Source organism: Schistocerca americana, chromosome 11, assembly GCF_021461395.2.
Source record: "Schistocerca americana isolate TAMUIC-IGC-003095 chromosome 11, iqSchAmer2.1, whole genome shotgun sequence".
In the NCBI taxonomy this organism is placed as follows: Eukaryota; Metazoa; Arthropoda; class Insecta; order Orthoptera; family Acrididae; genus Schistocerca; species Schistocerca americana.
In genome coordinates, this window is record NC_060129.1 from 114,820,877 (window position 1) to 114,892,965 (window position 72,089).

Sequence of the window (72,089 nt, forward strand, 5' to 3'; positions counted from 1 at the left end):
TTTATCATTGCACGCCATACAGTTCAGCAGATATGACTTTTCTTACATGTGGGTTCGATTCTTTACAGAATTGGCGTGGGTGGTTACTGGTACATCACTAATGATGCCTGATAAGAATAGACGCAAGGCGTTTGGCTAGAAACAAAGTAATCACTCAGTTGTAAAAGACGGCATACCTATTATCTAAAATCTAAATGATAAACGTTATTGAAGCAGCAACTGAAGAATAATGCCTGCAAATGTCATTTGTAGAGAGTTGCTGTTATTCGTTCACAGTAGCAACTCATAATTCGTATACGAAAAATGTGTTCCTCTGCTTGTGACTATCCGTGTCCGAAGCTTGTTACTGAGGTCGTTAAACGAGATGATGTTATACGAGGGGCATTGGAAAGTCCGCGCAAAGTCCGAGAGATGGCACCACCGGCGCGTATCGAGGTCATGTTTAGTTAGTAGCATCTTCGGATAGAACGCACACCAAGTTTCAGCCATAGTCGTCTATTACTTTGTGTCTGGCATTCGTGTGAATCAAGGAAGTCAAGTGATTGTCAAAAAATGGACGAAAAAGAATTTCGTGTGGTGATTAAACATTACTTTATGAGAGGCAAAACGCCTCACGAGACTAAAGAGAAGCTTGATAAACATTACGGTGACTCTGCATCTTCGATTAGAGCAGTTTATATGTGGTTTCAACATTTTCGGAGTGGCCATATGGGCACAAGTGATGCTGAACGTTCTGGACGCCCTGTGGAGGTTAAGACTCCAGAAATCGTTGATAAAATCCATGATATGGTGGGTGATGACAGAAGAGTTAAGGTGCGTGAGATTGCTAGTGCTGTGGGCATCTCGAATGAACGGGTAGATAATATTTTGCATAAACATTTGGACACGAGAAAGCTATCCACAAGATGGGTTCCGGGATTGCTCACGCTCTGCCAAAAACGGAATCGTGTGAAGTGTGTATTTGACGACCGAAATTATCTTGCGATTTTCTCAGTAACGCCGGCCGGTGTGGCCGTGCGGTTCTAGGCGCCTCAGTCTGGAACCGCGTGACCACTACGGTCGCAGGTTCGAATCCTGCCTCGGGCATGGATGTGTGTGATGTCCTTAGGTTAGTTAGGTTTAAGTAGTTCTAAGTTCTAGGGGACTGATGACCACAGCAGTTGAGTCCCACAGTGCTCAGAGCCATTTGAACCATTTGTGAAGTGTTGCAAGAATGGTTTGCAGCTGTTCAGGAAGAATCCGCAGGACTTTAAGCGTCGTTTCATCACTGTGGATGAAACATGGATACATTACTATACTCTTCGCACCAAACAACAATCTAAACAATGGGTTACGAAGAGAGAATCAGCACCAAAAAAGGCGAAGACCATTCCTTCGGCCGGAAAGGTTATGGCGACTGTCTTGTGGGATTCGCAAGGGATAATCCTCATCGACTATCAGGAAAAGGATAAAACCATTACAGGTGCATATTATTCATCGTTATTAGACCGTTTGAAAACCGAGATGCAAGAAAAACGTCGGCGATTGGACCCCAAAAAATGCTTTTCCATCACGACAATGCACCAGCACACACCTCAGCAGTGTTGGTCGCAAAACTATTGTAAATAGGATTCCAACTCGTTTCACATCCCGCGTATTCTCCATGCTTGACTCCCTCGGACTACTATTTGTTCCCGAATTTGAAGAAATGGCTGGAGGGACAAAGATTTTATTCAAACGAAGAGGTGATTGCAGCAACTAATAGCTATTTTGCAGACTTGGACAATTCCTATTATTTGGAATGGATCAAAAAATTAGAACAGAGTTGGAGGAAGTGTGTAAGTTTAAAAGGATACTATGTCGAAAAATAAAAAAAGGTTTACGCCAAACACGTAAGTAGTTTTTATTTTTGCACGGACTTTTCAAACGACCCTCGTTATGTAATCGACTAGGAATAGTCCTGTCTTGCTTTGTACAGGACACGCAGGACAGAAGGGCCTTGCAGCTGTTTTGGCAAGGACAGGTGCGGTAAGACGAGCACAGCTAGAGAAGCCAGACATCTACACCTGGGAACAGCTCGGGGGCGAGAGTGCCGTTTCAGACAATAGAGTGGGGGTGGCGATCCTCGGGGGAGCCGGGGGGGGGGGGGGGGGGGAGGGGCAAAGGTGGACGGGGAGGAGGGGAGGCTGTCGAAGCGCCATAAATGTCTGCAGGTGCTCTACAACTGTAGGTCTATGGGTGTAGGCGATCCCTAGCTACTGCCATCATCCTGGTCTGTTAAGATGGGTGGTACGTACTAACTCGTACCTGCAACGACGACAGTAGATATTGCACCAGTACAAATGCGGCATGCGACTACAGTCAGTTTTGCGTAAACTCCATATGCTTGCATGAGGACTGTTGGTATTTTTAAAAATAGCGGTATTCTGATGGTGATATTCTAGAAAATATCACTATCGGCTCTCGATATATCGAACTAAATTATCGATACAGCGATGGAGAAAATATCGACGTACCAGTCAAAAAAACAAATATCGGCTGCACATTGTAAATATACTGTCAGTTTCAGAGCTGTACATTTAAGTACCGATTTGTTACTAGATATTCTGTACATCAGTAAGCTAGCACCCTGCTTATCCCCATCAGAGCAAGACTGAAAGGAAAACGATGCACGTTCACGCTTGGCGATAACCACTTTGATAACAATGGTAATTCCGTCTAAGTGGCACAGTACAAAGAGTCCGGTGGGTACGTCGTCCGGCTTCGTCATACATCGGATTTGTCCGGAACACTTCGTGTCGACTTATCTGTTTTCTTTATTTCTGCAAACGCTAGCGACCTAGCAGTCGAAGTGTCAAAACTGCATGCTGAAGCTAAACGTTGCAGTTTCTGTTGGTAGCGCCGAGCGCCGATTACGTCAGCATTTCCCCTCACACTTCTCCACCAACCACATCACACGACCCCACCCACCACAAAGACCAATGTTGTCATTTAGATTTTTGTTCATCATTTTCAGCGACTGCTTTTGAAAAATGCTGATGTGAGGAAATAGCACACTAGTTGCGTCATAAATTATTTTTTTAACGCAACGGTGTATTATTTCTTCACATCGGAAATCTTGTCGTTCCATTCACACAGCCACCCCCTAGTTCAATCTGACTTCTTCTTTGTGCCAACTATACTTGCTTCACACAGTCGAAAAGAAAGACAGGACGTGATGAAATCTCAAAAAGTATTAAGACCCCTTCACACACTGACAGTAAAATTTTGTTCTACTACTACTTCAACAGTGGCAACGGCCTTGCCGCAGTGGATACACCGGTTCCCGTCAGATCACCAAAGTTAAGCGTTGTCGGGAGTGCCCAGCACTTGGATGGGTGACCACCCGGGCTGTCACGCACTGTTGCCATTTTTCGGGGTGCACTCAGTCTCGTGATGACCGAATAGTAGCGGCTCCGATCACAAAAAAACCATCGTAACGACCGGGAGAGCGGTGTGCTGACCACACGCCCCTCCTATCCGCATCCTCAGCTGGGGATGACACGGCGGTCGGATGGTCCCGATGGGCCACTTGTGGCCTGAATACGCAGTGCTTACTACTTCAAAATATTTATCGAAAACTGCGAAAAAAATATAAGAATATCGGCACTCGATATTGCCATTTCGACATCGATATGTCGGTGAAAAAATATCACCGATATGTATCGATATTTTCTGGGTAATATATATATATATAATAAATATATATATATATATATATATATATATATATATATATATATAACCCAGAAAATATCGATACATATCGGTGATATTTTTTCACCGACATATCGATGCCGAAATGACAATATCGAGTGCCGTGAGTCACCTAACGTTACCGCTGGATATATTTCGTAAACCACATCAAATACTAACGAATCGATTCCACAGACCGAACGTGAGGAGAGGGGCTAGTGTAATTGGTTAATACAAACCATACAAAAATGCACGGAAGTATGTTTCTTAACACAAACCTACGTTTTTTTAAATGGAACCCCGTTAGTTTTGTTAGCACATCTCAACATATAAACAAATACGTAATTAGTACCGTTTGTTGCATTGTAAAATGTTAATTACATCCGGAGATATTGTAACCTAAAGTTGACGCTTGAGTATCACTCCTCAGCTGTTCGATCGTGTGTATCGGAGAGCACCGAATTACGTAGGGATCCAAAGGGAACGGTGATGGACCTTAGGTACAGAAGAGACTGGAACAGCACACTACGTCCACATGCTAACACCTTTTTATTGGTCTTTTTCACTGACGCACATGTACATTACCATGAGGGGTGAGGTACACGTAGACACGTGGTTTCCGTTTTCAATTACGGAGTGGAATAGAGTGTGTCCCGACATGTCAGGCCAATAGATGTTCAATGTGGTGGCCATCATTTGCTGCACACAATTGCAATCTCTGGCGTAATGAATGTCGTACACGCCGCAGTACATCTGGTGTAATGTCGCCGCAGGCTGCCACAATACGTTGTTTCATATCCTCTGGGATTGCAAGCGCATCACGGTACACATTCTCCTTTAACGTACCCCACAGAAAGAAGTCGAGAGATCTAAGATCAGGCGAACGGGCTGGCCAATTTATGCGTCCTCCACGTCCTATGAAACGCCCGTCGAACATCCTGTCAAGGGTCAGCCTAGTGTTAATTGCGGAATGTGCAGGTGCACCATCATGCTGATACCACATACGTCGAAGCGTTTCCAGTTGGACATTTTCGAGCAATGTTGGCAGATAATTCTGTAGAAACGCGATGTATGTTGCAGCTGTTTGGGCCCCTGCAATGAAGTGAGGACCAATGAGGTGGTCGCCAATGATTCCGCACCATACATTTACAGTCCACGGTCGCTGTCGCTCTACCTGTCTGAGCCAGCGAGGATTGTCCACGGACCAGTAATGCATGTTCCGTAGATTCACTGCCCCGTGGTTTGTGAAACCCGCTTCATCGGTGAACAGGTAGAACTGCAACGCATTCTCTGTTTATGCCGATTGACAGAATTATACTCGATGATTAAAGTCATCACCATGTAATTGCTGATGTAGCGACACATGAAACGCGTGAAAGCGGTGACGATGCAGTATGCGCATGACACTACTTTGACTCAGTCCACCGGCTCTCGCAATGTCCCGTGTGCTCATGTGTGGGTTCGTGGCAACAGCAGCTAACACACCAACTGCACCCGCTTCTCCTGTGACGGACCTGTTACGGACCCATTTGCGTGCTACGACCATACCTGTTGCATACAGTTGGCGGTAGATGTTTTGCAATGTGTGGCACGTTGGATGCTCTCTGTCCGGGTACCGTTCTGCATACACCCTGCAGGCTTCAGCTGCATTTCGTCGACACTCGACATAGATAAGTATCATCTCCGCCTTTTCAGAGTTCGAATACACCACGGTCACAGTTCCTACAACACTACACTATCACAGACGTCTGGTAACACGGCGTACTACAGTTGGTCTGGGTGCGGAGACGAATGCAGAATAACAATAGCAGCAAGCGCTAGATGCGGACACTGCGACATCTAGACCAAACCACAACAGTGCACTACAGCCACACTCGTAAACACGGTCGTCATCGTAAACATGTCCCTGCAGATGCTGCTCGCCGACCGTAGCCCGTGTTTGTTACAACACGCAACTGAACGTCGGAGGTTTCAAGCGTCAACTTTAGGTTACAATATCTCCGGATGTAATTAACATTTTACAATGCAACAAACGGCACTGATTACGTATTTGTTTATACGTTCAGATGTGCTAACAAAACTAACGGGGTTCCATTTAAAAAAACGTAGGTTTGTGTTAAAAAACATACTTCCGTGCATTTTTGTATGGTTTGTGTTAACAATTACACTAGCCCCTCTCCTCACGTTCGGTCTGTGGAATCGGTTCGTCAGTATTTGATGTGGTTTACGAAATATATCCAGCGGTAACGTTAGGTGACTCACCCTGTATATACAGATATTTTCTCAACAGCTCGAGTTTGCATATGCAAATTCATACGCATTTCACCGAAGCCACACTAATCAGGCAGTATATGAGGCAAGATTGAGCAACGGATTTCTCATTCATAAATCGCATTTGAACATTGTTCTTTTTGTCTGTGAGAAAACAGCGATATGGGTCGTATAAGAAGGAGAAACTTCTACAAGCGCATGTGGCAATTCGACAGCGGTAGGACTGTGGCCTATCGTTTGCGATACTGCTTCTCGCCTTCGTCGGAATCCGACGACTGCCGTGAGAATATAGAATCAACGGTTTTAGGAGAACCATACGACAAGCTGTGCAAAATTTCAACAGCCTACCCGACTAGCGCCCGAGAGGACAAACATATCGTTAGGTCGGCCGTGCAAGGTGGTACAGCCAAGCCACGTACTCTTGAGTGAGGAAATGGTTTTTGTTGTTCAGTAGCACGTCTGGAGCACCACGATCTGTCTGCATGGCGGCCATATTTGCGCCTTCCCGTGTCGCAGCAGCAGGGAGGCCATCAATGGACTCTGCAGTGCCACAACGTCCTCTTTCCAGAAGAGCCCCAATTCTGCATACATCACCAAGGCGGACATATCCATGTATGGTGCCTCCGAGAAGAACGATCTTTTCTAGACTGCATTTGTCATCGTCACATGGGTCCAGAAACTGGAGTGATAGATAGGATGCCATTCGGTACACAACAGGATCACCTCTGCTTAGCTTGTGATTTGGATGGCAGCCATTATCTTTCTGACTTGAAAGGTCAATGGCTGTACCCCATCTGAGAATTCTCTGTGACGTTACCTTTCAGCAAGATAACGGCGGACCGCAATTGTCCATGCTGTCTTGTCATAACTCGACACAGAGGGTGCTCATTGCTGCGTCGCCAACACATTCTACTGACCTCTAGTGGCGCTTAACCCACATCCCTGCCAACATGTACTACATTTTTGTTGCTGTATTTTAATGCACAGGTTGGAAGATTTATTACAGGAATCTAGTATTAGATAGGATCACTAGCCACTCATCGAAAGACGTGCCAGATGGTCACATAGCGTCAGAGCGGCCGCGCGAGCCGTACTTTACTGGAGCAGACAGAAGCAGTCGGAATCCGCTTACAACGCTCGGCGCCAACATCCGAATCCTTTATCATTTACACCCACAGTTTACACGCGACGGTTGGAACTTTAATAGTGGCAACTGCTTATTTACAGGTAGTACAAAGTAGGTACGTGTTTCAAAGTTTAACCGACCTTCAAAGTATTCACCAGCATTGCGTATAGCCCATTACCAGCGATGTGGAAGTCGTAGTCTACTCTCAGCAGTGCCAGTTGTGTAGACAGTTCGAGCGGCGCGGTCTGTTGCCCGACGAATTTGTAGCAGTTCTGAAGCGAATACCGTGAAGTGTTTCCTTCAGTTTAGAAACCGAGTTGAACTGGCTCTGAGCACTATGGGACCTAACATCTGAGGTCATCAGTTCCCTAGAACTTAGAACTACTTAAACCTAACTAACCTAAGGACATCACACACATCCATGGCCGAGGCAGGATTCGAACCTGCGACCGCAGCGGTCGTGCGGTTCCAGACTGGAGCGCCTAGAACCGCTCGGCCACAGCGGCCGGCTCGAACTCATGAGAGCTTATTTCAGGGGAGTGCAGTAGGTGATACAGCACTTAGCAGCCCCATCGGTCAAACAAATCAGCAACAGCTTGCACTGTACGTGCTTGAGCATTGCCCTGCAAAATGATGGTCAGGTCATGCAGAAAGTGACACCACTTCTGTCTCAAAAATGGTCGCAGGTTGTGTTCCAAAAATGTTTATTGTTAAAAAAAATAAGAAATCTTTCTCCCTCTCTAATACACACACATACACACACACACATATTCACAAAACATTTGAATGCAGAAAACTGAGGATGTTGGTAACAGAAAAACAAATGAAACTCTGTATTAAAAAGATGGCAGTTATAGTGATGTGTAACGCAAACAGTAAACTGAAAGTGAACTGCAAGATGTCAACCTGGTTGCCAGATGCTTAGATGCAACGAATTAGAAGTTACCTGTAAGTACCTTTCCATTTCATAAAAGAACGTTAAGGAACTGTTTTTAAATCTATTACCTAGATGTGAATCCATGACCTATGTGTAAAAATGGACAAATCATGTAATATTTCAGGACACCCACTGAAGATGCATTGTAAAAAGGCGGAACGCGTCCGGGTGCATAAATAAAAATAAAAATTTCGATGTGCAGCATGTAAAAAAGGCATTTTCTTTGAAACAACTGCAATTTATATACAGCTGCTGCGAAAATGGCCACTACAAGAAACGTGATATAGTAGGAAATGTGCACAAATAATGCATCCGATTAAAACAGAAGTACACAGATTGATGATGATGAGGTCCCATATTCCGAGGAGCGTAGGGGACGATGCGGGAGACCCGCGCCGCCGTACTAGGCAGGGTCCTAGTGGAGGTGGTTTGCCATTGCCTTCCTCCGACCGTAATGGGGATGATCATGAAGCCGACACAACACCCAGTCATGTCGAGGCAGGGAAAATCCCTGACCCCGGCGGGAATCGAAACCGGGACCCAGTGAGCGGGAAGCGAGAACGCTATCGCAAGACCACGAGCTGCGGACCAGCACACAGCTTACATGACCCTATTACATCGTACACACACTGTAAATACTACACGTCGATAGTGTGGCAATGCGTGGTGAATGGTCAACACACTTAAGTATTGGTACTTCTCGTTATAGTAAATAGGATTTAATTAAATCTGGCGCATACTGCGCGTTATCTGAAACATAAATACGCTCGTTCAGTGAGCTGTGAAGTGGGTTGCTATTAACATGAGTCCAACAACTATCAGTAAAATTGCGTACTTTATAACCCGTAACTTGCCCCGACTACAGCGCTATTATTCATAATTTAAATGATTATAACCTCTTGATGACAACAAATAACTTTATAACACGAATTAACTATAGCTATCGCTGGTTATTTACATTATTCTCGCTAACGATCGGTGTAGTTTACTACGCGAAAATCTTTCATTCGCTACTATAAAACAAAATCATCTAGAAACGCGTAATAAATATTTACCGTGAACAATGTTTTACTTACGGTAAATCTCAATTCCGTACAGCCTTGTTCACCTAAATTTAATTAACCGTTTCTTTTTACGATAATTAGGAAGGTAGCAATCAAACTTATATTGCAAACCAGCGATACAGCAATAGTTAACTCTGCAATACTATTAACTAACTTACGATCTGTAAACGTTATTTCTTATTGTCCCTTTCTTTATTTTTTCTCTTTAAGTCCTTGAAATAACCGTTAAGAGAAAAAAATTAATACCTTCGTCTTTTCTTAAATGAAATCTAACTAAATCCTTTTTCACTGATTTTAATTCGTAATAAAAATCTCAGTAAGACATTGATTCTTTAAGTCTAGCTCTCTGGAACTTGGAATAACTGACTATCTTTGCAACTCTGACTTAACTTTTTGCAACAATGACTGAACTTCTTTGCACCAATGTAGTTCTCTATTATTTACGCCACTTGCGTATCTTTCGGTGGGGATTCAATCGTTTCCGTTACAAAATTAGACTCCGAACTCAGAATTAAGTTTGAATTTTCTTTATTTAGAATCAAATCTGTATGTCGCGTACAACTTCCATGTGAACGAGTGACATTAAAAAAATCTGCGCCCCACACAAATCGGGATTGTAACTGATAGTTCGGTAATTTTCACATTTGTCAGCACCTCATTTCTTTTGGGATTGGAATTATTATATTCTTCTTGAAGTCTGAGGGTATTTCGCCTGTTTCATACATCTTGCTCACCAGATGGTAGAGTTTTGTCAGGACTGGCTCTCCCAAGGCCGTCAATAGTTCTAATGGAATGTTGTCTACTCCCGGGGCCTTGTTTCGACTCAGGTCTTTCAGTGCTCTATCAAACACTTCACGCAGTATCATATCTCCCATTTCATCTTCATCTACATCCTCTTTCATTTCCATAATATTGTCCTCAAGTACATCGCCCTTGTATAGACCCTCTATATACTCCTTCCACCTTTCTGCTTTCCCTTCTTTGCTTAGAACTGGGTTTCCATCTGAGCTCTTGATAGTCATACAAGTGGCTCTCTTTTCTCCACAGGTCTCTTTAATTTTCCTGTAGGCAGTACCTATCTTACCCCTAGTGAGATAAGCCTTACATCCTTACATTTGTCCTCTAGTCACCCATGCTTAGCTATTTTGCATTTCCTGTCGATCTCATTTTTGAGACGTTTGTATTCCTTGTTTCCTGCTTCATTTACTGCATTTTTATATTTTCTCCTTTCATCAATCAAATTCAGTATTTCTTCTGTTACCCGAGGATTTGTACTAGCCCTCGTCATTTTACCTACTTGATCCTCTGCTGCCTTCACTACTTCATCGCTGAAAGTGACCCATTCTTCTTCTACTGTATTTCTTTCCCGCATTCCTGTCAATAGTCCCTTATGCTCTCCCTGAAGCTCTGTACAACCTCTGGTTTAGTCAGTTTATCCAGGTCCCATCTTGTTAAATTCCCACCTTTTTGCAGTTTCTTCAGTTTTAATCTTCATTTCATAACCAATAAATTGTCTTACAATTTAAAACCTGGTTCCTAAATGTCTGTCTTACCATTATATAATCTATCCGAAACCTGTCAGTGTCTGCAGGCTTCTTCCAAGTATACAACCTTTGTTTATGATTCTTGAACCAAGTGTTAGCTATGATTAAACTACGGTCTGTGCAAAATTCTACCAGGCTGCTTCCTCTTTCATTTCTTACCCTCAATCCATATTCACCTACTACGTTTCCTTCTCTGCCTTTTCCTACTATCCAATTCCAGTCACTCATGGCTATTAAATGTTCGTCTCCCTTCACTATCTGAATAATTTCTTTTATCTCATCATACATTTCATCAATTTCTTCGTCAACTGCAGAGCTAGTTGGCATATAAACTTGTACTACTGTAGTGCTGTTGTTGTTGTTGTTGTGGTCTTCAGTCCAGAGACTGGTTTGATGCAGCTCTCCATGCTACTCTATCCTGTGCAAGCTTCTTCATCTCCCAGTACCTACTTCAGGCTACATCCTTCTGAATCTGCTTAGTGTATCCATCTCTTGGTCTCCCTCTACGATTTTTACCCTCCACGCTGCCCTCTAGTACCAAATTGGTGATCCCTTGATGCCTCAGAACATGTCCTACCAACCGATCCCTTCCTCTAGTCAAGTTGTGCCACAAACTCCTCTTCTCCCCAATCCTATTCAATACCTCCTCATTAGTTATGTGATCTACCCATCTAATCTTCAGCATTCTTCTGTAGCACAGGCGTGTCAGATTCTTCACCGCGTTATGTTTCGGTGCGGGCAGCAGCGGGCCTGATCATTGCTGTTTGTGCTTCCCTGATCAAATCAAATCTAGACGCCTTCAGCAGCCGTCCTTTAGCAGGTGCTGGTGGCGCGTGGGAAGCGGGCGAGCGAGCGGCAAGCCGAGTTCCTCTGCTGCCGTCTGGTCTCTGGCCTTGCGTTCCTGCCCCGTCAGGTGGAGCAGGTTCTGCCAGCGATCGCCCCCGTTCCGCAATCGCCACGCAGACGCTCAGCTCGGACGGCGTATATGGCGCCGAGCGCTGCGCTCTAGCACCAGTCTCCACTTAGCTCGCTCTCTGGTAAGTGAGCATCGGATGCGAAAGATGTCCCTAAACCGTGGGCCAAAACTATGCCTCACGATTTTCACTGTTTCTTTTTTTTTTTTTTTTTTGTCCTTTTTGGCTCGTCATATTTCTGACTGTTCAGTTGCGGCCTGGTCCGAATTCCACTCCAGTGCCAACCTGTTCATGTACAGGCCTCCTTACATCATAGGCAATGGAATCAACATATACAGGGTGTTACAAAAAGGTACGGCCAAACTCTCAAGAAACATTCCTCACACAAAAATAAAGAAAAGATGTTATGTGGACATGTGTCCGGAAACGCTTAATTTCCATGTTAGAGCTCATTTTAGTTTCGTCAGTATATAATGTACTTCCTCGATTCACCGCCAGTTGGCCCAATTGAAGAAAGGTAATGTTGACTTCGGTGCTTGTGTTGACATGCGACTCATTGGGCAGGCATTGTTGGTGATGTCTTGATTGGGCCCCATGTTCTTCCACCTACGCTCAATGGAGCACGTTATCATGATTTCATACGGGATACTCTACCTGTGCTGCCAGAACATGTGCCTTTACAAGTACGACACAACATGTGCTTCATGCACGATGGAGCTCCTGCACATTTCAGTCGAAGTGTTTCGTACGCTTCTCAACAACAGATTCGGTGACCGACGGATTGGTAGAGGTGGACCAATTCCATGGCCTCCACGCTCTCCTGACCTCAACCCTCTTGGCTTTCATTTATCGGGGCATTTGAAAGCTCTCGTCTACGCAACCCCGGTACCAAATGTAGAGACTCTTCGTGCTCGTATTGTGGACGGCTGTGATACAATACTCCATTCTCCATGGCTGCTACAGCGCATCAGGGATTCCATGCGACGGAGGGTGCATGCACGTATCCTCGCTAACGGAGGACATTTTGAACATTTCCTGTAACAAAGTGTTTGAAGTCACGCTGGTACGTTCTGTTGCTGTGTTTTTCCATTCCATGATTAATATGATTTGAAGAGAAGTAATAAAATGAGCTCTAACATGGAAAGTAAGCGTTTCCGGTCACTTGGCCACATAACATATTTTCTTTCTTTGTGTGTGAGGAATGTTTCCTGAAAGTTTGGCCGTACCTTTTTGTAACACACTGTATATCTACATGGATACTCCGCAAATCACATTAAAGTGCCTTCATCGAACCATCTTCACAATAATTCTCTATTATTCCAATCTCGAATGGCGTGCGAAAAAACACTAACACCTGTATCTTTCCGTGCGAGCACCGACGTCCCTTATTTTATTGTGATGATCGTTTCTCCCTATGTAGGTAGGAGTCAACAAAATATTTGAGAGGAGAAAGCGACAAACGCCTTTGCTTTGACGATGTCCATGCCAGATCCTATAGCATGTCAGTGACACTCTCTGCCTCTGGTAGCTGAGTGGTCAGCGCGACGTAATGTCATACCTAACGCCCCAGGTTCGATTCCCGGCTGGGTCGGCGATTTTCTCCGCTCAGGCCATAATACAAAATACAAAACGTGCTGCTCTTCTTTGAACTGCTGGATGTACTCCGCTGCGCGGTATTAACCGAGCGGTCTCAGGCGCTGCAGTCATGGACTGTGCGGCTGGTCCCGGCGGAGGTTCGAGTCCTCCCTCAAGCATGTGTGTGTGTGTTTGTCCTTAGGATAATTTAGGGCATCGGTGTGTGTTTTCGTCCTTAGAATAACTTAGGTTAAGTAGTGTGTAAGCTTAGGGACTGATGACCTTAGCAGTTAAGTCCCATAAGATTTCACATACGTTACATTACTGGATGTACAAAAGCAAAACGAGGATAATGGAATGTAGTCAAATTAAATCGGGTGATGCTGAGGGGATTAGATTAGGAAATGAGGCACTTAAAGTAGTAAAGGAGTTTTGCTATTTAGGGAGCAAAATAACTGATGATGGTCGAAGTAGAGAGGATATAAAATGTAGACTGGCAATGGCAAGGAAAGCGTTTCTGAAGAAGAGAAATTTGTTAACATCGAGTATAGATTTAAGTGTCAGGAAGGCATTTCTGAAAGTATTTGTATGGACTGTAGCCATGTATGGAAGTGAAACATGGACAGTAAATAGTTTGGACAAGAAGAGAATAGAAGCTTTCAAAATGTGGTGCTACAGAAGAATGCTGAAGATTAGATGGGTAGATCACGTAACTAATGAGGAGGTATTGAATAGGATCGGGGAGAAGAGAAGTTTGTGGCACAACTTGACTAGAAGAAGGGATCGGTTGGTAGGACATGTTCTGAGGCATGAAGGGATCACCAATTTAGTATTGGAGGCCAGCGTGGAGGGTAAAAATCGTAGAGGGAGACCAAGAGATGAATACAGTAAGCAGATTCAGAAGGATGTAGGTTGCAGTAGGTACTGGGAGATGATGAAGCTTGCACAGGATAGAGTAGCATGGAGAGCTGCATCAAACCAGTCTCAGGACTGAAGACCACAACAACAACAACATCACTGGATGTACTCCGTTAATCCTATCTGTTCAAAAAAATGTGTGTGAAATCTTATTAGAGTTAACTGCTAAGGTCATCAGACCCTAAGCTTACACACTACTTAACCTAAATTATCCTAAGGACAAACACACACACCCATGCCCGAGGGAGGACTCGAACCTCCGCCGGGACGAGCCGCACAGTCCATGACTGCAGCGCCTGAGACCGCTCGGCTAATCCCGCGCGGCAATCCTATGTAGTAAGGACCCCACACTGCATAGCAGTACTCCAAAGGAGGACAAACAAGCGTAGTGCAGGCAGCCTCTTTAGTAGATCTGTTATAATTTATAAGTCTCCTGCCAAGAAAAAGGCAGTCTTCGACATGCCTTGCCCACAACTTTTTCTGTGTGTTCTTTCCAATTTAAGTTGTTCGCAATTGTTAAGTCCTAGATATTCAGTTTTGCTATTTGGGGAGCAAGATAACTGATGATGGGCGAAGTAATTTGCTGGAGGATATGAAGTGCAAAGTGGCTATGGTAAGGAAAGCGTTTCTGAAGAAGAGAAATTTGTTAACATCGAGCATAGATTCAAGTGTCAGGAACACTTTTCTAAAAAGTGTTGGTATGGGCGATATACAGTTTAGAGAAGAACAGAAGCTTTCGAAATGTGGCGCTACAGAAGAATGCTGAAAATTAGTTCGCCTGGTGCAAGTCTTTCGAGTTGCTGCCACTTCGGCGACTTGTGTGTCGATGGGGATGAAATGATGATGATAAGGACAACACAACACCCTGTCCCTGAGCGGGGAAAATCGCTGACCCAGCCGGGAATCGAACCTGGGCCGTTAGGTAGGACATTCCGTCGCGCTGACAACTCAGCTACCAGGGTCGGACATCACGTAACTAATGAGGTACTGAACAGAACTGGAGAGTAGAGGAATTTGTGACACAACTTGACCAGAAGAAGGGATCGGTTGGTAGGACACGTTCTGAGGCACAAAGGAATCACCAATTTAGTAAGGGAGGGACGTGTGGAGGGTAAAAATCGTAGTGGGAGACCAAGAGATGAATACACTAAGCAGATTCAGAAGTATGTAGGTTGGAGTAGGTACTGGGAGATGAAGAAGCTTGCACAGGATAGAGTAGCATGGAGAGCTGCAACAAACCAGTCTCTGGACTGAAGTCCACAACAACAATAGCAACAACAACAGGTATGTAGTTGAATTTACGGCCTTTAGATCTGACTGATTTATCGTGTAACCGAAGTTTAACGGGCTCCTTTTATCACTCATGTGGATGACCTCACACTTTTGATGATTTAGGGTCATTTGCCAATTTTCGCACCATACTCTTACGTTTTGTACATCGTTTTGCAATTTGTTTTGATCTTCCGATGACTTTACTGAACGATAAACGGCATCTTCATCTGCGAACAGCCTAAGATGGCTATACAGACTGTCTCGCAAATCGTTTATATAAATAAGAAACAGCAAAGGGCCTATAACACTACCTTAGGAGCGCCAGAAAAAACTTCTGTTTTACTCGATGACTTTCCGTCAGTTACTACGAACTGTGACCTCTCTGACAGGAAATCACAAATCTAGTCACAGAACTAAGACGATATTCCATAAGCTCGCAATTTCACTACAAGCCGCTTGTGTGGTACAGTGTCAAACCAAAACATTGAGAGACAGTTCGCCAGTGTTCACTACCATTCTCTTGCATCTGTGAAAAAGTGTTCACACTGGAGAGGCCGGAGGAGAACACCAGATAACGAGCATAGCCCAATAACGCCGAGTTATTATATTTAGGCGCAAATAATCGGCACACAGGTTACAACACTAACAGGATGACTCAGCTGTCCGTTTGGATGTCGTTTTATGCAACCCGCAGTTTTGTATCTGGCCGTCAAAAAACACGTCCGGGATCTTCATATTCTTTTCGCTCGCTACGCCCAAATACAGGGTGTTTCAAAAATGACCGGTATATTTGAAACGGCAATAAAAACTAAACGAGCAGCGACAGAAATACACCGTTTGTTGCAATATGCTTGGGACAACAGTACATTTTCAGGCGGACAAGCTTTCGAAATTACAGTAGTTACAATTTTCAACAACAGATGGCGCTGCAAGTGATGTGAAAGATATAGAAGACAACGCAGTCTGTGGGTGCGCCATTCTGTACGTCGTCTTTCTGCTGTAAGCGTGTGCTGTTCACAACGTGCGAGTGTGCTGTAGACAACATGGTTTATTCCTTAGAACAGAGGATTTTTCTGGTGTTGGAATTCCACCGCCTAGAACACAGTGTTGTTGCAACAAGACGAAGTTTTCAACGGAGGTTTAATGTAACCAAAGGACCGAAAAGCGATACAATAAAGGATCTGTTTGAAAAATTTCAACGGACTGGGAACGTGACGGATGAACGTGCTGGAAAGGTAGGGCGACCGCGTACGGCAACCACAGGGGGCAACGCGCAGCTAGTGCAGCAGGTGATCCGACAGCGGCCTCGGGTTTCCGTTCGCCGTGTTGCAGCTGCAGTCCAAATGACGCCAACGTCCACGTATCGTCTCGTGCGCGAGAGTTTATACCTCTATCTGTACTAAATTCAAACGCGGCAACCCCTCAGCGCCGCTACCATTGCTGCATGAGAGACATTCGCTAACGATATAGTGCACAGGATTGATGACGGCGATATGCATGTGGGCAGCATTTGGTTTACTGACGAAGCTTATTTTTACCTGGACGGCTTCGTCAATAAACAGAACTGGCGCATATGGGGAACCGAAAAGCCCCATGTTGCAGTCCCATCGTCCCTGCATCCTCAAAAAGTACTGGTCTGGGCCGCCATTTCTTCCAAAGGAATCATTGGCCCATTTTTCAGACCCGAAACGATTACTGCATCACGCTATCTGGACATTCTTCGTGAATTTGTGGCGGTACAAACTGCCTTAGACGACACTGCGAACACCTCGTGGTTTATGCAATATGGTGCCCGGCCACATCGCACGGCCGACGTCTTTAATTTCCTGAATGAATATTTCGATGATCGTGTGATTGCTTTGGGCTATCCGAAACATACAGGAGGCGGCGTGGATTGGCCTCCCTATTCGCCAGACATGAACCCCTGTGACTTCTTTCTGTGGGGACACTTGAAAGACCAGGTGTACCGCCAGAATCCAGAAACAATTGAACAGCTGAAGCAGTACATCTCATCTGCATGTGAAGTCATTCCGCCAGACACGTTGTCAAAGGTTTCGGGTAATTTCATTCAGAGACTACGCGATATTATTGCTACGCACGGTGGATATGTGGAAAATATCGTACTATAGAGTTTCCCAGACCGCAGCGCCATCTGTTGTTGAAAATTGTAACTGCTGTAATTTCGAAAGTTTGTCCGCCTGAAAATGTACTGTTGTCCCAAGCATATTGCAACAAACGGTGTATTTCTATCGCTGCTCGTTTAGTTTTTATTGCCGTTTCAAATATACCGGTCATTTTTGAAACACCCTGTAGTTACTCCTATAGAAAAAGTGGACGGGTCTTTTTTGTAGGAAATTTAACCTACGTTTTCGACTGAGACCACGGTTTTCGAGTTATTGAAGAAACCTGTACAAAAGTGACCTTCAATCGTACCATCACCCCACACTCATCCCTCAGCAATCAGGATTTCTAATATGTTGTTCATGGCTCTCCCTCATACTACTGTACAAAAATTTCCTATTGCTCGAAGTATTTCCGATATTCGACCTTTTTTGGTCTCTACTGACTGGGCTATGACGCCACTAACATCGTCGCATACTTTATTAACGTCATTACCTTAAACGTGCTTGTGAGAGAAATATGCTCATACATTATGCTGATACATGGTGGAACAACGCTCTGGTGGGCGGTTTGTGGGTTTAAGTCACCTCTGGGTATGACCATGCGGTGTATTTGACCTGCGGTCGTCGCACGGTGGCGCTGGCAGCAGTCCACATACGCAGAGGTGTGTTGGTGCATGTCAGAGTACGGTGCAGCGAGTAAGTGTGCAGACGTTCTCAGGCGTGCTAATGGTGACTGTGTGTTGAAAATGGCTCAGAGAACACGTATTGATGACGTTGTGAGGGGTAGAATACTAGGGCGGCTGGAGGCTGGTCAAACACAGCAGGTCGTAGCACGGGCCCTCCGTGTGCCACAAAGTGTGATCTCAAGATTATGGCAGCGATTCCAGCAGACAGGAAACGTGTCCAGGCGCTACAGTACGGGACGTCCACAGTGTACAACACCACAAGAAGACCGATATCTCACCATCAGTGCCCGCAGACGGCCACGGAGTACTGCAGGTAGCCTCGCTCGGGACCTTACCGCAGCCGCTGGAACAGTTGTCTCCAGACACACAGTCCACAGACGACTGAACAGACACGGTTTATTCGCCCGGAGACCTGCAAGATGCATTCCATTGACCCCTCGTCACAGGAGAGCCCGTACAGCCTGGTGTCAAGAGCACAGTACATGGTCATTGGAAGGGTGGTCTCAGGTTATGTTCACGGACGAGTCCAGGTATAGTCTGAACAGTGATTCTCACCGGGTTTTCATCTGGCGTCAACCAGGAACCAGATAGCAACCCCTTAATGTCCTTGAAAGGGACCTGTATGGTGGTCGTACTTTGATGGTGTGGGGTGGAACTATGATTGGTGCACGTAAATCCCTGCGAGTCTTTGACAGAGGAACTGTAACAGGCCCCACCGAGCTGCCATCGTGGAGCAGTACCTTGAAACAGAAGATATCAGACGAATGTAGTGGCCTGCCTGTTCTCCAGACCTAAACCCCATGGAGCACGTCTGGGATGCTCTCGGTCGACGTATCGCTGCACGTCTTCAAACCCCTACGACACTTCAGGAGCTCCGACAGGCACTGGTGCAAGAGTGGGAGGCTATACCCCAGCAGCTGCTCGACCACCTGATCCAGAGTATGCCAACCCGTTGTGCGGCCTGTGTACGTGTGCGTGGTGATCATATCCCATACTGGTGTCGGGGTACATGCGCAGGGAACAGTGGCGTTTTGTAGCAAACGTGTTTCGGAACGGTTTTCCCAACTTATCACAAATACCGTGGACTTACAGATCTGTGTCGTGTGTATTCCCTATGTGGTTATGTGTAGTGTCACGTTGTGTGGCACCACATTCTGCAATCATCCTTAATTTATGATCACGAGTGTAATTACGTTGACACTTCGATGCAGAATTGACCTTTACAAGCACAGTAGTATCGCAGTTCGAAGACATGACGACTAAAACGATGTAACTGTTTATTTTATGTTGTTCAAATTCACGAAATTGTTATGTAAGATTTACGAATAAATAAACGTCGATTTGCTCAAGTAAGCACGTGGTGTAATAACGGCAGTCAATGAAGACCAGAATAAGGCGAAACTAAGAAATAATTCCTGCAATCTAAAATTTTTGGACATTAGTCGGATGGAGTGCTATGAACAACATAGTAAAAATCCTGACCAGTGGGAGCTGAGTCTCTCGATGGATGCGCCTTTGAAGGTCACTTTTGTATATTTTTCTTGAATAACTCGAAAACTACGCCTCTAACGAAAACATATTCCAGAACGAAGTTTAACTACATTAACTTTCGTAGTAAAAAGGTCCTATGCATTTTTTCTATAGGAGTAATAGTTTGCACCAAGCGAGCGAGAGAGTATGAAGATCTCGTGGGTGGTTTTTGAAGGCCACATATAACATCACAGGTTGCATAAAACGACATCGGTAGGCGCAGCTGAATAACCCTATTCTTGTTTACTTTCAAGGATATTTATTGAGCTCTTCATTTTTAGTAAAAATACCTACAGAATGAGATTTTCACTCTGCAGCGGAGTGTGCGCTGATATGAAACTTCCTGGCAGATTAAAACTGTGTGCCCGACCGAGACTCGAACTCGGGACCTTTGCCTTTCGCGGGCAAGTGCTCTACCAACTGAGCTACCGAAGCACGACTCACGCCCGGTACTCACAGCTTTACTTCTGCCAGTATCTCGTCTCCTACCTTCCAAACTTTACAGAAGCTCTCCTGCGAAACTTGCAGAACTAGCACTCCTGAAAGAAAGGATATAGCGGAGACATGGCTTAGCCACAGCCTGGGGGATGTTTCCAGAATGAGATTTTCACTCTGCAGCGGAGTGTGCGCTGATATGAAACTTCCTGGCAGATTAAAACTGTGTGCCCGACCGAGACTCGAACTCGGGACCTTTGCCTTTCGCGGGCAAGTGCTCTACCAACTGAGCTACCGAAGCACGACTCACGCCCGGTACTCACAGCTTTACTTCTGCCAGTATCTCGTCTCCTACCTTCCAAACTTTACAGAAGCGGTAGCTCAGTTGGTAGAGCACTTGCCCGCGAAAGGCAAAGGTCCCGAGTTCGAGTCTCGGTCGGGCACACAGTTTTAATCTGCCAGGAAGTTTTAATACCTACAGAGTTTGTGCTTATTCATATGTTCCCACCCGATGCAAGCATCTAATGGATTTATTATCTTTGTCACGTTCTCAGTTGGATCCTGGAGTGCTTCTACAATTCTCTACCAATCATAGGCCGGCCAGTGTGGCCGAACGGTTCTAGGCGCTTAAGTCTGGAACCGCGCGACCGCTACGGTCGCAGGTTCGAATCCTGCCTCGAGGCCGACCGCGTAGGCCGAACGGTTCTAGGCGCTTCAGTCCGAAACTGCCTCGGCCATGAATGTATGTGATGTCCTTAGGTTAGTTAGGTTTAAGTGGTTCTGAGTTCTAGGGGACTGATGACCTCAGATGTTAAGTCCCATAGTGATCGGAGCCATTTGAACCATTTGAATTTGAATAATTATCTACCAATTATATTTGTTTTCCTTCGGCATTTGTGCTGTCGTTTACTTGAATCTCAAAGGCCCATATCTGCATTCTTCTATCAGCAACATTACACTCTGTTCGGACCACCCCATCGCACACGCATCTCACTAAATCAAAAGGAAAAGTAGGCAAGACAGCAGACAACAGCTTTCAGTACTGAAGCGCCCAAGCGTAGAGGACGCCATCTTCATTCGATACTTCTCTTAAAGACCGAGAACCAATGGGACAATAGCCATCACTGGCGAAAGCGAAGCGAACACGACGAATTCCGTCTGCTCACGCGCGCTTATTGTTTGTACCAGAGAGAATTACCGTCCACTGTTCCACGCCCTCTTGTGTTCGCTTCGGAGTAAAGGGGCTGCAGAGTAGCTCGTCCTCAGTCATTCGTTGGATGTATTCCAGTCTTTGCCTTCCCTTACAGCTTTCACCCGCTGCACCTCCGTCTAGTACCGTACAAGTTATTGCCTGATGTCTTAACACACGTTCTGTCATGCGGTTCCTTCTCCTTGTCAGTGTTTTCCTTATGTTCCTTTCTTCACCAATTCTGCGAAATCTTCCTCATTTCTTACATTACCAGACCGCCTAGTTTCCAGCATCCTTCTATAGTACCACCACATGTCCAGCGCTTCTATTCATTTTCGGTTTTTCCACAGTCCACGATTCACTACTACGCAATGTTGTGCTGCGAATGAAAGTTTTCAGAAATTTGTTCCTCGTATTAAGATCGATATTTGATTCTAGTAGACTTCTTTTGGTCTCTTTGCCTGTACCACTCTTTCCTCCTCGTTTTGTGTCTACATCATATTCCGCAAGCCACCTAATGGTGTGTGGCGGAGGGTACTTTCCGTACCACAATCTCATCCCTCCAACCCTGTTCCACGAGCGAGTAGTCCAATAGCACGTGGGAAGAATGATTGGCTCTAATTTCTCGAATTTTCTCCTCGCGGCCAATACGCGAGATGTATGTTGGTGGGGGAGGGGGGGGAGGGGGAGGGGGGGAAGGTGATGTGTTGTCTGACCCCTCCTGAAAAGTGGTGTCCCGAAATTTCAATAGTAAATCTCTCCGTGATGTACAACGCCTCTCTTGTAACGTCTGCCAGTGGCGTTTGTTTAGCATCTCCGTAACGCTCTCTCGCCAGCTAAACGATCCCGTGACGAAAAACGCCGCTCTTCGTTGGATCTTCTCTATCTCCTCTATCAGTCCTACCTGATAGGGATCCCAGATAGACGAACAGTACTCAAGAATCGGGCGAAGAAGCGCCTTTAAGCCACTTCTTTCGTGGATGAGTTACATTTCCTAAAGATTCTTCCGATGAATCTGAGTGTAATGTCTGCTTTTCCCACTATCTGTTTTATTTGGTCATTACACTTCAGGTCGCTCTGGATAGTTACGCCTTCTCCAGCTGTTTGTCATCAATAGTGTAGCTGTACAGTAGTGGATTTCTTTTCCTAGGTATGCGCAGTATGTTGCAATTATTTACGTTCAGGGACAACCGCCACAGCCTACACCATTCATCAAATCTCTGCATGTCGTTCTGTAAATTCTTACTATATTCTGGCGTTGCTATGTTGGTGTAGACAGCTGCATCATCTGCGAACAGCCTTAAAGAGCATCCGACGCTTTCCACTAGATCATTCATATACAGGGTGAGTCACCTAACGTTACCGCTGGATATATTTCGTAAACCACATCAAATACTGACGAATCGATTACACAGACCGAACGTGAGGAGAGGGGCTAGTGTAATTGGTTAATACAAACCATAAAAAAATGCACGGAAGTATGTTTTTTAACATAAACCTACGTTTTTTTAATGGAATCCCGTTAATTTGGTTAGCACATCTGAGCATATAAACAAATACGTAATCAATGCCGTTTGTTGCATTGTAAAATGTTAATTACATCCGGAGATATTGTAACCTAAAGTTGACGCTTGAATACCACTCCTCCGCTGTTCGATCGTGTGTATCGGAGAGCACCGAATTACGTAGGGATCCAAAGGGAACGGTGATGGACCTTAGGTACAGAAGAGACTGGAACAGCACATTACGTCCACATGCTAACACCTTTTTATTGGTCTTTTTCACTGACGCACGTGTACATTACCATGAGGGGTGAGGTACACGTACACACGTGCTTTCCGTTTTCAATTACGGAGTGGAATAGAGTGTGTCCCGACATGTCAGGCCAATAGATGTTCAATGTGGTGGCCATCATTTGCTGCACACAATCGCAATCTCTGGCGTAATGAATGTCGTACACGCCGCAGTACATCTGGTGTAATGTCGCCGCAGGCTGCCACAATACGTTGTTTCATATCCTCTGGGGTTGTAGGCAAATCACGGTACACAATCTCCTTTATCGTACCCCACATTGAACATCTATTGGCCTGACATGTCGGGACACACTCTATTCCACTCCGTAATTGAAAACGGAAACCACGTGTGTACGTGTACCTCACCCCTCATGGTAATGTACATGTGCGTCAGCGAAAAAGAACAATAAAAAGGTGTTAGCATGTGGACGTAATGTGCTGTTCCAGTCTCTTCTGTACCTAAGGTCCATCACCGTTCCCTTTGGATCCCTACGTAGTTCGGTGCTCTCCGATACACACGATCGAACAGCGGAGGAGTGGTACTCAAGCGTCAACTTTAGGTTACAATATCTCCGGATGTAATTAACATTTTACAATGCAACAATCGGCACTAATTACGTATTTGTTTATATGTTCAGATGTGCTAACAAAACTAACGTGGTTCCATTTTAAAAAAACGTAGGTTTGTGTTAAAAAACATACTTCCGTGCATTTTTGTATGGTTTGTATTAACCAATTACACTAGCCCCTCTCCTCACGTTCGGTCTGTGGAATCGGTTCGTCAGTATTTGATGTGGTTTACGAAATACATCCAGCGGTAGCGTTAGGTGACTCACCCTGTATATTGTGAACAGCAACCGTCCTGTCACATTTAACTGTGGTACTCCGGATACTACATCTGTCGATTTTGTTCCGTTAACAGCGACGTGTTGAGTTCTGTCTACAAGAAAGTCTTGAATCCAATCGCAAGTCTGCTCCAATACTTCGTAAGCTCGTATTTTTTCATTAAAAGGCACTGCGGGACGGTGTCAAGCGCCTTACTGAAATCAAGGAATACGGCATCTACCTGAGTGCCGCTGTCCACTGCGCTGTGGATCTCACAGAGGAACAGAGCGAGCTGAGTTTCGCAAGATATCTGTTTGAGGAATCCATGTTGAATTTTATAGAGGAGATGTTCATTCTCCTAGAACGTCATAATTCATGAGCATAAAACACGTTCCATAATTCTACAACAGATTGACGCCAACGATATAGCTCTATAATTGTCTCGATCTGTCTTACGGCCTTTCTTAAAAGCGAGAATGACCTGCGTTTTTTTCCAGTTGTTAGGACCTTTCGTTATTGTGCGGTTGGTGCAGCGGACAGTGTTTTGGGTTAGCATGCAAGGTTCGATTCTGGTTCTAGGCTTATTTCTTTTATTGCTGAATGTAGTCTGTGTGGTAGGGTATCTCGCGTCTTAATCGTCAAATAGCGATTACAATGGGTCTAAATGGCTCTGAGCACTATGGGACTTAACACCTGAGGTCATCAGTCCCCTAGAACTTAGAACTACTTAAACCTAACTGGTCTAAGGACATCACACACACCCATGCCCGAGGCAGAATTCAAAACTGCGACCGTAGCGGTCGCGCGGTTCCAGACTGAAGCGTCTAGAACCGCTCGGCCACAGCGGCCGGCTCTCAGACTGAAGTTTAAGAGATTAGTCTGGAAGAATCAATATGCAAAGAAGTGGGATACGGAAGTACTAAGGAATGATGAAACACTCTTGAAGTTGTCTAAGATTATAGATACAGCAATAAGGAATACCTCAACAGGCAGTACAGTTGAAGAGGAATGGACATCTCTAAAAAGGCCAGTCACAGAAGTTGGAAAGAAAAAGATACGCACAAACAAAGTATTTGCGAAGAAACCATGGGTAACAGAAGAAATACTTCAGTTCATCGATGAAAGAAGAAAGTACAAAATTGATCAGGGAAATTCAGGAATACGGAAATACAAGTCGCTGAGGAATGAAATAGATAGGAAGTGCAGGGAAACTAAGACGAAATGGCTGCTTGAAAAGTTTAATCCATCGAAAAAGAAATGATTGTCGGAAGGACAGACTCAGCCTATAGGAAAGTCAAAACCACCTTTGGTGAAATTAAAAGCAAGAGTGGTAACATTAAGAGTGCAATGGGAATTCCACTATTAAATGCAGAGAAGAGAGCACATAGGTGGAAAGAGTGCCCTAAATGCCTCTATGGCGGAAAACATTTGTCTGGTGTGATAAAAGAAGAAACAGGAGATGATTTAGAAGAGACAGGGGATCCAGTATTAGAATCAGAATGTAAGAGAGCTATGGAGGACTTACGTTCAAATAAGGCAGAAGGGATAGATAACATTCCATCAGAATTTCTAAAATCGTTGGGGGAAGTGGAAACAAAATGACTATTGTGTAGAATGTGTAAGTCTGGCGACGTATCATCTGACTTTCGGAAAAGCATCATCCACACAATTCCGAAGATAACAAGAGCCGACAAGTGCGAGAATAATAGCACAATCCAAGTTGCTGTCAAGAGTAATATACAGAAGAATGGAAAAGAAAATTGAGAGTGTGTTAGATGACGATCAGTTTGGCTTTAGGAAAGGTAGAGGCACGAGAGAGGCAATTCTGACGTTGCGGTTGATAATGGAAGCAAGGCTAAAGAAAAATCAAGACATGTTCATAGGATTTGTCGACCTAGAAACGCGTTCGACAATGTAAAATGGTGCAAGACGTTCGAAATTCTGAGCAAAACAGGGGATAGCTGTAGGTAGAGACGGGTCATATACAATATGTACAACAACCAAGAGGGAATAATAAGAGTGGACGATCAAGAACGAAGTGCTCGTATTAAGAAGGGTGTAAGACAGGGATGTAGCCTTTCGCCCCTACTCTTCAATCTGTACATCAAAGAAGCAATGATGGGAATAAAAGAAAGGTCCAGGAGAGGATTTACAATTCAGGGTTAAAGGATATTAATATACGATTCGCCGATGAGATTGCTACCCTCAGCGAATGTGAAGAAGAACTACATGATCTGCTGAATGGAATGAACAGTCTAATGACTACAGAATGTGGATTGAGAGTGAATCGAAGAAAGACGAAAGTAATGAGAAGTATCAGAAACGAGAATAGCGAGAAACTTAACATCAAGATTGATGGTCACGAAGCAGATGATGTTACGGACTTCTGCAACCTAGGCAGCAAAATAGCCAACTATGGATGGAGCAAGAAGGACATCAAAAGCAGAATAGCACTGGCAAACAGGGCATTCCTGGCAAAGGGAATTCTACCAGTATCAAACGTAGGCCTTAATTCGGGGAAGAAATTTGTGAGAATCTACGTTTGGAGCACAGCATTGTATAGTAATGAAACCTGGATTGAGCGGGAAATCGGAACAGAAGGGAACCAAAGCGTTTGAGATGTGGTGCTAGAGAGGAATGTTGAAAATTAGATGGACTGATGAGGAAGGGGGAGGTTCTGCGCAGAATCGGAGAGGAAAGGAATATGTGGAAAACACTGATAAGGAGAAGGGACAGGATGATAGGACATCTGCTAAGACACAAGAGACTGACTTCCACGGTATTAGAGTCAGCTGTAGAGGGCAAAAACTGTAGAGGAAGACAAAGATTGGAATACATCCAGCAAGTAGTCGAGGACGTAGGTTGCAAGTGCTACTCTGAGATGCTGGCACAGTAGAGGAATACGTGCCGGGCTGCATCGCACCAGTTAGAAGACTAATGACCCGAAAAAAATTGGTCGTATTTAACAAAATCATCCTATAGAAAGACATAGAAACGTGGGCTAGTAAGAAATGAAGGGGTTGTCTGCAGCATAGACAAGAAAAGGTGTCCAGAATGAGATTTTCACTCTGCAGAGGAGTGTGCGCTGATATGAAACTTCCTGGCAGATTAAAACTGTGTGTCGGACCGAGACTCGAACTCGGGACCTTTGCCTATCGCAGGCGAGTGCTCTACCATCTGAGCTACCCAAGCACGACTCACGCCCCGTCCTCACAGCTCTACTTCTGCCAGTAACTCGTCTCCTACCTTCCAAACTTTACAGAAGCTCTCCTGCCAACCTTGCAGAAGGCAAAGGTCCCGAGTTCGAATCTCGGTCCAGCGCACAGTTTTAATCTGCCAGCAAGTTTCAAGAAAAGGTGTATTTGCCGGCCGAAGTGGCCGAGCGGTTCTAGGCGCTACAGTCTGGAACCGCGCGAACGCTACGGTCGCAGGCTCGAATCCTGCCTCGGACATGGATGTGTGTGATGTCCTTAGGTTAGTTAGGTTTAAGTAGTTCTAAGTTCTAGGGGACTGATGACTACAGCAGTTAAGTCCCATAGTGCTCAGAGCCATTTGAACCATTTTTTGAAAAGGTGTATTTGGAAAACCCTGGTAAGAATAAAGGACAGGATGATGGGATACGCGTTTATGCACGAGCCATCAGAAATCAACTCCCGTGGGACTTAAGTGTGTGTTTTTTTTTCCTTTCTTTTTTCTGCTCATCAGTATTCTGGGTGGTCCCGTGCGGCCCACACGTCTTTATCTCTTGTGCAAACCGCTTCATCTCAGAGTGGAACTTAGCGCCCTGCGTCCTCAATTATTTGTTGAGTGCATTCCAGTCTGTGTCTTTCTCTACAGATTTACCGTCTGAAGTTCCCTCTAGTGCCGTGACAATTACTCCCTGACGTCCTGCTATCCCGCCCCTTCCCACTGTCAGTGGTTCCGACACGTTCCGCTCCTCACTGCTTGTGAGTAGAGCCTTCTCACTCCTTATTTCTCAGTCCACATGATTTTTAACGTTCTTCTGTAGCATCACATCTCAAAAGCTTCGATTTCCTTCTTTCTTCCAGTTTTCCCACTGTCCGTCTCTCAGTAGCATACAGGCATACTTTCTCAGAAATGTCTGCTCTCATTGCCAGAGACGCCCTTGGCCTCTGCTATTCCTATGTTCATATGTGTGTGAAATCTTATGGGACTTAACTGCTAAGGTCATCAGTCCCTAAGCTTACACACTACTAAACCTAAATTATCCTAAGCGCAAACACACACACCCATGCCCGAGGGAGGACTCGAACCTCCGCCGGGATCAGCCGCTCAGTCCACGACAGCAGCGCCTCAGACCGCTCGGCTAATCCCGCGCGGCTGCTAATCCGCTTTTGATGCTCTCCTTGCTTCGTCCGTTATACAGGGTGAGTCACTAACTATTGTCACCAAGAATAAGTCCTAAAGTATGATAGGAGCTTAAAAGTTTGTGCGACAAATGTTGCGGGGGACAATGGGGGCCATAAAATGTTGGTTTTTTGTTGCTAGGTGGGGTCGCTTCAGAGATAGGGTCAACTTTGTTTTTTTTTTAATTGGATGCTATAGTTTGGTACTTACAGGGTGTTTCAAAAATGACCGGTATATTTGAAACGGCAATAAAAACTAAACGAGCAGCGATAGAAATACACCGTTTGTTGCAATATGCTTGGGACAACAGTACATTTTCAAGCGGACAAACTTTCGAAATTACAGTAGCTACAATTTTCAACAACAGATGGCGCTGCAAGTGATGTGGAAGATATAGAGGACAACGCAGTCTGTGGGTGCGCCATTCTGTACGTCGTCTTTCTGCTGTAAGCGTGTGCTGTTCACAACGTGCAAGTGTGCTGTAGACAACATGGTTTATTCCTTAGAACAGAGGATTTTTCTGGTGTTGGAATTCCACCGCCTAGAACACAGTGTTGTTGCAAGAAGACGAAGTTTTCAACGGAGGTTTAATGTAACCAAAGGACCGAAAAGCGATACAATAAAGGATCTGTTTGAAAAATTTCAACGGACTGGGAACGTGACGGATGAACGTGCCAGAAAGGTAGGGCGACCGCGTACGGCAACCGCAGAGGGCAACGCGCAGCTAGTGCAGCAGGTGATCCGACAGCGGCCTCGGGTTTCCGTTCGCCGTGTTGCAGCTGCGGTCCAAATGACGCCAACGTCCACGTATCGTCTCGTGCGCCAGAGTTTACACCTCTATCCGTACAAAATTCAAACGCGGCAACCCCTCAGTGCCGCTACCATTGCTGCACGAGAGACATTCGCTAACGATATAGTGCACAGGATTGATGATGGCGATACGCATGTGGGCAGCATTTGGTTTACTGACGAAGCTTATTTTTACCTGGACGGCTTCGTCAATAAACAGAACTGGCGCATATGGGGAACCGAAAAGCCCCATGTTGCAGTCCCATCGTCTCTGCATCCTCAAAAAGTACTGGTCTGGGCTGCCATTTCTTCCAAAGGAATTATTGGCCCATTTTTCAGATCCGAAACGATTACTGCATCACGCTATCTGGACATTCTTCGTGAATTTGTGGCGGTACAAACTGCCATAGATGACACTGCGAACACCTCGTGGTTTATGCAAGATGGTGCCCGGCCACATCGCACGGCCGACGTCTTTAATTTCCTGAATGAATATTTCGATGATCGTGTGATTGCTTTGGGCTATCCGAAACATACAGGAGGCGGCGTGGATTGGCCTCCCTATTCGCCAGACATGAACCCCTGTGACTTCTTTCTGTGGGGACACTTGAAAGACCAGGTGTACCGCCAGAATCCAGAAACAATTGAACAGCTGAAGCAGTACATCTCATCTGCATGTGAAGCCATTCCGCCAGACACGTTGTCAAAGGTTTCGGGTAATTTCATTCAGAGACTACGCCATATTATTGCTACGCATGGTGGATATGTGGAAAATATCGTACTATAGAGTTTCCCAGACCGCAGCGCCATCTGTTGTTGAAAATTGTAACTACTGTAATTTCGAAAGTTTGTCTGCCTGAAAATGTACTGTTGTCCCAAGCATATTGCAACAAACGGTGTATTTCTATCGCTGCTCGTTTAGTTTTTATTGCCGTTTCAAATATACCGGTCATTTTTGAAACACCCTGTATTTTATGATAGCGGCTAGCGACACGAATCCAATGTAACAGTAAGGTATCAAAAGCCTTCTGGAAATCTGGGAATATGGAATTCATCTGAGATCCCTTGTCGACAGCGCACATTACTACATGGGAATAAAGAGCTAGCTGCGTTGCACAAGAACGATAATTTCAGAATCCGTGTCGGTTATGTATCAATAAGTCACTTTCTTCGAGGTGATTCATAATGTTCGAGTACAGTGTATGTACCAAAATCCTACTGCAAACTGAGGCCAGTGATATGGGTCTGTAATTCAATGGGTTACTCCTATTTGCTTTCTTGAATATTGGTGTGACCTGTCTTAGGAACAGACCTTTCATCAAGTGAGCGGTTGTATATGATTGCTAACAAAGGCGCTATTGTGTCTACATACTCCAAAAGGAACCTGATTTGTATATCATCTGGACCGGAAGACTTGCCTTTCTTAAGTGATTTGAGCTGTATCGCAACACCTAAGATATCTACTTTTATGTCACTCATGCTAACAGCTGTTCTGGTTTCGAATTCTGGAATATTTACTTCGTCTTCTGGCGTGAAGGAATTACGGAAAACTGTATTTAGTAACTCCGCAGAGATATGAAGTAAAACTTTTTTTTAATGGGATGCTGTAGTTTGGTAGTTATTTTCTGATAGCGGCTATCGAGACGAATCCAATGATGTCTAACAATAAGGTCTTTGAAGGTCAACGAAGGTTACAAAGGTGGCATGAAATTCCATTTACAGAATATTTTCGAAGTGATGACCATTAGTATCAATGCAGCGCTGCCATCTTCTTATCATGGACTGAGTCGTATTCCTCATCACTTCGCCACTTACCGAACCACATGCTCTGACAATTCTCTCTCGAATATCGTCCAAATACTAAATATTCGCCGAATACGGCGTATCCATCCAACCTGCCATTGAGATTTCCGCAGTACAACACTAATAGGAACGGTAAGACTAGTATCGTCGAATCAAGCGAATGTGAATGATGTATTCGTTCGAGGAACAAGTCGATATGCTTCTCGTTTACGGAGAGTGCCAGCGAAATTCAGTGAGAGCTAGAGACTTATACGCTGAAAGATATCCCCAACGTACTCACCCTACACGTCGTACATTTAAATACACTCCTGGAAATGGAAAAAAGAACACATTGACACCGGTGTGTCAGACCCACCATACTTGCTCCGGACACTGCGAGAGGGCTGTACAAGCAATGATCACACGCACGGCACAGCGGACACACCACGAACCGCGGTGTTGGCCGTCGAATGGCGCTAGCTGCGCAGCATTTGTGCACCGCCGCCGTCAGTGTCAGCCAGTTTGCCGTGGCATACGGAGCTCCATCGCAGTCTTTAACACTGGTAGCATGCCGCGACAGCGTGGACGTGAACCGTATGTGCAGTTGACGGACTTTGAGCGAGGGCGTATAGTGGGCATGCGGGAGGCCGGGTGGACGTACCGCCGAATTGCTCAACACGTGGGGCGTGAGGTCTCCACAGTACATCGATGTTGTCGCCAGTGGTCGGCGGAAGGTGCACGTGCCCGTCGACCTGGGACCGGACCGCAGCGACGCACGGATGCACGCCAAGACCGTAGGATCCTACGCAGTGCCGTAGGGGACCGCACCGCCACTTCCCAGCAAATTAGGGACACTGTTGCTCCTGGGGTATCGGCGAGGACCATTCGCAACCGTCTCCATGAAGCTGGGCTACGGTCCCGCACACCGTTAGGCCGTCTTCCGCTCACGCCCCAACATCGTGCTGCCCGCCTCCAGTGGTGTCGCGACAGGCGTGAATGGAGGGACGAATGGAGACGTGTCGTCTTCAGCGATGAGAGTCGCTTCTGCCTTGGTGCCAATGATGGTCGTATGCGTGTTTGGCGCCGTGCAGATGAGCGCCACAATCAGGACTGCATACGACCGAGGCACACAGGGCCAACACCCGGCATCATGGTGTGGGGAGCGATCTCCTACACTGGCCGTACACCACTGGTGATCGTCGAGGGGACACTGAATAGTGCACGGTACATCCAAACCGTCATCGAACCCATCGTTCTACCATTCCTAGACCGGCAAGGGAACTTGCTGTTCCAACAGGACAATGCACGTCCGCATGTATCCCGTGCCACCCAACGTGCTCTAGAAGGTGTAAGTCAACTACCCTGGCCAGCAAGATCTCCGGATCTGTCCCCCATTGAGCATGTTTGGGACTGGATGAAGCGTCGTCTCACGCGGTCTGCACGTCCAGCACGAACGCTGGTCCAACTGAGGCGCCAGGTGGAAATGGCATGGCAAGCCGTTCCACAGGACTACATCCAGCATCTCTACGATCGTCTCCATGGGAGAATAGCAGCCTGCATTGCTGCGAAAGGTGGATATACACTGTACTAGTGCCGACATTGTTCATGCTCTGTTGCCTGTGTCTATGTGCCTGTGGTTCTGTCAGTGTGATCATGTGATGTATCTGACCCCAGGAATGTGTCAATAAAGTTTCCCCTTCCTGGGACAATGAATTCACGGTGTTCTTATTTCAATTTCCAGGAGTGTATGTGTGTGATAAACTGGATCTTTAACGCGTCGGAAACATACCCGGCAAAGGAAAGTTACTAACGAGGAAACGAAAACTGATACTCTTCCCACTTTTCAGCTACTATCACACTTTAGAAATTATTCTTGGTGACAATAGTCAGTCACTCACACTGTATGTTCTTTGCTTCCAGAGCAGCATAATTTCGTCTACTTAGTGGTGCCCAATTCTGATGTTAAGTTTATCGTTAATCTTATTTCTACTATTTTTAACAATGTCTGTAGAAATAGACATTTGTGACGATCTTGCAGCTGTACTAGATTTCTGAAATTTATTCAAATTTGAGGAATCTTTCTGGCATTAGCTGCATTACGTATGAAAATATTTCTGACACATGGAACTTTTTGCAGGGTTCGAGTCACGGTCCTGCACAAAATTTCATGTGTTACCAACAGGTAATGTCTTCATACCTAATACAGCTTATGTCAGAAAAATTTCGCAATTTCGAAAAAATTTCATTTCTACTACCACGCATTACTTTCACCTTTCTTCGATTTATACTCTCAGTCCGGATTGTGTACTCATTCTATTCAACATGTTCTGTAATTCTTCTCCACATTCGCTGAGGTTAGCAATGTCATCAGCAAATTTCATCACTGATATTCTTTCACCCTCAATTTTAATCCCACTCCTGACTGTTTTTTTTATGTCACTCGTTGCTCCTTCGAGGTACAGACTGAACAGTACTGCATCCCTGTCTTACACCCTTTTTAATCAGAGCACTTTTATTATTTCCTCTTGGTTCTTGTACATATGTATATAACCTGTCTTTCTCTGTAGCTTACACCTATTTTCCTGAGAATTTCCAACATCTAGCACCATTTTACATTGTCAGTCGCTTTTCTTGGGTCGACAAATCCTATGAACTTCTCTTGATTTGTCTAAAGCCTTTCTTCCATTATCAAGCGCAGCCTCAGGACTGCCTCAGTGATGAATTTTCCTTTCCGAAAACAGAACTGCTTGTCATCTAACAAAATGACTCTGAGCACTATGGGACCTAACAGCTGTGGTCATTAGTCTCCTAGAACTTAGAACTCCTTAAACCTAAGTACATCACACACATCCATGCCCGAGGCAGGATTCGAACCTGTGACCGTGGCAGTCGCGCGGTTCCGGACTGAGCGCCTAGAACCGCTCGGTTGTCATCTAACAGATTCTTCTGTTTCCTATTACTGCCGTCAGCTTGGATACGTGAGCCGTTAAGCTGATTGTACAACAGTTCTCTCATTTGTTTGTCGTTACTAGCTTCGGGATTGTCTGGCGATATTTTTTCCGAAAATCCCATGTTGTTTCTCCAGACTCATAGATTCTACTCACCAACTTATCTAGTCGCTTGACTGCCACATCCAACAACGATTTCAGAAATTCTGAACGAACGTTTTGTGTCCCAACGTACTAAAGTGCGCGTCATTTACGACGGCGGCCGAGTTTAGGTTCGTTCTGCGCATCTGACGTCACAAAACACAGTCAGCCAATGAACAGAGAACGACGTTGCCAGAGCTCGACTGCAGTGCAGAGCACGGACGAGTGCTTTCAGTTTTAGAAACGTTCAGTCATAAATAAAGTGATTGACAAAAGCAGTGTCTTGATAGCAGACTTTCTTTTATAGAACGTTTGTAAAAAGCATTCTTTATACCAATTGCTTCATATTCTATTAATTGATTAAACCAAACAAGCAATAAGCCTCCTAATTCAGGCGATAGCAAGGAAAGGTGTTTGTACCATTCTCACTAACCGCTTTTTCGCAATAAAGAACAGCGGTAATTGTTTATTTCCTATTGTACTTCGACGAAACGTGAGTAATTCATAGTCATACCAACAGTGTTTCTCGGTATTTTGCGTGACATTTTAAAGTCCTCCGGCAGGCAAATTGAATGGTGAGCTGTGTTAGTGTAATGGTTATAGTATAGGGCTGCCAAGCGAAAGTTTCTAAGTTCGATCCTTGTTCAGTGCTTAATATTTTCTTTATTTAAAAACAATATCGAAGTGTCTTACTTCATGAATTTTATTCGTTTGAATGTAATTTTTTGAAATTTCTAGTGGCAACTAAAATCGACCATATGGAAAGTATACGCTATGGACTTTTACCTCTGCAATGATTTACTACATCTAATGCTGCACAATAACTGCGTTCAACTTCGAAACAAAATTAAGTCATTTATGGGGGGAAGGTATCAATCAAGAAGATGTGTAAAAATAAAATTTTTAGGCCAAATAGTTTTTGTGAAATCGAATGATACGTGTGTCAAATCACTCGAAACACCGTGTGTCTGTACAGGCTAACAGTGCAATGATGATAAAATCGCGCACATCGCGGAATGCGGGGAGCACGTCTCTGTAGCAGCGAAAGGGTTAATGCGGCCTTGGTGGCTTTACTTCATAAACTACGCGCTCCCTCCTAAACGTAAGTTTACGAACTAAACCAGACAATGGCGTTGCTTCTCTTGCGGCGTACAACTGGCAACGCAGCAATCCCCCGCGTCAGGGCGGGCATGCGCGAACCGCCAAGATAAAAGAATTGAACTATAGAGAGAGACAAAAAAAAATTGAGTCATCTGCGGACGCTAACCGACCGTCCGGCAAGAGCCTTCAGCGCTTTCCGCGTTCGTCACCGCCTTCTGAACCCATTACATCGCTCATCGGCTAGTGCTCGTTCGAGTGCTGGATGCGTCTTACAGCGAGGTACTGTGCGAAAGACGCATCGGTATGCGAGTGGGCGTAAGTTGCGCAATGCTGGAGCGGCTGAGTTACGTGGAGTGCGAAGGAGAGCGGCTGCAGCACTTCCTGGTGACCAGCGGAGCAGAGGTCGGCCGGGGTCGCCGGCTAACACACTGCGCAGACAGCGTGCGAGTGCGCGCAGAGGCAGTCGGCGAACCGGAAAGCTATGGCGCATTCGCGGCGCTCTCGCTATGCAGCGTCGCTAGTATAAGCCAAAGAGCAAGTTTCAAGCCTCCGGGACAAATCTTTCACCTTTAATTTTTTTCCAAAAAACGGTGCCTGCCATATCGAAACAATAGCGTAGTACAGGAAGATTATCAGCGGTGATCGTTAAGCCGGGTCGGTTTCCAGTGAAAGTTCGTGTTCTGTGCGTGCATCGAAGTCTCCACCTGTGGTCAGTAAGGCCTTCCACGTCCGTACCCTGCACACCAGTGTGAAGTACACGGCAAAGGCTTTTTCCCATTGTACAACATGATGGAGCTAATTCCCATTCTATTCACGTATAGCATGAATACATAATGACTGTTTAAACACCACTGTGCGCGCTACCATTGCTCTAATCTTGTCTTTGCCGTTCCTACCAGACCGATACGTATGCTGTCGTATTACGGTCCTAGACTGCTGGACTTTGCGGTGTCGGCGAGCGCCGCTGCTCGCGCAGCCCGGAATGAATGCCAGTGGCACGGCGGGCGTATTTCGGCCCGGGGTCGGCGCGCGATGATGTATACGCGTCCGGCCACACCGCCGCCGGCGCCGCCTTTGAGGAAGCGGGCATACCTGCGCCCCCCGCCGCAGGTTCCGGGAGGCTGCGGCCCACTGACCCAGACGCAGACGAGACGGGAGTTCCTCCGGGCCAGCCAGACACCTGCTGCGGCGCTGCAGCATCCGGGATGGAGGGCCGAGGGGGGGAAGCAGCGGTCCCGGCGCTTTGCGCGCGCCGACGCCGTTACCGCACGGCGAGCGGGCCAGAGGAGATAGAGAAGGTCCAACGAAGATGGGTTGGGTTGGGTTGTTTGGGGAAGGAGACCAGACAGCCAGGTCATCGGTCTCATCGGATTAGGGATGGATGGGGAAGGAAGTCGGTCGTGCCCTTTCACAGGAACCATCCCGGCATTTGCCTGGAGCGATTTAGGGAAATCACGGAAAACCTAAACCAGGATGGCCGGACGCGGGATTGGACCGTCGTCCTTCCGAATGCGAGTCCAGTGTCTAACCACTGCGCCACCTCGCTCGGTTCCAAAGAAGAGCGCCGCGTTTCGCCACAGGGTTATTTGGTAAGCGTGATAGCGTTACGGAGGTGTTTAGCAAACTCGAGTGGCAGACTCTGCAAGAGAGGCGCTCTGCATCGCGGTGTAGCTCGCTGTCCAGGTTTCGAGAGGGTGCGTTTCTGGATGAGGTATCGAATATATTGCTTCCCCTACTTATACCTCCCGAGGAGATCACGAGTGTAAAATTAGAGAGATTCGAGCGCGCACGGAGGCTTTCCGGCAGTCGTTCTTCTCGCGAACAATACGCGACTGAAACAGGAAAGGGAGGTAATGACAGTGGCTCGTAAAGTGCCCTCCGCCACACACCGTTGGGTGGCTTGCGGAGTATCAATGTAGATGTAGATGTAGAAGGCGTCCGCTACTGAATACAATGTCGACAAGACTGTATTAATTCTGACCGCCACACTGTCAATCACTGCACTGAACTCTTGTCCCACGTGTACGCTATAGGCGAATCCATCTGCAGACTCAGTCTCGAGGCTGATCTCCAGTACGAACTGAAGCTACGAACTGCAAACCTGCAACTCTGTACTGTACTCCGTTCACCATAAGAATAAACGTGATGTAAACAAACACAAACGCGATGATTGGCCAGAAGCCGTAGCACACGTACACTGGTGTTGTTACACTCTTGGAATTAGGTCCCACTTATGTATCAGGTATCTTATTACTAAGTTACGTTATATGGAACTTTACGGTATTCTAATGTTCACTACTAGCCATTAAAATTGCTACACCACGAAGATGACGTGCTACAGACGCCAAATTTAACCGACGGGAAGAAGATGCTGTGCCATGCAAATGATTAGCTTTTCAGAGCATTCACACAGGATTGGCGCCGGTGGCGATACCTACAACGTGCTGACACGAGGAAAGTTTCCAACCGATTTCTCATACACAAACAGCAGTTGACCGGTGTTGCCTGGTGAAACGTTGTTGTGATGCCTCGTGTAAGGAGGAGAAATTCGTAACATCACGTTTCCGACTTTGATAAAGGTCGGATTGTAGCCTATCGCGATTGCGGTTTATCGTATCGCTACATTGTTGCTCCCGTTGGTCGAGATCCAATGACCGTGCAGCCACTTCTCGATCCCTGAGTCAACAGATGGGGACGTTTGCAAGACAACAACCATCTGCACGAACAGTTCGACGACGTTTGCAGCAGCGCAGACCACCAGCTCTGAAACCGTGCCTGCAGTTACCCTTGACGCTGCATCACAGACAGCAGCGCCTATGATGGTGTACTCGACGACGAACCTGGGTGCACGAATGCCAAAACGTCATTATTCCCGATGAATCTAGGTTCCGTTTACAACATCACGATGGTCGCATCCGTGTTTGGCGACATCGCGGTGAACGCACACTGGAAGCGCGTATTCGTCATCGCCATACTAGCGTATCGCCCGGCGAGATGGTATGGGGTGCCATTGGTTACACGTCTCGGTCACCTCTTGTATGCATTGACGCCACTTCGAACAGTGGACGTTACATTTCAGATGTGTTACGACCCTACCCTTCATTCGATCCCTGCGAAATCCTACATTTCAGCAGGATAATGCACGACCGCATGTTGCAGGTCCTGTACGGGCCTTTCTGGATACAGAAAATGTTCGACTGCTGCCCTGGCCAGCACATTCTCCAGATCTCTCACCAATTCAAAACGTCTGATCAATGGTGGCCGAGCAACTGGCTCGTCACAATACGCCAGTCACTACTCTTGATGAACTGTGGTATTGTGTTGAAGCTGTATGGGCAGCTGTACCTGTACACGCCATCCAACTTGGATTTTATGTTCGAGCAGCTGCTCATAAGCCACATACCACGCCGGTAAATGCCAAACGACGCCTCGCTCGGTGTAAGGAGCATAAACATTGGACGATTGAACAGGGGAAAAACGTTGTGTGGAGTGATGAATCACGGAACAAAACGTGGCGATCCGATGGCAGGGTGTGGGTATGGTGAATGGCCGGTGAACGTCATGTGCCAGCGTGTGTAGTGACAACAGTAAAATTCGGAGGCGCTTTTGTTATGGTGTGGTCGTGTTTTTCATGGATGGGACCTGCATGCCTCCATTGATGTTTTAAGCACCTTCTTGCTTCTCATTGTTGAAGAGCAATTGGGCGATGGCGATTGCACCTTTCAACACGATCGAGCACCTGTTAATCCTATAGAACACCTTTGGGATGTTTTGGAACGCCGATTTCGTGCCAGGCCTCACCGACCTACATCGATACCTCTCTTCAGCGCAACGTGAAGAATGGGCTGCCATTCCACAAGAAACCTTCCAGCACCTGACTGAACGTATGCCTGCGAGAGTCGAAGCTGTCATCGAGGCTAAGGGTGGGCCAACAGCATACTGAATACCAGCATTACCGATGGAGGGCGCCACGAACTTGTAAGTCATTTTCAGCCAGGTGTCCGGATACTTTTTATCACATAGTGTACGAGCGCTCTTCGTAGACTGTTCAATATTCTGGAGTAACTAACATGGCTGCGCCGGCAACGTACAGCAGAAGTCGTCACACTGTCTACCCTTATTACAACCGCGTACGTGCAGCAATAATGAATGCCTCTGACTCTAGTGACAACGCAACCAACAACAGTAAAAATGTTACGGAATTTAGACCAAAATTTTCTAACAGCAGATAGCAAGGGCTACAGCACCCTTTACTGGAGAAACGTTTTATCCGTACAATGCTGCGACACTGTAATGCCTTGGGGGAAAAAAAGAAAAAACTAAGTAGCTCATCCGTGGAAAAGAGGAAAATAAACTAGGAAACTGAAATACACAGAAAAAACTGCATTTTGTGTGGACTTTCAAGACCAACCGAGAGCGTGGAAGCAATTTGATGTACTGTCTAGGACTGTTGATATTTTAAAGATGTCGGATACCCGATATATCGATAGTTAATAATGCATCATTATTGCCTCTCGATATATCGAGAGCGGATCAATACGTGGAAGGAATAAATATCGACGTATCTGCCTAAAAAAAAAAAAAAAAAAAAAAAAAAAAAAAAAAAAAAAAACCACACACACAATAGGTTGTAATTTGTAAATATACTGCCAGTTTTAGAGCTGGTTATTTAAGTATTGATTTATTATTAGATATTCTGCCCATCAACAAGATAGCAGCTTGCCTATCCCTCTGACGGCAAGAACTGAAAGAAATACGATTCACTTCCATGCCTGGCGATAACCAGGTTCGTAACAATGCTAACTGCATGTAAGTGGCACAATAAAAGGTGGCCGGTGGGTCTGTTCTTTGGTTTCGTCGCGTATCAGATTTGTCTGTCTGTTTATTCATTTCTGCCAAAGCCAGCGACCTAGCAGTTGTAGTGTCAAAACTGCGTGATGAAGCTGAATGTTGCAGTTTCTGTTGGCAGCACCGAGCGCCGATAACCTCAGAATCTCCCTCACACGTCTCCGTCCACCGTAAAGACCAATCTTGTCATTTAAATTTTCGTTCACCGTTTTCAGCTACTGTTTTCGAAGAATGCCGATGTGGAAAAACATCAGAGTGCTATTTCTTCATATCGGAAATCTCGTTATTCCATTCACACCGCTACCCCCCCCCCTCCTCCCCCCCCCCCAAGTGCAATCGGACCTCTTGTTGTATGCAACATACACTTGCTTCACTCAGTCAAAGAGAAAGATAGGACGTGATGAAAGCTCAAAAAATAGTAAGACTTCTTCACGCAGTGAATGTAAAATTATGTTCTACTACAAGTGTAAATGAACAACTTCAAATATTTATCGAAATATACAGGGCGAGTCAAAAGCCCTTGGACACTTTCATAAGTTGGAAGATTAAAGGGAAAATTGAAATGTGATGAGGGGAACATGGGTTTCAAGTGAGGCCGCAACTTTTGGAGTGAATTTCATGAAACTTCCTGGCAGATTAAAACTGTGTGCCGGAACGAGACTCGAACTCGGGACCTTTGCCTTTCGCGGGCAGGAAGTTTCATATCAGCGCACACTCCGCTGCAGAGTGAAAATCTCATTCTGGAATGTCATTCATGGCCGCCATCTTGAAATCCGCCATTTTGGATTCAAGTCATTTTCTTTAAATGGGAAGGGGGATGTATGACACATCAAATAACACTGGCTTGAGCTCTGGAATTGAGTGGTGTAATTTGTTTTTCTCTATCTTGTACAGTTTAGTAGTTATTAATATGGTTGCGGCGACTACAGTTGTGCATTGCACGGGATGGACAACGCGAAGAACATGTGTTGTAGCATTCGGTATGAAGGTAATTTCCCAACTTTCAACATTAATAGCCTCTAAACTGTACAAGATAGACAAAAACAAATTACACCACTCAATTCCAGAGCTCAAACGATTGTTAACTGATGTGTCATACACCCTCGTTCCCATTTAAAAATATATTACTTGAATCCAAAATGGCGAATTTCAAGATCGCGGCCATGAATGACATTCACTCCAAAAGTTGCGGCCCCACATCAAACCTATGTTACCATCATCACATTTCAATTTTCCCTTCAATCTTCCAACTTATGAAGGTGTCCGAAAGGCCCGTACAGGACCTGCAACATGCAATCGCGCATTATCCTGCTGAAATGCAGCCGCACGCGACTCTCAATACTGCCACATGGTATCGATATATCGGCTTGATAGATGTAGCCTACCATATCAGGCAAATTATCTTTTATATATCGATAATTTGCATTTCTATCAACAGCCCTAGTCGAGAGCAGCATCATTCAGCGACTGCAGCGCCGCCCTATTCCTACCGATGGCTGCGAAGTAACTGATATCGATATATCGGGCATAGAGCACAGCCGACCGATACCTATATCTTTCGGAGAATCATCGATACATCGATATTTCATTAGCAGCTGTAGTACAGTATATGTGAAGACAGTATTAGCCGGCCGAAGTGGCCGTGCGGTTAAAGGCGCTGCAGTCTGGAACCGCAAGACCGCTACGGTCGCAGGTTCGAATCCTGCCTCGGGCATGGATGTTTGTGTTGTCCTTGGGTTAGTTACGTTTAACTAGTTCTAAGTTCTAGGGGACTAATGACCTCAGCAGTTGAGTCCCATAGTGCTCAGAGCTATTTGAACCATTTTTGAAGATAGTAACTTGTTCTTGAAAGAACAGAATACTGTTGATGACCGTGCAGCATTTCCCTGGAATAAATGATGACTAACTGAAAATCTCAGCCGCCGACAGGTGTTGTTCTTCCGAGAACAGTTACTGTCTTCACATATATAGTTAAAGGCTACCCAGCCATTGACCTTCGTCTGTGCGAATGCGCACAGGTTGCCCTAACTCTTACGGGAATCGCCAAAGCGTGCGCGAGTAATGAGTGGATGGGCAAATGTCTATAAGGTACTTTACATACACTCCTGGAAATGGAAAAAAGAACACATTGACACCGGTGTGTCAGACCCACCATACTTGCTCCGGACACTGCGAGAGGGCTGTACAAGCAATGATCACACGCACGGCACAGCGGACACTCCAGGAACCGCGGTGTTGGCCGTCGAATGGCGCTAGCTGCGCAGCATTTGTGCACCGCCGCCGTCAGTGTCAGCCAGTTTGCCGTGGCATACGGGGCTCCATCGCAGTCTTTAACACTGGTAGCATGCCGCGACAGCGTGGACGTGAACCGTATGTGCAGTTGACGGACTTTGAGCGAGGGCGTACAGTGGGCATGCGGGAGGCCGGGTGGACGTACCGCCGAATTGCTCAACACGTGGGGCGTGAGGTCTCCACAGTACATCGATGTTGTCGCCAGTGGTCGGCGGAAGGTGCACGTGCCCGTCGACCTGGGACCGGACCGCAGCGATGCACGGATGCACGCCAAGACCGTAGGATCCTACGCAGTGCCGTAGGGGACCGCACCGCCACTTCCCAGCAAATTAGGGACACTGTTGCTCCTGGGGTATCGGCGAGGACCATTCGCAACCGTCTCCATGAAGCTGGGCTACGGTCCCGCACACCGTTAGGCCGTCTTCCGCTCACGCCCCAACATCGTGCAGCCCGCCTCCAGTGGTGTCGCGACAGGCGTGAATGGAGGGACGAATGGAGACGTGTCGTCTTCAGCGATGAGAGTCGTTTCTGCCTTGGTGTCAATGATGGTCGTATGCGTGTTTGGCGCCGTGCAGGTGAGCGCCACAATCAGGACTGCATACGACCGAGGCACACAGGGCCAACACCCGGCATCATGGTGTGGGGAGCGATCTCCTACACTGGCCGTACACCACTGGTGATCGTCGAGGGGACACTGAATAGTGCACGGTACATCCAAACCGTCATCGAACCCATCGTTCTACCATTCGTAGACCGGCAAGGGAACTTGCTGTTCCAACAGGACAATGCACGTCCGCATGTATCCCGTGCCACCCAACGTGCTCTAGAAGGTGTAAGTCAACTACCCTGGCCAGCAAGATCTCCGGATCTGTCCCCCATTGAGCATGTTTGGGACTGGATGAAGCGTCGTCTCACGCGGTCTGCACGTCCAGCACGAACGCTGGTCCAACTGAGGCGCCAGGTGGAAATGGCATGGCAAGCCGTTCCACAGGACTACATCCAGCATCTCTACGATCGTCTCCATGGGAGAATAGCAGCCTGCATTGCTGCGAAAGGTGGATATACACTGTACTAGTGCCGACATTGTGCATGCTCTGTTGCCTGTGTCTATGTGCCTGTGGTTCTGTCAGTGTGATCATGTGATGTATCTGACCCCAGGAATGTGTCAATAAAGTTTCCCCTTCCTGGGACAATGAATTCACGGTGTTCTTATTTCAATTTCCAGGAGTGTATGTAGAATTGTGGACAGTTGGGAATGTGAGTCTCACGGGAAGCGTGCGCGGGATAAGTCCCTGCAGTCGCGCTATTCATCTGTGTCCTCGGTGGCTCAGATGGACAGAGCGTCTGCCATGTAAGCAGGAGATCCCGGGTTCGAGTCCCGGTCGGGGCACACATTTACAGCTGTCCACATCGAGGTATGTCAACAACACCTCTCGGCAGCTGAGGGTTTCAGTTAGTCATCATTTATTGCTGTAGCACAGACCATACCACTATCGTGATTCGCATAGCCCTGGAAGTGGGCCCGCCGTGTAAACACACGGTGCACAGTAGCTCCACTGTCTGGGCGGCACGGGAAAGGTGGCGAACAAGAGGAGCCCTCGCACCAGACACTTTCGCTTTTAGCTGCGAATGAGTGAGAGCCTTTCCTTTCTGCAGCGCTAACCGCCCCGCGACCACCGCAGACAAGTCCGGCCAGACATGCGACATCCGCAGCTCCTGATGTCGCAACAGGGACGACGTGTTTACAGGTGTAGCACCGCTTTCTCCCAGGAGGCCCGCTCCATATTTGTCTGCGACGGCCCGAGAAGAAATCTGCTCCTCAACTGGAATACGCAGTCCGTAGCGAGCCAAACTTGTCAACTTCTGCGCACACCTGTTAGCTCTGAACGTGATCATTCGTGTCCACAATCCCTATGCATCGAACTCCAATCCATGGTTAGTTTTTAAGTCAATTTAATAAGTAGCTTTTGGAGAAGAAGATGTGTTAGATGACGATTACTTTGGTGTTAGGAAGGATAAAAGCACCACAGAGGTACACAACTGGCCATTAAAATTGCTACACCGAGAAGAAATGCAGATGATAAACGAGTATTCATTGGACAAATATCTTATACTAGAACTGACATGTGATTACATTTTCACGCAATTTGGGAGCATAGATCCTGAGAAATCAGTACCCAGAACAACCACCTCTGGCCGTAATAACGGCCTTGACACGCCTGGGCATTGAGTCAAACAGAGCTCGGATGGGGTGTACAGGTACAGCTGCCCGTGCAGCTTCAACACGATACCATAGTTCATCAACAGTAGTGACTGGCGTATTGTGACGAGCCAGTTGCTCGGCCAACATTGACCAGACGTTTTCAGTTGGTGAGAGATCTGGAGAATGTGCTGGCCACGGCAGCAGTGGAACCTTTTCTTTATCCAGAAAGGCCCGTACAGGACCTGCAACATGCGGTCGTGCATTATCCTGCTGAAATGTAGGGTTTCGCAGGGATCGAATGAAGGGTAGAGCCACGGGTCGTAACACATCTGACATGTAACGTCCACTGTTCAAAGTGCCGTCAATGCGAAAAAGAGCTGACCGAGACGTGTAACCAATGGCACCCCATAACATCACGCCGGGTGATACGCCAGTATGGCGATGACGAATACACGCTTCCAATGTGCGTTCACCGCGATATCGCCAAACACGAATGCGACCATCGTGATGCAGTAAACAGAACCTGGATTCATCCGAAAAAATGACGTTTTTCCATTCGTGCACCCAGGTTCGTCGTCGAGTACACCATCCCAGGTGCTCCTGTCTGTGATGCAGCGTCAAGGGTAACTGCAACCATGGTCTCCAAGCTGATAGTCCGTGCTGCTGCAAACGTCGTCGAACTGTTCGTGCAGATGGTTGTTGTCTTGCAAACGTCCCCATCTGTTGACTCAGGGATCGAGACGCGGCTGCACGATCCGTTACAGCCGTGCGGATAAGGTGCCTGACATCTCGACTGCTAGTGATACGAGGCCGTTGGGATCCAGCACGGCGTTCCGGATTACCCTCCTGAAGCCACCGATTCCATGTTCTGCTAAGAGTCATTGGATCTCGACCGACGCGAGCAGCAATGTCGCGATACGATAAACCCCAATTGCGATAGGCTACAATGCGACCTTTATCAAAGTCGGAAACGTGATGGTACGCATTTCTCCTCCTTACACGAGGCATCACAACAACGTTTGACCAGGCAACGCCGGTCAACTGCTGTTTGTGTATTAGAAATCGATTGGAAACTTTCCTCATGTCAGCACGTTGTAGGTGTCGCCACCGGCGCCAACCTTGTGTGAATGCTCTGAAAAGCTAATCATTTGCATATCACAGCATCTCCTTCCTGTCGGTTAAATTTCGAGTCTGTAGCACGTCATCTTCGTGCTGTAGCAATTTTAATGGCCAGTAGTGTAATTCTGATGCTACTCTCGGTATTGGAACCACGACATGGGAGAAGTCTACACACTTGTTGGTTTATAAAGTGCGTGCGACACTATAATATGGTGCACGATGTTCGAAATTCTCAGGTAAATACAGGGTGAAGAAATAAAATCATGATATTTTCTGAATGGTCTGTTTTAGGACGTTCAAACTGCACGGTTAGCTGCTGGGCGTTATGGGAATTAGTATGTGCAGGCATGGTTTGTTATAGCGACGAAGCCTACTTTCATTTCGATGGGTTCCTCAGTAAGCAAAACTGGCGCACTTTGAGGACTGACAATCCGCAATTCGCGATCGAGAAGTCTCTTCACCCTGAGCAGATGACTGTGTGGTGACCAACGGCCAGGTACGGAATAATCGGTGCGATATTCCTTGCTGACATGGTGACTACCGAACGGTACGTGAAGTTCTGCAATGGTTTGCTTTGACCAGAGCCGCTACTATTCGGTCGAGTAGCTCCTCAGTTGGCATCAAGAGGCTGAGTGCACCCCGAAAAAATGGCAAAAGCGTATGGCGGCTGGATGGGCACCCATCCAAGTGCCGGCCACGCCCGACAGCGCTTAATTTCGTTGATCTCACGGCAACCGGTGTACCCACTGAGGGAAGGCCGTTGCCCGAGATGTGCTATAGGCGCTGTGAAAAATGAGGACTGATAAAGTAAGGAACGAAGACGTTTTCCGCAGAATCGGCAAATAAGGGACATATTGAGAACACTGACAAGCAGAAGGGACAAGATGGTAGGTCATCTGTTAAGACATGAGGGAATGACTTCCATGGTAGCAGAGGCAGCTATAGGAGTTGACTGAGATCGGAATACAACCAACAAATAACACAGGACGTAAGGCGGAATTGCTACTCTAACATTAATACACTACTGACATTAAAAATTGCTACACCAAGAAGAAATGCAGATGGTAAACGGGTATTCATTGAACAAATATATTTTACTAGAACTGACATGTGATTACATTTTCGAATCCTGCCTCAGACATGGGTGTATGTGATGTCCTTAGGTTAGTTATGTTTAAGTAGTTCTAAGTTCTAGGGGACTGATGACCTCCGAAGTTAAGTCCCATAATACTCAGAGCCATTTTTTTATTACATTTGCACGCAATTTGATTGCATAGATCCTGACAAATCAGTACCCAGAACAACCACCTCTGGCAGTAATAACGGCCTTGATACGCCTGGGCATTGAGTCAAACAGAGCTCGGATGGTGAGTACAGGTACAGCTGCCCATGCAGATTCAACAAGATACCACAGTTCATCAAGAGTAGTGACTGGCGTATTGTGACGAGCCAGTTGCTCGGCCACCATTGACCAGACGTTTTCAATTAGTGAGACATCTGGAGAATGTGCTGGCCAGGGCAGCAGTCGAACATTTTCTGTATGCGGTCGTGCACTATCCTGCTGAAATGTAGGGTTTCGCAGGGATCGAATGGAGGGTAGAGCCGCGGGTCGCACCACATCTGAAATGTAACGTCCACTGTTCAAAGTGCCGTCAATGCGAACAAGAGGTGACCGAGACGTGTAACCGATGGCACCCCATACCATCGCGCCGGGTGATACGCCAGTATGGCGATGACGAATACAGGCTTCCAATGTGCGTTTACCGCGATGACGCCAAACACGGATGCGACCATCGTAATGCTGTAAACAGAACCTCGATTCATCCCAAAAAATGACGTTTTGGCATTCGTGCACGCAGGTTCGTCGTGGAGTACACCATGGCAGGCGCTCCTGTCTGTGATGCAGCGTCAAGGGTAACCGCAGCCACGGTCTCCGAGCTGATAGTCCGTGCTGCTGCAAACGTCGTCGAACTGTTCGTGCAGATGGTTGTTGTCTTGCAAACGTCCCCATGTGTTTACTCAGGGATCGAGACGTGGCTGCACGATGCGTTACAGCCGTGCGGATAAGATGCCTGTCATCTCGACTGCTAGTGATGCGAGGCCGTTGGGATCCAGCACGGCGTTCCCTATTACCCTCCTGAACCCACCGATTCCATATTCTGCTAACAGTCATCGGATCTCGACCAACGCTAGCAGCAATGTCGCGATACGATAAACCGCAATCGCGATAGGCTACGGTCAGACCTTAATCAAAGTCGGAAACGTGATGGTACGCATTTCTCCTCGTTACACGAGGCATCACAACTACGTTTCACCAGGCAACGCCGGTCAACTGCTGTTTGTGTATGAGACATCGACTGGAAACTTTCCTCTGTCAGCACGTTGTAGGTGTCGCCACCGGTGCCAACCTTGTGTGAATGCTCTGAAAAGCTAATCATTTGCATATCACAGCATCTTCTTCCTGTCGGTTAAATTTCGCGTCCGTAGCACGTCATCTTGGTGGTGTAGCACTTTTAATGACCACTGGTGTTTTGGCACAAGAGAAGTATTCGTGCCAGCCAGCATGAATTCAGTCATGAAACTGGTGCCTCAAAACGAGCACATTGGACTGTAACAGTATTTGTTGTATCCGCATTCTTAGTGCAACTGTGAGAATGAAGAGCAAAAACTTGTGAGGCGTTGGAAGTACGAGTCTCTTGTGTAAGGCGCAGCACCCAACGAAGTGAACGATTCGGTGAAGCTACGTTTCAGCGGCAGTGCGATGTGTCGAAAGCGGACATTTCGTCGCCAGTCGCAAATTACTTTGTTAGGTTCATGTTTGTATAGACCTTTCAGACCCCCTGATATACATGGAATGGAAACCGAAATCAATGACTTTTTGTCACAAAAACATTCATAGAATGATATATTAATGGATAAAAAATTATTCTCTTCTGTTTCAGCCGGCCGGAGTGGCCGTGCGGTTCTAGACGCTACAGTCCATAACCGCGTGACCGCTACGGTCGCAGGTTCGAATCCTGCCTCGGGCATGGATGTGTGTGATGTCCTTAGGTTAGTTAGGTTTAAGTAGTTCTAAGTTCTAGGGGACTGATGACCACAGCAGTTAAGTCCCATAGTGCTCAGAGCCATTTTCTTCTATTCCATAAAAATGGTGTGGGGCCAGGAGTTTATTTAGTTATTTCTTGCAGTGACATTCATAAAAGCAGTTACAGTTTCTTTCACAGTTGAAATTATTTCGCCACAATGCATATCATCACATAATTCCAGTGTTGATAGCTTCGTATCATGTCATGGTGTATTTGTTGGTTTATACAGGAAAGGTGTTCAGTAAGTAATGCAACATATTTTTTTTTCTGAAAGCAAGCTAGTTTTATTCAGGATTCCAATACACCATATAATTCACCATTCCTTCGGCTATAAAACCCTACTTTTCAGCATAACCTCCGTTCAGTGCGACGGCGTCACGCCAGCTTACTGGCAGGGCCTGTATGCATGCATCCTACCACCCGACTGCTCGACATCAGAACCACCGTCTTGCTACAGTAATAGCCTCCCCATCATCCACATATTGCTTCCCGCTGAGTTCATCCTTCATTGGGCCAAAGAGACGGAAGGTATGAGATCTGGGCTATAGGGTAGATGAGAAGGAACTGTCCTACGAGGTTTTGTTCAAAATGTTCAAATGTGTGTGAATTCCTAAGGGACCAAGTTGCTGAGGTCATCGGTCCCTAGACTTACACACTACTTAAACCAATTTGTGCTAACAAGGGAACCTCCCCATCGCATCCCCCTCAGATTTAGTTATAAGTTGACACAGTGGATAGGCCTTGAAAAACTGAACACAGATCAATCGAGAAAACAGGAAGAAGTTGTGTGGAACTATGAAAAAAATTAGTAAAATTTACAAACTGAGTAGTCCATGTGCAACATAGGCAACATCAAGGAAAATGTGAGTTGAGGAGCGCTGTGGTCCCGTGGTTAGCGTGAGCAGCTGCAGAAGGAGAGGTCCTTGGTTCAAGTCTTCCATCGAGTGAAAAGTTTACTTTCTTTATTTTCGCAAAGTTATGATCTGTCCGTTCGTTCATTGACGTCTCTGTTCACTGTAATAAGTTTAGTGTCTGTGTTTTGCGACCGCACCGCAAAACCGTGCGATTAGTAGACGAAAGGACGTGCCTCTCCAATGGGAACCGAAAACATTTGATTGCAAGGTCGTAGGTCAACCGATTCCTCCACAGGACAACACGTCTCATATGTTCTATACGACACTGGTGACCGCAAGTGCGTCACATGACAGGAATATGTTGTCGACCCACCTAACTTGTACACTTGGCGAATGGGTAAAAAGATTCTTCCACCTTGCCCGATTTAGGTTTTTTTGTGGATGTGATAATCACTCCCAAAAAAGTGATGAAAACATAAGAGTTTGTCACATAATATGAAAATAAAAAATTAAACTTTTCACTCGAGGGAAGACTTGAACCAAGGACCTCTCGTTCCGTAGCTGCTCTCGCTAACCACGGGACCACGGCGCTCCTTGACTCCCACTGTCCTTGATGTTGCCTATCTTCGCATGGACTACTCAGTTTGTATATTTTACTAATTTTTTTCATAGTTCCACACAACTTCTTCCTGTTTTCTCGAGTGATCTGCGTTCAGTTTTTCAAGGCCTATCCACTGTGCCAACTTATAACTAAATCTGAGGGGGGTGCGATTGGGAGGTTCCCTTGTAAGAACAATACGCACACACCCATGATCGAAGGATGACTCGAACCCCCGGCCGGAGGGGCCGCGCAATCCGTGACATGGCGCCTCAAACCGTGCGGGCACCTTTCGGGTGTGTAGACTTGTGTGGGGTTTGCGTTATCATGCAGAAGGAATAGTCGTTTCTTCACTCTCCTCTGGGTAGAACAACACACTTCAGAGCTGGTCGTTGCACCACGTGGGGCGACGTCAAACAGAATAACTTCTTCAAACTCCTAAAAGACAATACTAAAGGGATTCAACTAGGGAGAAATCCAAACAAGATCACTGTCGACTGTTTAGCCTTCGAAGATGACATGGAATTGATTACAGATTCACTAGACAATGCCCAAGAACAAATAAGAGAACTACAAAAACAAGCAGCCAAAGTAGGACTACAAATATCCTATGAAAAACGAAGTTTATGACAAACATCTGTGATGCTCCTCAAAATATTGCAGTTGACAACAACACAATATACAAAACAGATTCCTTTAAATACCTAGGAGAGTGGATTACATACAATGCCAAAGAAAAGATAGCTATCGAAACTAGAGTGCACAAAATGGAAATAGTGTTTCATATGACCAAAAACGTTTATAATAAAAAATCCTTGTCCTGGAACACGAAATTAAGACACTACCAAACAGTGGCCAGACCTGAAGCTCTCTAAGCGGCAGAAACACATAAACTAACAAGAAATGGAGATCTTGAGAAACTAGAGAAGGTCGAAAGAAGAATTTTAAGGAAAATACTGGGAGCTAAAAGAAACAATAATGCTGAATACAGGTTAAGACCAAACAGAGAGCTACACTCCTGGAAATTGAAATAAGAACACCGTGAATTCATTGTCCCAGGAAGGGGAAACTTTATTGACACATTCCTGGGGTCAGATACATCACATGATCACACTGACAGAACCACAGGCACATAGACACAGGCAACAGAGCATGCACAATGTCGGCACTAGTACAGTGTATATCCACCTTTCGCAGCAATGCAGGCTGCTATTCTCCCATGGAGACGATCGTAGAGATGCTGGATGTAGTCCTGTGGAACGGCTTGCCATGCCATTTCCACCTGGCGCCTCAGTTGGACCAGCGTTCGTGCTGGACGTGCAGACCGCGTGAGACGACGCTTCATCCAGACCCAAACATGCTCAATGGGGGACAGATCCGGAGATCTTGCTGGCCAGGGTAGTTGACTTACACCTTCTAGAGCACGTTGGGTGGCACGGGATACATGCGGACGTGCATTGTCCTGTTGGAACAGCAAGTTCCCTTGCCGGTCTAGGAATGGTAGAACGATGGGTTCGATGACGGTTTGGATGTACCGTGCACTATTCAGTGTCCCCTCGACGATCACCAGTGGTGCACGGCCAGTGTAGGAGATCGCTCCCCACACCATGATGCCGGGTGTTGGCCCTGTGTGCCTCGGTCGTATGCCGTCCTGATTGTGGCGCTCACCTGCACGGCGCCAAACACGCATACGACCATCATTGGCACCAAGGCAGAAGCGACTCTCATCGCTGAAGACGACACGTCTCCATTCGTCCCTCCATTCACGCCTGTCGCGACACCACTGGAGGCGGGCTGCACGATGTTGGGGCGTGAGCGGAAGACGGCCTAACGGTGTGCGGGACCGTAGCCCAGCTTCATGGAGACGGTTGCGAATGGTCCTCGCCGATACCCCAGGAGCAACAGTGTCCCTAATTTGCTGGGTAGTGGCGGTGCGGTCCCCTACGGCACTGCGTAGGATCCTACGGTCTTGGCGCGCATCCGTGCGTCGCTGCGGTCCGGTCCCAGGTCGACGGGCACGTGCACCTTCCGCCGACCACTGGCGACAACATCGATGTACTGTGGAGACCTCACGCCCCACGTGTTGAGCAATTCGGCGGTACGTCCACCCGGCCTCCCGCATGCCCACTATACGCCCTCGCTCAAAGTCCGTCAACTGCACATACGGTTCACATCCACGCTGTCGCGGCATGCTACCAGTGTTAAAGACTGCGACGGAGCTCCGTATGCCACGGCAAACTGGCTGACACTGACGGCGGCAGTGCACAAATGCTGCGCAGCTAGCGCCATTCGACGGCCAACACCGCGGTTCCTGGTGTGTCCGCTGTGCCGTGCGTGTGATCATTGCTTGTACAGCCCTCTCGCAGTGTCCGGAGCAAGTATGGTGGGTCTGACACACCGGTGTCAATGTGTTCTTTTTTCCATTTCCAGGAGTGTATTTAAAATTTTCGGTGGACTGATTTTTATTTACTTCTCTAGAATCTGAAACGCATTTTTCAAAAATCAAAACGCAATAAATGATGCACAATTTTGACTTTCCTCCATGCAGATACTCTCGACCTACCATACTGAAGATTTCAAAAGTTTAAGACGGAATATCCCGTTTCTGTAACAATATTCCTGTTTGCTTCCAACTATACACGAACCAGCGATTCCTGCACAATCGTTTCAATCAGGAATCAACGACATAAACGTAATCATACGATGCTACAGCATAAATAAACCGCACCCTCAGAATTGTGTGGGCAAGGTCCGAAAGTGGTAATACTGTAATGGAACACTGATGGTATACAAAGAAGGATGATTCGAATGGTCACAACTTTGTTTATACACGGTGGTCCATCGATAGTGACCGGGCCAAATATCTCACCAAATAAGAGTCAAACGAAAAAACTACAAAGAACGAAACTCGTCTAGCTTGAAGGGCGAAACCAGATGGCGCTATGGTTGGCCCGCAAGATGGCGCTGCCGTAGGTCAAACGGATATAAACTGCGTTTTTTTAAGTAGGAACCCCCATTTTTATTACATATTCGTGTAGTACGTGAACAAATATGAATGTTGGACCACTTTCTTCACTTTGTGATAAATGGCGATGTAATAGTCAGAAACCTATTAGTACGTGGTATCACGTAACATTCCGCCAGTGCGGACGGTATTTGCTTCGTGATACATTGATTGTGTTTTCCCCCATGCTCATCTCTACGTGATGTTCTGACACTCTTCCGCCCGTCGAGTTCTCATGTCCTCTTCCGGGGTTTAGTTTCATAATCGAGCCACTGTCAACAACTACAATTACATTTGTGATGACAGCGACTGTTTCGCAGCGTTGTCACGGCTGTGCCGATACAAAACCTGTCGACTGTGTTCTGTTTACAATTTGCTACCAACATTAGTGATCTAACAATAGTGACTCCTAGGCGTGGCGAAATCTTCTGCTGCGTGTCACAATTCAGAAATGAATAGTGTAACAAGTGTGAACAAGAACCTCTGTACGATGTGCTTCTACCAAATATTCTCACTTCTGTCATAAATAATAACATAAATGTTGATTGGTATGAGCTGCACGAACCCATGAATTGCCAGCACTGGAGGGAAATGAGTAAAAATTCCTCGTCGCCTTACCACACAATGGAATAAAATTACATAAATTAGTGTTTCGCAGCTCATGTCCCAGTATATCTTGGTCCTTATGAGCTACAGTCTCTGGGTTAAATACAATATTAATTACCTGTACTAATGTGTGTAAATTGAGTATATGTTTCTGCTAAAAATAAAAAATCGTAATAATATATTTCATAAAACTGAGCACCTAGCGTTAGTTACAAAAAGAGAGAATTTAGAGTAACAGCATTACTTCTTTTTTTGTATTGTAGATCAAACCATTTATCACAAATATTTATTCAAATAAAAATGAATTTTTAATAGGCCATATTTGTAAATTGGACTTTTTTTTGTCATCAGTCTACTGACTGGTTTGATGCGGCCCGCCACGAATTCCTTTCCTGTGCTAACCTCTTCATCTCAGAGTAGCACTTGCAACCTACGTCCTCAATTATTTGCTTGACGTATTCCAATCTCTGTCTCCATCTACAGTTTTTGCCCTCTACATGTCTTAGCAGATGTCCTATTATCCTGTCCCGTCTCCTTATCAGTGTTTTCCACATATTCCTTTCGTCTCCAATTCTGCGTAGAACATCCTCATTCCTTACCTTATCAGTCCACCTAATTTTCAACATTCGTCTATAGCACCACATCTCAAATGCTTCGATTCTCTTCTGTTCCGGTTTTCCCACAGTCCATGTTTCACTACCATACAATGCTGTACTCCAGACGTACATCCTCAGAAATTTCTTCCTGAAATTAAGGCCGGTATTTGATATTAGTAGACTTCTCTTGGCCAGAAATGCCTTTTTTGCCATAGCGAGTCTGCTTTTGATGTCCTCCTTGCTCCGTCCGTCATTGGTTATTTTACTACCTAGGTAGCAGAATTCCTTAACTTCATTGACTTCGTGACCATCAATCCTGATGTTAAGTTTCTCGCTGTTCTCATTTCTACTACTTCTCATTACCTTCGTCTCTCTCCGATTTACTCTCAAACCATACTGTGTACTCATTAGACTGTTCATTCCGTTCAGCATATCATTTAATTCTCCTTCACTTTCACTCAGGATAGCAATGTCATCAGCGAATCGTATCATTGATATCCTTTCACCTTGTATTTTAATTCAACTCCTGAACCTTTCTTTTATTTCCATCATTCCTTCCTCGATGTACAGACTGAAGAGTAGGGGCGAAAGGCTACAGCCTTGTCTAACACCCTTCTTAATACGAGCACTTCGTTCTTGATCGTCCACTCTTATTATTCCCTCTTGGTTGTTGTACATATTGTATATGACTCGTCTCTCCCTATAGCTTACCCCTACTTTTTTCAGAATCTCGAACAGCTTGCACCATTTTATATTGTCGAACACTTTTTCCAGGTCGACAAATCCTATGAAAGTGTCTTGATTTTTCATTAGCCTTGCTTCCATTATTAGCCGTAACGTCAGAATTGCCTCTCTCGTCCATTTACTTTTCCTAAAGCCAACTGATCGTCACCTAGCACATTCTCAATTTTCTTTTCCATTCTTCTGTATATTATTCTTGTAAGCAGCTTCGATGCATGAGCTGTTAAGCTGATTGTGCGATAATTCTCGCACTTTTCAGCTCTTGCCGTCTTCGGAATTGTGTGGATGATGCTTTTCCGGAAGTCAGATGGTGTCTCGCCAGACTCATATATTCTACACACCATCGTGAATAGTCGTTTTGTTGCCACTTCCCCCAATGATTTTAGAAATTCTGATGGAATCTTATCTATTCCTTCTACCTTATTTGACCGTAAGTCGTCCAAAGCTCTTTTAAATTCCGATTCTAATACTGGATCCCCTATCTCTTCTAAATCGCCGGCCGCGGTGGTCTAGCGGTTCTAGGCGCTCAGTCCGGAACCGCGCGACTGCTACGGTCGCAGGTTCGAATCCTGCCACGGGCATGGATGTGTGTGATGTCCTTAGGTTAGTTAGGTTTAAGTAGTTCTAAGTTCTAGGGGACTAATGACCTCAGCAGTTAAGTCCCATAGTGGTCAGAGCCATTTGAACCATTTCGTGCATTACGTACATGAAATGCAGAGTTTCTCAGGGATCGAATGATTTTCCCGGAACATGTTTGTACTTCCTCCTTTCATCAATCAACTGAAGTATTTCTTCTGTTACCCATGGTTTCTTCGCAGCTACCTTCTTTGTACCTATGTTTTCCTTCCCAACTTCTGTGACTTAGTACTTCCGTATCCCACTTCTTTGCGTATTGATTCTTCCTGACTAATGTCTTGAACTTCAGCCTACTCTTCATCACTACTATATTGTGATCTGAGTCAATATCTGCTCCTGGGTACGTCTTACAATCCAGTATCTGATTTCGGAATCTCTGTCTGACCATGACGTAATCTAATTGAAATCTTCCCGTATCTCCCGGCCTTTTCCAAGGATACCTCCTCCTCTTGTGATTCTTGAACAGGGTATTCGCTATTACTAGCTGAAACTTGTTACAGAACTCAATTAGTCTTTCTCCTCTTTCATTCCTTGTCCCAAGCCCATATTCTCCTGTAACCTTTTCTTCTACTCCTTCCCCTACAACTGCATTCCAGTCGCCCATGACTATTAGATTTTCGTCCCCCTTTACATACTGCATTACCCTTTCAATATCCTCATACACTTTCTCTATCTGTTCATCTTCAGCTAGCGACGTCGGCATGTATACCTGAACTATCGTTGTCGGTGTTGGTCTGCTGTCGATTCTGATTAGAACAACCCGGTCACTGAACTGTTCACAGTAACACACCCTCTGCCCTACCTTCCTATTCATAACGAATCCTACACCTGTTATACCATTTTCTGCTGCTGTTGATATTACCCGATACTCATCTGACCAGAAATCCTTGTCTTCCTCCCACTTCACTTCACTTACCCCTACTATATCTAGATTGAGCCTTTGCATTTCCCTTTTCAGATTTTCTAGTTTCCCTACAACGTTCAAGCTTCTGACATTCCACGCCCCGACTCGTAGAACGTTATCCTTTCGTTGATTATTGAATCTTTTTCTCATGGTAACCTCCCCCTTGGCAGTCCCCTCCCGGAGATCCGAATGGGGGACTATTCCGGAATCTTTTGCCACTGGAGAGATTGTCATGACACTTCTTCAAATACAGGCCACATGTCCTGTGGATACACGTTACGTGTCTTTAATGCAGTGGTTTCCATTGCCTTCTGCATCCTCATGTCGTTGATCATTGCTGATTCTTCCGCCTTTAGGGGCAATTTCCCACCCCTAGGACAAGAGAGTGCCCTGAACCTCTATCCGCTCCTCCGCCCTCTTTGACAAGGCCGTTGCCAGAATGAGGCTGACTTCTTATGCCAGAAGTCTTCGGCCGCCAATGCTGATTATTTATCAAAATTTAAGCAGTGGCGGGGATCGAACCCGGGACCGAAGACGTTTTGATTATGAATCAAAGACGCTACCCCCCCTTTTTTTTTAATCTCATTTTGTTCGCTTTCGTTCGTTGAATCTGCTCGGGGCGGACGTCGTAAGACACCCGTTTAAGTTCGTTGTTGATCGATTAACTCAGTTTTTTTATTACAGAGGACTGCTAACCCTCTGACCGAACACGCTGAGCTACCGTGCCGGCTGGAGGCGTATGCAATAAATAATACTAAGAAGGTTAACTAATCATTCTTCAGTTATGCACTCCACGTTTTTCGTTTTCTATTAAAAATTCAGTCACAAATTTTCAGAACTGTTTGTATCTGATTAGGAATCTGTGTGCTACCAGGAGAAATTATTTTATGCTTTTTAGTTCGATGTAAAAGCGTGGTATATCACAAATTTATTTTTATTTAAATTATTATTTCCTGCTTTTTAGTCTCGTGTGTGCGAAATTTTTCAGTCGATTTCAAACACTTTTATGAGATTACAAAAGACACAAGTAATTTTCGGGTTTATTTAATTTTGTCTTCCGCTCACCCAACCAATGAATTCCTTCCTCCTACGTATATCTCGCGGGAAGACCGAGAAGTTAAAAATTAGGAAGAATCGAGCTAACACAGGCTTACCTGCAATCGTTCTAGCCGCGAAATTTCCGCGGTTGGATCAGTAAAAAGAGGGAAATGGCAGTAGTACGCCAAGTACCCTCCGCCACATACCAGACAAGAAGGCGAATTATTATTGCATTGTCATCCAGCTCTGAGCTACGTTTAAAATTTCAGGAATATAGCTCATCGAGAAGTTAGTTTAAAATCCGTTGCAAAAATTGCACCAAACAGACTGGCAGAAAACCACCCAACAAGAAAGTGGTGAAAATAATTATACGGAAATTATGTGTAGACAAAAAAAATAAAGACATAAAGTAATAATTAACTGAATTATCGATTATTTGGATTCAGATCGATAAGATTGATCGATACATTTACATAATCGCACAACGCAATAAATTGACTCTTTCCTAGACATCCAATTCTAGCATAACGCAGGGCGTATCTGCATTCCTCTCTAATTGCTGAAACCTAAGCCGTAGAAACTGCAAAATTACTACTGCTCTTCTGCATATCGATCCCGCAGAGATGGTGAACGTAAAGTAGCAGCAACAAACGATCGCGTTGGGGTACACGAGCAGTAAACACCCCCCCACCCTTTCATACGCCAACTGGCCACGCAGAAGCATAATTTGCGGCGCAATAAAAAGCGCTCTCCGCCACACACCGCAGCTGCGAACAGATGCGAGAGAAGCAAAGCTGGGTTATAGCTGTTTTTATGCCGTCTCCCAGTCTTATTTCTGAAGCAAGAAGGTGAGTGCTGGTTGTACGGTAGGTGGTTATTAGCGATCGCCTCTTGTTTACACGGGGCAGGTGCGCGCCTCGCAGTAGGGCAGCACTCTAGGCTCTTGCGCATGCGCGGACAGCTGAAGGTCGCCTCCCACCTGTTGCGCGCCTTAAGAGGGCACGGGTCTGCCGGCAGCGGTGCAGTTACGTAATGGCAGTCAAATGGGCCGCGCCCAGAGAGGAATGGACGTGCGCCGGCGAACGCGGAGAATGCATGATGCTCGGGCGCGACCAAAATCTGCTCAAATTAACCACCACGGGAATAAAAATAGACAACTACGACAACTCGGTTACGAAATACAGGGTTGGGCACGAAATGTGTTACCAATTGTTTCTTTCACAATTTACGACGCACATTAAATATCCCGCTGGGATCACTACAGCAGTACCAACAGAGCTTGGAAAAACAAACGAGTTACGAAATGACGTGTAATTCACGATACTGCCGCTAGGAGACTAGTAAGCAGCAATGGCTGACAATGGAAGACTGACGACACAGCACCGATAGGCAATTGTGTTACTTTTTCATGAAACGAAAAGCCTTGTTGTGACTCAGAGGCGTTTTCGACAACAGTTTAAAACACGAAGGGTCCCTTGCAAGAAGACCACCCACACCTTGTACGATAAATTTGTACAGAAAGGAACAGTATTGGAAGCGAAGCGACTTCGGCCTATGCCTGTTTGTTCGACGGAGAATATTGAAGCGGTACGAGTTGCTGTACAGAGAAGTCCCGGGAAATCGTGTAGAAAGGCAGCAGTGCAACTGGGAATATCCAGACGCTCCGTTCAACGCATTCCTAAAAGTGACCTCCATATGTTCCCATACAAGATGACCTGCGCACAATAGCTCACTGAAGAACACAAGCAGCACAGACTACACTTTGATCAGTGGGCGGAGGATAGGGAAGAAACTCTCAACAACGTTTGGTTTTCAGACGAGGCGCATTTTCATTTAGACGGTGTGGTTAACAAACAAAATGTACGCTTTTGGGCCACTGAAAACCCACAAGTGCTTGAAGAACGACAACATTATGCTGCGAGGATTACAGCGTGGGCAGCAATTTCCAGTCACGGACTTACTGGACCCTTTTTCTTGGAAGAAACTGTGAAGAGCGAGCGTTATTTGAGCATGCTTCCCAATAGCCTCATTCCACAGCTTCTTGCTACTGCCTTGCACTTCAAGTTCGGAGTAGGCATTAAAATCCATGGAGAAGAAATAAAAACTTTGAGGTTCGCCGATGACATTGTAATTCTGTCAGAGACAGCAAAGGACTTGGAAGAGCAGTTGAACGCAATGGGCATTGTCTTGAAAGGAGGATATAAGATGAACATCAACAAAAGTAAAACGAGGATAATGGAATGTAGTCGAATTAAGTCGGGTGATGCTGAGGGAATTAGATTAGGAAATGATACTCTTAAAGTAGTAAAGGAGTTTTGCTATTTGGGGAGCAAAATAACTGATGATGGTCGAAGTAGAGAGGATACAAAATGTAGACTGGCAACGGCAAGGAAAGCGTTTCTGAGGAAGAAAAATTTGTTAACATCGAGTATAGATTTAAGTGTCAGGAAGTCATTTCTGAAAGTATTTGTATGGAGTGTACCCACGTATGGAAGTGAAACGTGGACGATAAATACTTTGGTTCTAGGCGCTCAGTCCGGAACCGCGGGACTGCTACGGTCGCATGTTCGAATCCTGCCTCGGACATGGATGTGTGTGATGTCCTTAGGTTACTTAGGTTTAAGTAGTTCTGAGTTCTAGGGGACTGATGACCTCAGATGTTAAGTCCCATAGTGCTCAGAGTCATTTGAACCATAAATAGTTTGGACAAGAAGAGAATAGAAGCTCTCGAAATGTGGTGCTAGAGAAGAATGCTGAAGATTAGATGGGTAGATCACATAACTAATGAGGAGGTATTGAATAGAATTGGGGAGGAGTTTGTGGCACAACTTGAGTAGAAGAAGGGATCGGTTGATAGGACATGTTCTGAGGCATCGAGGGATCACCAATTTAGTATTGGAGGTCAGCGTGGAGGGTAAAAATCGTAGAGGGAGACCAAGAGATGAATACACTAAGCAGATTCAGAAGGATGTAGGCTGCAGTAGTTACTGGGAGATGAAGAAGCTTGCACAGGATAGAGCAGCATGGAGAGCTGCATCAAACGAGTCTCAGGACTGAAGACCACAACAACAACAAGGAAGTTTCTGGTTGCTGTACTTCTTAAAATAATAAGAAATATTTGCTTATTTCCATGCTATTTCAGGCTCATCTCTAAATGGATGTACATTTTATGCAACTTCTATTTGGCTCATCCGCAGGAGATCCTGAAAATACTCATAAACTTGTTTGTGGAAATAAACGAATATTTCATATGTAACTCGTCACTGCTATCTGGAATTATATACAATAAATATGCAGTCACAGCATTAAACAATATCCATAATGGATCAGCATAACTCGAGTAAATAGTCAAACTAAATACTTTCAGTGACTTGATTGAATAGCTCGTAACAAAGAGAACAAAGTATCTGTGTCAACGGAGAGAGATCTTCAGACGTAAAATCAACTTGCTGTGTACTCCATGCGACTGTTACAAGACCACCACTGCTCACTACGTACACTGTGATTAGCAGAAACAAGCACCCGTTTACTTCGTGTACCCTGCACGTGACGGAAGTAGAGCTTGGGGAAGGCCAGATTGATCTTCAGAGAAATAAAGAAACACGCGAGGCAGTCTGGAACTACAATTTATCTTAGTAGACCGGTTAAAGAAAGGCAAGCCCACGTTTATAGCGATTGTTTATTTAAAGAAAAATTTGACAATCAATTCACTGGAATTCTGAGGGTAGCACGGATAAAATACAGGGAGCCGATGGTTATTTACACCTTATACAGAAACCAATTGCAGTTACAAGGATAGACGGACATGAAAGAAATGCAGTGGTTGAGAAGGGAGTTAAAGGTTGTAGTCAATCTGTACCTTGAGGAGACAAATACACTCCTGGAAATGGAAAAAAGAACACATTGACACCGGTGTGTCAGACCCACCATACTTGCTCCGGACACTGCGAGAGGGCTGTACAAGCAATGATCACACGCACGGCACAGCGGACACACCAGGAACCACGGTGTTGGCCGTCGAATGGCGCTAGCTGCGCAGCATTTGTGCACCGCCGCCGTCAGTGTCAGCCAGTTTGCCGTGGCATACGGAGCTCCATCGCAGTCTTTAACACTGGTAGCATGCCGCGACAGCGTGGACGTGAACCGTATGTGCAGCTGACGGACTTTGAGCGAGGGCGTACAGTGGGCATGCGGGAGGCCGGGTGGACGTACCGCCGAATTGCTCAACACGTGGGGCGTGAGGTCTCCACAGTACATCGATGTTGTCGCCAGTGGTCGGCGGAAGGTGCACGTGCCCGTCGACCTGGGACCGGACCGCAGCGACGCACGGATGCACGCCAAGACCGTAGGATCCTACGCAGTGCCGTAGGGGACCGCACCGCCACTTCCCAGCAAATTAGGGACACTGTTGCCCCTGGGGTATCGGCGAGGACCATTCGCAACCGTCTCCATGAAGCTGGGCTACGGTCCCACACACCGTTAGGCCGTCTTCCGCTCACGCCCCAACATCGTGCAGCCCGCCTCCAGTGGTGTCGCGACAGGCGTGGATGGAGGGACGAATGGAGACGTGTCGTCTTCAGCGATGAGAGTCGCTTCTGCCTTGGTGCCAATGATGGTCGTATGCGTGTTTGGCGCCGTGCAGCTGAGCGCCACAATCAGGACTGCATACGACCGAGGCACACAGGGCCAACACCCGGCATCATGGTGTGGGGAGCGATCTCCTACACTGGCCGTACACCACTGGTGATCGTCGAGGGGACACTGAATAGTGCACGGTACATCCAAACCGTCATCGAACCCATCGTTCTACCATTCCTAGACCGGCAAGGGAACTTGCTGTTCCAACAGGACAATGCACTTCCGCATGTATCCCGTGCCACCCAACGTGCTCTAGAAGGTGTAAGTCAACTACCCTGGCCAGCAAGATCTCCGCATCTGTCCCCCATTGAGCATGTTTGGGACTGGATGAAGCGTCGTCTCACGCGGTCTGCACGTCCAGCACGAACGCTGGTCCAACTGAGGCGCCAGGTGGAAATGGCATGGCAAGCCGTTCCACAGGACTACATCCAGCATCTCTACGATCGTCTCCATGGGAGAATAGCAGCCTGCATTGCTGCGAAAGGTGGATATACACTGTACTAGTGCCGACATTGTGCATGCTCTGTTGCCTGTGTCTATGTGCCTGTGGTTCTGTCAGTGTGATCATGTGATGTATCTGACCCCAGGAATGTGTCAATAAAGTTTCCCCTTCCTGGGACAATGAATTCACGGTGTTCTTATTTCAATTTCCAGGAGTGTAGTTTCTGAAAAGAGTTCCTCAGTAATTTATATTCCCCGATAATAAGGTCGTCTTCCCCACAAATATTTTAACTGCTATAGGCTGTCTGTATTTTACATCGTGTCTACATTGGCCTTGACCACTTATTTTGCTGCCCAAATAGCAAAACGAACATACTACTTTTCGTTCTTCATTTACTAACCTAATTCTCTCAGCATCACCTCGTTTAATTCGAATATATTCCACTACTTTTCTTTTACTTTTGTTGCTTTTCATCTGCTAGGACCTTTTCAAACTATCCATTCCGCTCAACTGCGTCTCCAAATCCTCTTCCGTCTCTGACAGAATTACAGTGTCATCGACAAACGTCAGAATTTTAATTCCATCTCGATGAACTTTAATTACCTCACCAAATTTCTCCTAGATTTCTTTCACTCCTTTCTACATTTACAGATTGAATAATATCAGGGATAGGCTACAACCCTATCTCACCCGATTCCCAACTATTTCTTCCCTTTCACGTCCTTCGCCTCTTACAAATGCAAACTGGTTTCAGTACATCTAACTTTACGTGATTACTCTGCTATTCACAATAAAGTGCCTGGCAGAGGGTTTAATAAACCACCTTCAAGCTGTCTCTACCGTTCCACTCCCGAACGGCGCGCGGGAAAAACGAGCACTTATTTTTTTTTGTGCGAGCCCTGATTTTTCTTATTTTATCGTGATGATCATTTCTACCTATGTAGGTGGGTGCCAACAGAATGTTTTCGCAGTCGGAGAAGAAAACTGGTGATTGAAATTACGTGAGAAGATGCCGTCGCAACGAAAAACGCCTTTGTTTTAATGATTGCCGCTTGTAGCACCCCAAAAACCCTAAAACCCAAATAAGAATGTCGTGATAATTTAAAGTAGGGAGCAGTGTTATGCTGACAGGTACGACAACTTTGACAACAATATAACACCTTAAAGTTTTGATGAACACCAATTTCAATAATTACTGAGTATGCCATGATATAAAGCTAGAAAGGAAGAAAGTTTATTTTAATTAGCTATCAAACATCTTAGCAATAACTGCAAATCAGTACGACGAAAGTTAAGTTCAAAATAATACGTCGGTCCGAGGTAACATTTATTGTGAAAGAGAGCTGTAAACGCGGCGAAAAGGAAATTCAATGCGTCTATAATGCTCGATCATGGAAAAGTTAGTCGCTTGCTGGCTTGCTTGCTATCAAGTGGAGAGGGAGCACCGTTTGTTATAGTACTATAAACGGAACGCTACGAGATTGTTTCTATTTAAAAAAAAAAAAGGTAATATTGTGTGATAGAGATGCGCGGACTTTGTTCGCAGTTATTCTGACTTGATAACTTGAACTGAAGTGATATTCTGATAGTGTACGACGAGTTAATGAAGTTTAATTATTGGAGATGATATTGTTGGAGTCAACCTTCATCAAAGTGAACAGTTACAACGAAGAATGGACATAGTATCGAAGCCTGCAATACCTGAGCAGCCATGAGTAGGAAACATTAATACCACTACACGAAGATAATACAAATACGCCGATTGTAAAAGTTGTCGTAATTGTCAAGATCACCGAATTCAAAAGACTCGTAATTGATCTGATCCATCGGTGTGCGTGTGGTGCGATGATTATAAACTAACTGCTAAGAATGATCAATATAACTGTTCGTCAGTAATGGAAATCTCACTTGTTGGCTCCATCACTAATTGAACTGTGTGACAATTGATGATCAAAATTAATTAACTGTGAACATTTTAACTGAAAGAGTGACTTGATGAAGATTGAGCACTGAAAGGAGCGTTTTGCCGAAATAATATCACGACGCACGAAAGCAAGATATCATTATAGATTATCTCTGGATTTGCGTCGAGCCGTAGTGAAAATTCTACTGATACTGAACCGCAAATGAATTTTTCCTCGCTTCAGTGGTGTGAAACGACGCCGGTGATGAATGATTCACTCAACACTGCAATAACTAACTAACCGGGCATATCAAATCATCGTAAAACCATAACAGACAATTAAAGTCAGCAGTTTGCATCTCTGAGAAGGCTGTGCGGACTCGCAAACGGACTTTCATACATTACGCGAGGGACAATTTTCTTTAGAGATTTTCAGGTGCTGTTCCACGTTATCCGACGGGGACAACCATCACTGCGCGTCGCGTCTCCATTCCACCGACCGAGCTGTAGCGGCAGCGGCTCAACATCAACATCAACATCAACAACAAAAGGGGAGAGGCGACGCCACACACTCCAATCCACGTATCATGTCTGTGACACTATCTCCCCTATTTCGCGATAGTACAAAACGAGCTGCCCTTCTTTGTACTTCCGTCAGTCCCACCTGATGCGGATCCCACACCGCACAGCATTACTCCAGAACAGGGCGGACAAGCGTGCTGTAAGCAGTCCCTTTAGTAGAGCTGTTGCACCTTCTAAGTGTTCTGCCAATGAATCGCAGTCTTTGGTTTGCTCTACCCACGACACTATCTATGTGATCGTTCCAATTTAGGTTATTTATAATTGTAATCCCTAAGTATTTAGCTGAATTTACAGCCTTCAGATTTGTGTGACCGCGCAATCGAGATTTAGCGGATTTCTTTTAGTACTCGTGTGAATAACTTCGCACTTTCCTTTATTCAGGGTCAATTGCCACTCCTCGTACCACACAGATATCTTATCTAAATCATTTTGCCATCTGATGACTTTACAAGACGGTAAATGATAGCATCGTCTCCAAACAATGTAAGGCGGCTACTCAGATTGTCTTCTATGTCGTTAATACACATCAGGAACAATAGAGGGCTATAACACTTCCTTGGGGAACACCGTATATTACTTCTGGTTTACTCGATGACTTCCGTCTATTAGTACGAACTGTGACGTTTCTGGCAGGAAATCACGAATGCAGTGGCACATTTGATTGTGTGAGGGCATTTGATTGTGTGAACCACAACATACTTTTAAATAAATTAGAATTCTATGGTGTCACGGGCAGTGCTGCAAAATGTTTCAAGTCATATCTCGTTAACAGGAAACAAAGGGTGTAAGTGCAAGGGACTAGTGAATTAAGTCATCAGTCATCATCAGAATGGGAAGAAATTGCATGTGGTGTCCCACAAGGATCCATCTTAGGGCCACTGCTTTTTCTTGTGTACATTAATGATCTGTCATCAGTTACTCTGCCAGAAGCAGAGTTCGTTTTGTTTGCAGATGACACAAGTATTGTAATAAAAATGGCTCTGAGCACTATGGGACTCAACTGCTGAGGTCATTAGTCCCCTAGAACTTAGAACCAGTTAAACTTAACTAACCTAAGGACATCTCACACATCCATGCCCGAGGCAGGATTCGAACCTGCGACCGTAGCGGTCTCGCGATTCCAGACTGCAGCGCCAGAACCGCGCGGCCACTTCGGCCGGCTATTGTAATAAATAGTATGTCGAGTGTAGTTCTAGAAAGATCTGCAAATGATATTTTCATGGTTTTTAATAAATGGTTTAAAACAAACTCACTCACATTAAACTTCGAAAAGAATCACTATATGCAATTCAGAACCTGTAAGAGGTTTCCACCCAGCATATGCATAAAGTATGAAGAAGAGCAGATAGAAGAGGTTGACAGTCTTACATTCCTGGGATTACAACTTGATAATAAATTCAATTGGGAGGAGCACACCACAGAACTGCAGAAATGCCTTAACAAATATGTATTTGCAATTCGAGTGTTAGCAGACATAGGCGACATAAAAATGAAAAAGCTTGCATACTATGCCTATGTCATGTGGTATAATATTTCGGGGTAACTCTTCAAGTCAAACAAAAGTTTTCAGAGTCCAAAAGCGTGTAATACGTATTATTTGTGAAGTAAATTCACGGACGTCCTGTAGAAACCCCGTCAAAGAACTGGGTATACTAACTAACTACTGCCTCTCAGTATATTTACTCCTTAATTAAATTTGTCCTAAACAATATATCTCTTTTCCCAACAAACAGCTCAGTTCATACATACAGTACCAGGAACAAAAATGATCTGCACAAATACTTAAAAGCACTTACTTTGGTTAAAAAAGGGGTCTACTACTCAGGAACACTCGTCTTCAATAATTTGCCAGCAAACATAAAAAATTTAGTTACAAATAAAGATCAGTTTAAAAGGAGCCTGAAAGACTTACTAGTGGCCAACTCGATCTACTCCATTGACGATAGAAACAAATTATGTATTGTATATACTCATACTATTAGTATTGTTATTTCAGCTTAAAAAATGATGTATTTTATATACTCATATTATTAGTATTGTTATTTCAGCTAAAAAAATATTGACATGTTCTACATCCACGAGGATCTCCTCAGCACGGATCTATGGAACGAAAAACTAATCTAACCTAATCTAAACTGAGGCGATATTCCATAGGTCTGCAGTTTGGTTAGAAGACGCTTATGAGGAACGGTGTCGAAAGCGTCCTGGAAAGCTAAAAATGTGTTGTTGTTGTTGTGGTCTTCAGTCCAGAGATGTTTTAATGCAGCTCTCCATGCTACCCTATCCTGTGCAAGCTACTTCATCTCCCAGTACCTACTGCAACCTACATCCTTCTGAATCTGCTTCGTGTATTCATCTCTTGGTCTCCCTCTACGATTTTTACCCTCCACGCTGCCCTCCAGTACTAAATTTGTGATCCCTTGATGCCTCAGAACATGTCCTACCAACCGATCCCTTCTTCTAGTCAAGTTGTGCCACAAACTTCTCTTCTCCCCAATCCTATTCAGCACCTCCTCATTAATTATGTGATCTACCCATCTAATCTTCAGCATTCTTCTTTAGCACCACATTTCGAAAGCTTCTATTCTCTTCTTGTCCAGACTAGTTATCGTCCACGTTTCACTTCCATACATGGCTACACTCCAAATAAATACTTTCAGAGCCGGCCGAAGTGGCCGTGCGGTTAAAGGCGCTGCAGTCTGGAACCGCAAGACCACTACGGTCGCAGGTTCGAATCCTGCCTCGGGCATGGATGTTTGTGATGTCCTTAGGTTAGTTAGGTTTAACTAGTTCTAAGTTCTAGGGGACTAATGACCTCAGCAGTTGAGTCCCATAGTGCTCAGAGCCATACTTTCAGAGACGACTTCGTGACACTTAAATGGAATCAATTTGCCATCCCCTGTCGATAACACTCATTACTTCATGAGCATAAAGAGCTATTTGTTTTTCGCAAGAACATTTTCTGAATTCGTGCTGACTATGTGTCAATAAATCGTTTTCTTCGAGGTACTTCATAATGTTCGAAAGCTGTATATGTTGTGAGTCTTCAAGCTTTCCTGGCGGATGTGTTGTAAATAGTCTTCACGGGTTTGCCGCCACATCACGTTGCGCAAATCCCACAATATTTCCTCGGAGCAACTGTCCGACATCTTCAGGTGGTCCAACCTTGCTCGTGGCTGGGCACGACTGACGGTATCTGCACACCGACGCCCCGCTTTTGGAAGACGCGCGCGAAGAATGCGCAGGTGCGGAAATCGCGCATGCGCAGTGATTTGCCACACTCAAAACTCCCTCTGCCGAAAATCGCAGAGCGGCTCTCCCGCGCATGCGCCGTACGCTGAGTTTGTCAACAGTGCGACCAGACGTTACTCACCTACGGCCGCATTAGACCAGCGTTCTTCGATTAACGGGCCCGTTAGTTTGCCTGAAGCGGATTACAGAAGCGTGTTCCAGCGAGCTGCGGCACAGTGAGTGCTGCAGATCTGTGGCGAGCACAGCCTGGGGAAGGGAAAACCGTGGCTCGGACCAGCCAGCAGTCTGTTACCTGCCCTACCGTCTCTCGTCTCCACCTGCTTTCCAACTCGGATCTCGCACCGCCTCGAGCAAAGACTTGCACACTGCGCACATCTAGACGACCAAGGCAACTTTTACACAACTTCATCTACACCAGTACACTGCAGAACAGGCACCTTATCCGCACGGCTGTAACGGATCGTGCAGCCACGTCTCGATCACTGAGTCATCAGATGGAGACGTTTGCAAGACAACAACCATCTGCACGAACAGTTCGACGACGTTTGCAGCAGCACGGACTATCTGCTCGGAGACCACGGCTGCGGTTACCCTTGACGCTGCATCACAGACAGGAGCGCCTGCGATGGTGTACTCGACGACGAACCTGGGGGCACGAATGGCAAAACGTCATTTTTTCGGATGAATCCAGGTTCTGTTTACAGCATCGTGATCGTCGCATCCGTGTTTGTCGACATCGCGGTGAACGCACATTGGAAGCGTGCATTCGTCATCGCCACACTGGCGTATCATCCGGCATGATGGTATGGGGTGCCATTGGTTACACGTCTCGGTCACCTCTTGTTCGCATTGACGGCACTTTGAACAGTGGACGTTACATTCCAGATGTGTTATGACCCGTGGCTCTACCCTTCATTCGATCCCTGCGAAACCCTACATTTCAGCAGGATAATGCACGACCGCATGTTGCAGGTCCTGTACGGGCCTTTCTGGATGCAGAAAATGTTCGACTGCTGCCCTGGCCAGCACATTCTCCAGATCACTGATCAATTGAAAACGTCTGGCTCGTCACAATACGCCAGTCACTACTCTTGATGAACTGTGGTATCGTGTTGAAGCTGCACGGGCAGCTGTACCTGTACACGCCATCCAAGCTCTGTTTGACTCAATGCCCAGGCGTATCAAGGCCGTTATTACGGTCAGGGGTAGTGGTTCTCGGTACTGAGTTCTCAGGATCTATGCACCCAAATTGCGTGAAACTTTAATTACATGTCAGTTCTAGTATAATACATTTCTCCAATGAATACCCGTTTATCATCTGCATTTCTTCTTGGTGTAGCAATTTGTAGGGAAGCAGCCTACTCACGCTGTAGTAAATTCACATCAGTTTCCGTTGTGTGCCAGCCAGTCTGCTGTAACTAGCTCTGACGTCATAAATGTTGCGCAATGCTTTAAAAATCAAGCAAATGAACTAAAACTTTTCTAGCATGTCAGGAATAATACTAAATTAATGTGTGTTAAATATCAGTTCGATAACTTCAGCCATTTTCGAAGTTTGGACGTTTTTCTGGAAAAATCATTGGCGCAACAGAAAAGAGCTAGAGACTTCAAAATTTATATTTAGATTCATCTTTCATAATGATTTAATAAAAACGGTACTTTGGATGTCACAAATTAAGACTTTAGTGGAAATTCATGATTTTCTGGTTTTCGTCTCAAAACTGAAGGAAGCAAGATAGATTAAGTAGGCTAGTAAATAAGGCTAGGATGTTTAGATTTAAATAGGTTGGAGGTCCGCTATGATTATGAAGATGTGTAAAGTTTCTTTTTAATACCTATAAAATTATAGCGATAGCGGATCTCAACAGGGCCAGTTCAGAGCTCATCTAGTGCGTGCAGGGCAATTAAATTAATTCTCTCGCCTAAAGTATTTAATTTAGCCACGTCAAAATTTTATTATCAATACTTACCTGCGTGCTGAATGCACGTTTAAATTAAGAGCTTCTTCGGCCATCAGCCAAAGAAGCTATAAATTATTATGTAACTTGAAGTGGTGCGTTACTAGCCCAGCGGCTAGTCGGGAGAGCGGATTTAATCAGGCGTTCCCTCAGCCGTCCGCACCGCGGCTTTATATATAAGGACGCTACGCGAGGAAGCAAGGCCCCAGTTCTCTCCAGACGCTGAATGACACGCCATCTGTGTCGGTAGTCGCGTCGCATCAGTGTATCTGCTGCAAACCGCCTCGGGTGCCGTATTAAGTTACTAGAGATATGCGGAACCATGAAAACATTTCATGCGAAGTGTTAATTCTGGAATGATTTTCATTATCTAGCTTCAGTTTGCGTATTGTCGTATTTTCACGTGCCGTCGCGGGACAGACATTCTACCAAATATTTAGCGTGGCGTTTGATGAAGTATTCTCATCAAATTATGGCGAGCATTCTTTTTAACATTTGATTCGGACATTTATAGTTGCATCAGCGCATTAGACTCTGAACTGTTCTGTTAGTTAGGTTGTAGGGATACTTGTGGTTTTTATCAGTGAATTTCAGAATATACTCAACTATTTTGGAAAACCGTTTTTGATTAGAAATCCCGGACAATCTCCTAATTCCTCAGAGCTATAAGCTGCAGCTATAAGAACATTCTCAGGTAAAGTGGGCACTAGGATATCTATTTACTGGCTCCAAGTTTTATTAAATCACTTTCTGGGGGTCACGGAGTAAATAGAGAGCCAGTGTTGAGAACGGCAAAAGACAGCAATAACAACATTCTAAAAGCTAGAAACTGATTCAACATGCAAGCGTTTATCCAGCAATCAGATTAGGTTAATTTTCTACAAACTTATCCGCCGCCCCACAAATTTTAATGGCCAGTAGTGTATTTTTAATAACCATTTTTAAGGGTTGTTCACAAAATAGGATCCAGCTATTCATCACAAAATACAAGCCTGTACATGGAAGAGGCAATACCTACGCAGTTTGGTAAAATTCAACCCACGTCTCCTACAGAGATTAGGAAAATAATAAATTCATTCAAAAGCTTAAGCTCGCTTGGAACTGATGGCATTTCCAACAGAGTAAGTGCTATTCTCAGCCACATATGTAGCAGTTCACTGAAACAGGGCGTTTTTCCGTATAGACTGACATATGCTATTGCTAAACCATTGCACGTATTAAGGAATATCACACAGTCCGTAATAAGAATATTGCAGCACTGCATTCATATCAGTGGTCATCACTTCAAATACCTTCTGTAAATGGACGTTCATGCCACCTTTGTGGCCTTCGTTGACCTTCAAAGGCCTTACTGTCACACACCCTTGGATTCGTTTCGACAGCCGCTATCAGAAAATAAGTACCAAACTGTAGCATCCCCCCCCCCCCCCCAAAAATATACAGTTCAAATGGCTCTGAGCACTATGGGACTCAACTGCTGTGGTCATAAGTCCCCCAGAATTTAGAACTACTTAAACCTAACTAACCTAAGGACAACACACACATCCATGCCCGAGGCAGGATTCGAACCTGCGACCGTAGCGGTCGTGCGGTTCCAGACTGTAGCGCCTTTAACCGCTCGGCCACTCCGGCCGGCAATATACAGTTCACCTTCATATCTCTGCGGAGTTACTAAATACAGGTGTCCGTGATTCCTTCACGAAAGAAGACGAAGTAAATATTCCAGAATTCGAAACCAGAACAG

The 72,089-nt window shown here is 45.7% G+C and overlaps 1 non-coding gene and 1 pseudogene across 1 annotated transcript; both read left to right on the forward strand.

Annotated features, from left to right (window-relative positions):
- Positions 1-3,270: 3,270 nt before the first annotated feature.
- LOC124554339 lies at positions 3,271-3,388 on the forward strand (annotated as a pseudogene).
- A 40,113-nt stretch (positions 3,389-43,501) lies between these two features.
- Trnat-ugu lies at positions 43,502-43,575 on the forward strand. Its single transcript has one exon. It is a non-coding gene; the product is annotated as a tRNA-Thr (tRNA).
- The last annotated feature ends 28,514 nt before the right edge of the window (positions 43,576-72,089 follow it).